The sequence below is a fragment of the Mya arenaria genome, chromosome 12 (assembly GCF_026914265.1).
Source record: "Mya arenaria isolate MELC-2E11 chromosome 12, ASM2691426v1".
NCBI classification, from domain to species: Eukaryota; Metazoa; Mollusca; class Bivalvia; order Myida; family Myidae; genus Mya; species Mya arenaria.
In genome coordinates, this window is record NC_069133.1 from 52,478,189 (window position 1) to 52,550,277 (window position 72,089).

The following is a 72,089-nucleotide window of genomic DNA, read 5'->3' on the forward strand; positions in this document are numbered from 1 at the left end:
TTTTTTTGAACCCGCACCTCCATTTTGATCGCCAAGCAGATTTTTTCAGGTAATAATTTATTAAAAGGCTAAAAATAATCAAGTTTAATTTTTCTACGCTAGTTTTCGTGTTTTTGTAAAGGGAAGTTACCGATGCGTAGTGTTTTTATACTGTATATCGATCGGTTTAGCATGGGTTCAATAAATTCAATCAAAATGGCCGCTTTCGGTATAAACAATGTGGCTCGAAGTTTGGAAATTAAATCTTATTTTTGACAATAAATATGTTTTGAGCATGCTTGAAGTCATTGTTGATCGTCTCATGCACTAAAGGATCATTATTTAAAGCAATCATTATGCAATAAAGCATATGTATCTGAGACTGGTAGCGATTATATTGTGTAATTAGTGACTCGTTTTGAATGGAAATCGGAATGATCAACTTAGTACCATTTTATTCAAGTCATAATACAAGGGACCAACATCATACCTCGTTACGACGATGCTGAAGATGTCACAGGTCAACTTAACTGGAACATGAATCATTATTTGGTCCAAATTGATGTATCAAGCTCATTTTTGATCAAATTCTGACAAAGCAACAATTTTGAACAAATATCTTTTCACAAATAGCGATATAAACACTGGTCTGGATAAACATATTAGTAAGCCTAAATTTATCACCTTATATTTTGTTTTTATTTGCAACATAATCCGGGATTGTAAAGCACTTGTCAATTGTAACCACTGCCCCGCCCACCCCTTGCCCTTGTTCCAGGGGTATACCAGGGACAGCAGAGGCATATTGAAAATAGTCGGGAATGGGCCTCACATAGGTATTCGGGGTTGCGGGGCCATTTGGCAGGGATTTTACCAGCAGTGTGTCCCTGCAGGTTGGGCATTTTACCCGGGTTTTGAGAGACCTGAAGTCAAAGTCCCCACTATTCTGGACTAAGGGGTGGGGGGGGGGGGGCATATACAATTGGCTGGTGCATAAAAACATCTAAATAACCAAAATAAGTACTCTGAAAAATACCCTTGTTCTTTTTGTTTTAATAAGCACATGTCATTGCATTTCCTGTGATAATAAAAACAAAATTTAGTCGATGTTATATGGAGTCTTATGTTTGATGATGCCAGTGTGTAAGTGATCATTTTTTACAAATCCAAAATCAATCCTAAGTTATGTCTAAATACAGTTGCATATTATGTTAAACTGATTCAGGTAGCAGGGGTGTAGAAATGTTTTGAAGTAGCAGGGAAGATCCCAAAAGTAGGGGGGGGGGGGGGGTAGTCTGGGGTGTCCTTCCCCAGTTATGGTCAAGGGGCCAATGCCCCTTGTGGGATTGAATTTAAGCCATTTTTAACCAAAATTTCTAGTGTTGGACTGTTGTGGTACATGTTTATTTTGTAACAAGGAAACAGGGAAACTTCTGTACTTGAATATGATACTGAATCTGAGAACTACCCCATTGATCTGAGTTTTATCCCCCCCACCCCCGAACCCACCTCCACCCCCGACCAGGGCCAACTAATAAACCAAATAACTGTCAAATTCAGATTCAGGATACTATTATAACATTCCAGATCACATGCCTTGCCATTTGCTAGCAATTCCCTCCTAATCGTATGTACCTTCTTCTCTACCACTTATATACTTTCAGCCACTGAATCTCTGTGATCCTCTGAAAATTAAACATCTAACTTCATTTTCTGTGGTTCTAGATATTTCACCTGCAGCTAGCTAATTCCGTTTTAATAACAACCAAAAGAAATATCTGGACACTTTGTGACGTTTATTAAAAGCGTACGAAATTTCACCAAAGGTACATGTAAAATTCATCAAAATAATGGATTATTTTTAGCAGTGACATCACCGCAAGCTTGTTTCATTTTGTTAAACATCCGGATAACACGCGTATACAAAAAGGAATGTTGCGTAAATGGTAATAGGACTAACAGAGGGCCAGACACGCTCATGTTGCAAACTTACTACGCTTTTTGGTGTCTGGAAAAAAAAAATTTTTTTTCACACTCTATTGCTTCGCTAATCATAAACTTCAAAACATCCCCATGGGGATGCGACTAATGAGGTCATGTATCGAGCCGATGTTATTGTATTCGGAGCGCTGGGAAACCCAAACCTAGAACTTGAAAACATTCCAGAGGGGGATGCGACTAATGACGTCACGAATCGAGCTAATGCTGCATTGTAGTCCGAACGCGTGGAAACCAAAATAAACAATACCATCAATCAGGGTTTTAACTTATGTAAACATAAAAACATGACAAAAAATAACAGATTTTATTTTTGATGATGCGGGGATAAATAGCCGGGTGAAGATGCTAAAGTAACCGGGTTATTTTACCGGCTTCCGGCCCATTTCTACACCCCTGAGGTAGATTTATATAAGTCGTTTCAAACTTAACTTAAAGCAGGATTATTTATTATTATGAATGATCGTCATATTAAAGTACGTTTTAATTATATAAGAAATTAGATTTATCCATATAATGTTTGTACTAAACACGGATGAATAAATAGTATGTATTCCGACATTTTCCCAATGTCCATTAGAGGTTCAGTTCAAGATGGCATTAAAATGGGTTTAAGGGCAATTATTTTGAACAATCTTTCTTATTTATATTGAATATAAGGAAAAATATATTTTTCGCTCTTCGCTCGCTTCAGTTTTTATGAAAACAGACAAAAAAATTTTTTTATTTTTTTTTCGCTCGCTCGCTCCAATTTTTTTTGGCAAAAATCCGAGGAACTAAACATTAATTTGGTGTGGCCTAACATAACATGAAAATAAGCCTTGCATAAACAAAATGCATATGGAAGTGATTTGGCTGAATGTAATGATACAGAATTATATAAGCACAATGTTGGTCCTCTGTCTTCAGACGCTTACTAAATTATATGTTCATAATTATATGTATTATATTTTATATATGTATATAATATATATATACAATGTATTATAACTTAAATGTACAATTATATGCCTAGACAAACACAACACTCAAAACTGAGTTTTGCAAAAAATGGAAAGGCCCTCTGTGAAATAAAAGAGATACTGTGTAATGAATCATGATGAATGGCAGCTACACAAATCTCTGAACGCTTACAAACAAATCCAATTTTTCTTTAATGAAAAAGTACAACAATCAGCGTTATTGTATAGTATTGATTTTCTGACGGCCTCGATGCTTTCATTTGTATATTGAAGAAGACAGCACGACGCAACTAGTGGATTGTAAAAAATGAACGTTTCTTTTTTTTCTCTCCTGATTTTCTCTCGTTATTCGTTCACAGAAATAGGAGACTGAAAGGCAGTCTCATAATGGCCCGCTGTGATGAACAAAATCCTCTGGATTTGGATGAAATCCCCTAGGTTTGGTTTTGCGCATATAAAGTTTTGTGATAAGTAAAGCCGTGATATTATATATATGGCTTAGGTGACAGACAATACTGTACATCTTCAGGGCAAGTCATGAATTACGTAATAAATTTGCATACGAAAAAGAACATCGGTTCTAAAACAGAATAACTAATTTTTTAAGAAAATAAAGTAGGAGCTTTTTAACAATACCACAATTAAATCAGTGTTTTTTTCATCTTTTGTGAATCCACGGGTCATGAAGGCCTTTTGACTTGTGAAAAGAGTGAAACTAAAATTGTGAAACAGACTAGATTCTTAAAACATTGATTATCAAAAAAGTGTTGAAAATGGGGCTCATATCATCGATTACTGTCAATTCTATTCTAAAATACGATTATTGAAGGAATTTACAATATTCTCTTCAAACAAACCAATCGAGGAAATGGATGCAAAATATTAAAAAAATCACATTAAAATTGAGAATTTTGCACATACTTTTGAGAACTATTTTTTATTGTGAGTAGGGCCATGTTTTCAACCCAATTTAAGGTAGAGAAAACACTTAAAATTGTCATTTTAAAACTTGAGAAAAGTACTCAATGGACTCTGATAACACCATTAAGAAATATATGGATAGTGAGGAAAATCTACTGAGAATTTTTTTTTAACAGTGGTCAAAATTAACACAAGCCCACTAGCCCTGCACTGGTAAAATATGTTTCGGGCTTGCTCAAATTCTGAATCTTATATAGCAGGGCTTGTTAAAAAAATTTGATGCCAAGCAAAAGTATAAGAATTCGGGCTTTGTTCATCGAAAAATCTAATGTCAATGACTGTTTTAATTTTAGAAAAAGAGCCCCTTTATAAACTATTGATACGACCACTCCTTCGAAATATCACCAATGCAATAATCTGCATGCCAAAGTCACCCTCCAACACTCTCAGCCTATGTGTCAAGTGACTTACTACTGACAAGACAACATCCCCATCAGGACTTGGTATAGCTGTTGCTTAAAAAATAATAAAGTCCCATAACTGGAAATAACCCAAAGTTACAGACCGGGGGAAATAATCAAACACACAATCAATAATCGGAGACCACTAAAAAGTTTCTTATTAAAACGCACAGAAAAACAAAGAAATAAACTATTTTAACAAAATGTTAATTTATATATTAAATATGTCTTGAAACATGTTAAATTCTGGTTTGCATTTGAAAGTATGTGTATGCACAGAAACAAGTGATTAATCAATAAAATCAATTTGAAGTTAAATCTGTCACTAGTTTTTGGCTTCCATATTATTCTGTAAATATCACAATTTTATTTTTCTAAAATACTCCTTTATAAATAAGGGTGAACCGGCAATTTTTATTAAACACAACCGTACCAAATAAGATAAATAACTGTTATAAAGCAGTTTAAAAGGCTATCAAATAAACAAGAGCATGTGGAGTAAATGCCAACACTTGTCTGGTACTGTTTTTTGAGTCCAACAAGGGGCATAACTCAATAATTATTAAAGCCAGAGTCCTTGCTTTACAGGTGCATTTTGTCATTTGTTACAATTGAACCAGCTTGTATTTTAATATCTTGAACGATTTTGGGTTATGACCAAGGTTGAAGTTTGTGGACAACTACATCAAGGCTAGGACAACACCTTAACCATTTTTTTTCTACAAAAAAATGGCCGAAAAAACTATTTTACAATGCTAGATAAAATAAAAAATTCTTACAGATAAGAAAATGTCTCCTTGAGCCCAGATTAGAAACTGTCTCCTCAAACCCAGATAAGAAACCGTCTCTTTAAGCCAAGATAAGAAACTCCAGAAAAGAAACTGTCTCCAAGATCTTCAAAATCCAATGAGAGAACAATACCATAAAGAAAACTACTAAGAATGAGACAAGCTTTCGGTATAGTAAAATGGGATGTTATAAATACTTAATCAACCGAAGCCAACACCGATTTAGAAAAGACACTTCTACACAACTCAGCATCTAGAATGTCTGGAAGAATGGACTAATGCAGTGGACAGAGGCAATGAAATTTATGTTATTTATTTTGACCTGAAAGCAGCATTCGATCAAGTTTTTACAACATCAAAGGCCATTAAGAAAAATATGGGAATCACAAATTAATGCATTGCTTAAAGATTTTTTTTCCAATAGAAAACATTTTGTTAATATAGATTATAATACCTCAGGATCGGAAAACGTCAACAGTGAAGTCCCTCTGGGGAGTGTCTTTAAAGTCCAGTCATTTTTCTGATCTATGTATATCAACGATCTTCCAAAAAAAAAACAGACTGTTCCTGCATATTATTTGCGGAAGATAACAAAATCTACAAGAGCATTTACAACCAATACATTACACTCAAAACTTAAGATGAGATATCCAAAATATTGTTCAAAACCTGGCAATTACCATTAAATGCCAAGAAAGCAAAACCATGCACATCAGTCTAACTGAACCCTGCAAATACTAAATAATAAAAGACTCCAAAATAATAAAAAGTGGACGAAGAAAATCAAATAGAATTAAATTATGTTGATCATGTGAACATCAAATTGTGAACAATATCACAAGGATGAATGAAATAAATCAATTTCTTCTTAACACACAATATTTGGAATTGTCAAATCAGACCAAACATCATACTGTGAAACCAAGTTTTTATTAAATCTTGTGTTAAGGCTACAATTCATAATTGCATGTACAGTACAACTGTTATAGAAAATTTTGTTAACCAGTAGAGCTCAACAGACAACAGTTCATGTAATTTGTAAATTTCTGCAAAAGAAATTAACCAGAGTAAATACATGGCATATGCAAACGGTATCAGTTAAATCTTAATACACAATAAAACTTACCTTTAAATTGTCTTACTTGTTTACACAGTAACCATGGAAAACAGAAACTTAATAATATTTTCCACCGTCGGTGCACATCAGCTCAGCATCAATAATCATACACGTACAAGCGCTTGCATGTTCTGACTGGTGCACAGGATAGCAATATTTTAATAACTAAAAAAGTAGCCAAACGTTTTATTCGACGCAAGTGAAAAAGTGGAATTCTAACGTGTGTACAATATTTTTTTGCCATTTGTTTGGTCGGTCCTAAAGTATGAAACCAAAATAGCGTCTGTCTAATATGAATACATAATACATTTTTTGCTATCCTTTGCTAAATACACCATATCATTGCAAGCGTCTTGTGATTGTCTAAATGATGACTTAACGTGTATCAAAATGAAGCCAAAAATTTCTGTTAAATATTTATTTACCGTCTTGTCTCTGATATTAGATACACTAGTATCTGTTGGTAAATATGCAACTTATGCTTACGTTAATTTAATTAAGTTTTTTAATTTCAATATACTGCACATCTCACAAATTAGCTGTGATACTGAAATCAAGAGTTGACATAAGTCATGATAATGCACCAGTCAATTGTAACCACGGCCCCCAGGTCCAGGGGTATACCGGGGATAGCCGGGGTAATGGGCCGTGATTTTATCTTCCAGCTGGCCCTGAAGTGCCGGGTGAAGCCGGTGGTTTTGTCCTCCCGCCAAAAATAGTGGGTGATGGGCCTTAACCAGGGTCCCTGGGGTGTGGGGGCAGTTGGTGGGGATTTTACCAGCAGTTTGTCTCCGCAAGGCGGGGGCCCGTGCCAAAAGAGCTTCGCTATTCACTTTACCCCAGTTTGGCTGGACGAAAAGTCAAAGTCACTGCTTTTCCCTGGACCTGGGTGGGCAGTGGTTACAATTGACTGGTGCATAAGACTCAATAGCTTTAACCATACATGCCATATTTTCTGGAGACCATTCAGGGGGATTTGTTCAAAAGGCTGAAAATTCAGGGGGATTTTGGTTGTATTCAGAGGGATTTTTTTAGCAGGTCTAAGTTGGCGAAATTTTAAAGTATTTTTAGACGCAAGTATGAAAAAATGTATTCACATATAGTTTGCTTTGAAAACCTCTAAACTTTTTCATTATACAGAATTATTTTATGTCATGATTTATCATATTTGTATGATACACTGTCATGTCATACTGTAATGCACTTGCAGAACAAAATATGTCATTGGAAAAATATGTTTTCGAGACAATTAAATTAAATTTACCTTCCTCCAAAGTCTTTAAAAAAATTGTGCTTAATTCTATCAGCTTTGATGACTTTCAGACAATAAGAGAATAGAATAAATATTATTAATTCTTCCTTCCAAAAGAGTAATATTTCTTTGCCTTTGATAATTACTACAAATTAATTGATCACTTGTTGTAGAAGTTTCCTTTTGGAGAGTTTCACTCACATACTGTGGTTTCACTTTGTCATTATTGCCTGATGTAAAATTTCAAAAAAAATATTTTTTTTTTCAACTAGTCAAGACCCTTAATATGAATGGGAGTGTATATATTAGGGATGCAAACGAATGGCAAAATTGATATTCAAATATTCAGTAATTCTTTCGATCGAATAATCTATAACCTAAATGAATGTTTTAGATGATCTAGTAAACTATAATTATTCATTATAGCCGGGCATTTATATCCTTCTCTGTCGTATTTGTCATTACCCTTTTAACTCAGTACTCAGTATAACTATGGAAAAAACCAAACCAACTCAGGAAATATTAAAATGAAAACAAACGTGGATTTTGACTCATCTATTGTAACAACAATACAGAAAGTATACTCTAAAATGCTATATTATACAGTTGCATTTCAAAGCATGAACGGTATTTTGACAAGTGGAAAACAGTTTGTGGCACGTAGTAATTAGCACATCACATTCATATCGTCACGGCGATTTGAAATATATTGCAAAACTTAATTTGAAGCCAAAACCAGAATTTGGTGTCAAGGTCGACTCCCTTTGTCCTTAATTGATCTGGTCATTAACATTTCACCGAAAATATTTGTAACTTGTTTGATTTCACTTGTCTAAAAGCCAGTTATTGTATAATTAATGGGACTGTACCTGACCATATGCCCTCATTGACATATGAAGCGTGTATAGTGTATTGTCCTCACATTCAAGCCAATGGCATTAGGGGCCAGTTGTTGTAAAAAGAAGACAAACAAATTTTATAAACAACAATACAGATGTAGGTGAAAGGTTTTTTTATCTTAAAAATTCAATAAAAAATACATTGAATATTCGAATACCAAATGTTCGATCGAATATCTGTTTGCATCCCTAGTATATATCCATTCCAATGCTGTTATTAAATATGGCTGTCAGAATGGCAAACTAAAGGATTTTAACAAACCATCAGATGGACAATACCTCCCATGGCCATGTCAGTTTCAACTATGGGGACAAAACCTCCCTCATCATTTTGGCAAGGTGGACAAAACATCCAGGTCATTCACACCATACTGCACCCGATTTGCAGACACATTGGTGGACAAAATAAACATTGTGCTCCCAAATTGATAAATGATCCAACTCAGATTGATGGCTTATTAAGAAGTGAAATCACATCTCATTGTTGGTATGAAGCGTACCATTTGCCAATTTAGGTGTTTGTCCACCAATCTGGGCCGTAGGATAGGCTTATCTGGACCATTATCAGCAATGCAATGCCACATCATGTAAGTGTGAAATCTCTGGCTCACAGCATTACTTAGAAATTTAGAGTTCTCAGCACCACAGACCTATGATATTTTGGTCTGTGTTAGCACTGATTAAAACTCAGGAAAGTTATGTCCCATGTAAGGTTCTTTACACTGGCTTAATAAACAAAGAGTCTTGTTAAGAGGTAGGGTATGGTATCCAGATCTCCTTTTGAATCTCACTCTCTTCAGTCTTCAGTTGGAACTGCTGTCTCTTGACAGCTGAAAAAGTGATATGCCTGTGTAGATATGTATACCTGAGTTTTTCATTTGACATCAATAGAAGATTATAGAGAAACATAATTATATACCGGTATACACATATATACAAAGTCAATGTGTTTACCGGGGTATATACATGTATATTCTCCTGTCTGTGCTGCACCGCAATAATATTAACATACATGAACAAGAGCAGAATTCTTTTATATTATGAAAAAAAATTTAACTTTTCATAAAAATGAGTCTACATTGTAATAACTGTTCATACAAGTCTTTATATAAATAAAACATGCATACTCTAATAGTCTAGTAAATAAATTGTCTGTAGTTGATGTTTAGTCAGTTTACATGAAACTTTTTATGTAATTTCAGTTGCTGAAAAGAAGGTGTTAGTCACTGTTCCCAACATTGATGTGCTTCTTACAGACATTCTCTTCATGGAGATCATCAGACCTGCAGAAATCAGCTACTCATATAAAATCAGGCCTGCCAAAAACTTTGGTGTCCCTTTTGTATGTTATACCACAGAAAATTGCATATTGATTCTTCAACCTCAGTCATTTTTTGACGAAAAACATTGTGGTTGTTGGCGTGTCAGCATTATACAAAAACATTGGCCATAACTAAAAAAGTAAAGATTTTCATATCAAACTTGGTACACAAGACTATGTGAAGCAAGGCCCATAACTCTGACTCATAGTTGTTGAGTTATACCCGTTGTTAGACTGGAAATAACAACAGTCAAGATTTTTTTTTTTGTATTTTGCACTCTTGTTTACTTTACAAATAATCTTCCTCAAATTTCCTAATATTTCAGCTTTTATTCAGATAATTACCATTTAAGTTAATGATTTCTCAAATTCACTTGCATGTCAAGTTTTCTTGGAAATTGTAAATTAATTATGAAACACATGGATTGAACAGAACATTCTATATACCATTGAACTTTGGCAAAATTTATTAGCAAATATTTGCCTTAAACAAGTTTATGAAATAGAATTAATATATTTCAGATTCAAAAATATTCAATGGTTGACTTAATCGCCGCCAAGCCATACCATGGATGTTCTCCACTGACAAATGCTCATTTTTTATCGGGAAAAGTTGTCTTGCTACAAAGAGGGTTTGTATTCTTTTATCTATTTTGACTAAAATAATTTCATAGCTTGGTTAATGATAAGATTATTCAGTGTATGCTGATTTGTGGTCGTTTCTGTAGAATGAGGGAAAATTGATGTATTGTCACACCCTCAGTGCTGTCCTATGTGGTGGTGGGCTATTGTGATAGGGTGATTGTCTGTCATCTTCCATCATTTTCCTTCAAACAACTTCTCCTCCCAGACCACTGGGACAATTTCATACAATCTTCACAGGAATGTCCCTTTGGTGGTCCTCCTTCAGATTCCTTCAATAAAAGAGGTTCATGCAGAACTCTGGTCGCCATGGCTGCCGAAAGAAATACTTTGAAAATCTTCTTCTCCCAATTTCAACATAATTTTCCGGAAGGTGACCCTGTATCAAATTCCTTCACCCCATGTTGATTAAAAAAAACATGGCCGCCAGTGAGCGGGCTACTTTTTACAATATACATCTAAATGGAAAATTATGAAAATTTCAATAGAATCTGCTGGCCAAATTTAAAAAAAACTGCTGTGTTCTTTTACAATAATTGGAGATATCAACTTTAAACTTCATTAAAGTATTCAGAGTAACAATGTGCTCTTTTGTGACAAGTTATGTATAACTCCAACTTAAATATTGTAAGAGTTATGAGTTCTGGCCGTTTTTAACATTTTAAACAGATACATATTTTTCATGTTTTTATACGCCTGTTTAAAAAACAGGACATATTCATATAGTTTCACCTGTAGTGTATGAGCGGCAGGTTCAGTATGTTGTCCTATCAATATTAACAATTCAGAGTGCTATGTCCAATCAGGTGAGTTATATAGGGACATGTTGGCCCCCTTGTTTTAATTTATGGCATAAATTATACAAATATGTTTGTACTTAAAACTTGGTACACATAATATAACAACAATTGTATATTCTATGCATATTTGTTCTATGATATAAACTTTAAAAGTGCACTTTGACTACTATAGGGGGTGGGGGTGCACACCTACTGGATCTGCTAGTACATGTTCTATAAAACATCCTTTATCGTATGCATTTTTGTTTCACATACCATTACGGTGGCTGAACTATTTAAGTAAGTCAGGTCCCTTGTTCCAGATAAACAAACAAGCAGTAGTTGCTGGATTTTTTTTAAGGAACTATTTGTGAAGTTGATTTAGGTTCATTTTGATGTATTTCACTAAAAATTATTGTGTCAATAGGTATTGACTGTCAAACCATTCCTACAAACCATATTTCACATGTTCATTCAATTTGTTAATGTTGACCATTGACATTAGCATATGGACTTGAATTGTGACAAAACTCCCCTTCACAATATTGAATTTTTATATTATTTCAGGTAATCTAGTGATGTGGCCAGTTGTATACCTGTAACAAGCAATGCCTTTTTACTGTGTTCAATATTTTAACTGCTCTCTTTTTTAGGGAGTGCTCCTTTGTGACAAAGACTTTAAATGCAGAGGCAGCAGGAGCTTTAGCCGTCGTGATTGCTGATAATGATATAAGTAATGATGTGTCTTTTGTGGATATGGTCGATGACAATACTGAGAGAGAAGTCCATATTCCTTCAATGTTTATGCTGGGAAAGAATGGGTATAGTAGTTGTTTCTTTTGCTGTCTGTTTTTTTATATGCCGTTTTTGCAATGTCTTTTTCAACTTTTAAATTTATCAGGCAAATGAGCTTTTACCTTATGGGCTGAAGAATTGAAATGATGCATTTCAAGGTTATCAAACACACCAGCCGATTATACAGTAACAGTGCAAGCAGAACAGTCTGGTCCAAAATTTACGCAAGAAATAGCAACATTTAAGGAAATTACATTCTGAATAATTCCACATATAATGAGTAGATACCCATTTTTAACACAGTTGTATTTCTTTGTTTAATATTTGAAATGAACCACATGCATACATCTTCTGATTATTATTCGAAATGAACAACATGCATACACCTTTTGATTAATATTCGAAATGAACAACATGCATACATCTTTTGATAAATATTTGAAATGAACAACATGCATACATCTTCTGATTATTATTCGAAATGAACAACATGCATACACCTTTTGATTAATATTTGAAATGAACAACATGCATACATCTTTTGATTAATATTTGAAATGAACAACATGCATACATCTTTTGATTAATATTCGAAATGAACAACATGCATACATCTTTTGATTAATATTTGAAATGAACAACATGCATACATCTTTTGATTAATATTCGAAATGAACAACATGCATACATCTTTTGATTAATATTTGAAATGAACAACATGCATACATCTTTTGATAAATATTTGAAATGAACAACATGCATACATCTTTTGATAAATATTTGAAATGAACAACATGCATACATCTTTTGATAAATATTTGAAATGAACAACATGCATACATCTTTTGATTAATATTTGAAATGAACAACATGCATACATCTTTTGATTAATATTTGAAATGAACAACATGCATACATCTTTTGATTAATATTTGAAATGAACAACATGCATACATCTTTTGATTAATATTTGAAATGAACAACATGCATACATCTTTTGATAAATATTTGAAATGAACAACATGCATACATCTTTTGATAAATATTTGAAATGAACAACATGCATACATCTTTTGATAAATATTTGAAATGAACAACATGCATACATCTTTTGATAAATATTTGAAATGAACAACATGCATACATCTTTTGATAAATATTTGAAATGAACAACATGCATACATCTTTTGATTAATATTTGAAATGAACAACATGTATACACCTTTTGATTAATATTTGAAATGAACAACATGCATACATCTTTTGATTAATATTTGAAATGAACAACATGCATACATCTTAAGATCATTTAAGTAAAAAAGTCCTACCATGCACAGTTACTTTCTCTCATTAAGTATATCTTCTGTAAAAGTGATTCTTTAAAAAAAAAAAAAAAACAGCCACAGTATGAAAATGAATATGAGGGAAATTTGATGTATTGTCACACTCTCAGTGCTGTCCTATGTGGTGGTGGGCTATTGTGATTGTCTGTCATCTTCCAACATTTTCCTTCAAACAACAGTGAAGTACAGTGTATGGCTATCTATAAATTCTAATATTTTTTCAGTCACATAATAAAGACAACATTAGAAAGATTAGGCATCCAATCAGCCAAGATCAACATTCCAGTAAATGCAACCGGTTCCCCAACTCATATAGTTTCTCAGCCCCCATGGACTCTCTGGTAACAAGGACCGCAGCAGGAAACCAACCATGTGCCAGCATTTCCCTTGTGTGTGTACCAGCTTTTACAGATGTTTTGGAGATATTGTGGTAATACTTCTATGTAGGGTGCCAATATTTTTGGATTGTTATCCTTACTTGCAGTATGGATACTTTGTAAAAAGTACATTCCAAGCTATAACCAATGAAGCCAAATTTTTGCCACCTTTGTGTCTCATTTAAGGCAGCACAACCATAAAGATTTTGCAGTATTATAGATATTGCCAATTTTAGATAATAAATACTAGCTCAGAATGATAAAAATTATGAAAGTGCCATTTTATATTTTTGCAGCCTATCTATATCAGCTTGTATATCAAATTGTCCTTTTAAAGCAAACCTACCTATTGTGCTACAAAATTATACAATCTCACTCATACGGTACATGCTAACTAGTGACAGAGGATCAAATAAGTTATACTTGAACACAGCCTTTAAGTGTACATTGCAGTTCTCTAGACTTAGTTTCAGATATGCTCACATTTTGAATATTCTCTCTTGGGAAAGATTAAGTAGAGAGTTTCAGCTGATAGTTTTATTGATACTGATCAACTTGTTAGCTAGAGAGAAGGTCATACCAAGTTTTATTGATACTGATCAACTTGTTAGCTAGAGAGAAGGTCATACCAACGGTCAACAAGTGTGCCACTTTGTCGTTTTTATAATTCATTTAAAAGAAAAACTTGCAGAAAATAAATTAATTACCTTTAAGTGAACTACCTTTTTGATAAAGATAAGGCCCATTTTTGAATATTAACATACACACTAATCATCCTACTGGTATTTAGCTCATCGTTTTTTTCGAAGTAAAAAAATGGTTTAGGTGCTGTCATAGCCTAGATGTAGTTGTGCACAAACTTCAACCTTGGTCATAACTCAAAATCATTCAAGATATTAAAATATAAGCTGGTTCAATTGTAACAAATGACAAAATGCACCTGTAAAGCAAGGACTCTGGCTTTAAAAATATTGAGTTATGCCCCTTGTTGGACTAAAAAAAACAGTACCAGACAAGTGTTGGCATTTACTCCACATGCTCTTGTTTATTTGATAGCCTTTGCTTTATAACAGTTATTTGTCATATTTGGTACGGTTGTGTTAAATATGTGGGTTCGCCCATATTTATAAAGGAGTATTTTAGAAAAATAAAATTGTGATATTTACAGATATGGAAGCCAAAAACTAGTGACAGATTTAACTTCAAATTGATTTTATTGATTAATCACTTGTTTCTATGCATTAACATACTTTCAAATGCAAATCAGAATTTAACATGTTTCAAGACAATGCTTATTATACATGCTTATATATATTAACATTTTGTTTATACTTTTTGGTGTGCTGCAGGTTGTCCTTCATAGGAACGTATTTATCCTCCGTGGTTTATGGTGTCTAATGTGTGTAGCCAAATTGTCTATGCAATAATTGTAACTATTGAAATTGTTTATGAATATGATTGAATTGTTAACATATTTTACTATTATAGAGTTATTGTGTACATATAGGATCTCTCACACGTCGTCTTATAATACCGATATACAATTTTATTCATCGAGTTAGGATATATGCAAGTAAGAGAGCCTTTGGCGAGCTTACTTACCTATTTCCTGGATGAGTCGAATAAAATTGTGCATTTTATTTTGACGAGTCAGATTCTTTTTATTATATGCTTTTTCCGGCAAAAAAAGCAAAAATGACTCACCTGTTTCACCTGCTCTACTGACAAGATGAATACCATTTTCCATTCTACACAGAAGTGTAGTACCCTGAATAATTTGAAACCACACAAACATCCGATCAATTAAACTATGTTAAAAGTAGAATGCATACTAATTTGATATCCAGTCAAAATATCATCACACTATACTTTTAAGGAAATTTGCTTTATTAAAAATCGGAATATCATACCCGGTAAGATGTCATGATTTTTATAAAATATGCTCGTTTTCTGTTTGAACACATGAAGTATGGAGCGTTTTTAAAAAGGTATTTCATGAACTCAAGACGAAATACCAATCTTTCCTCTTAAGATTTAGATGGAAAATACTACTGTAATAAAATATATTTTGATCATAAATAAAAAATGAGAAATAAACATATGACTTGCTAGAATATTGCCAATCGAATATTGCGTTTTAAGCAATTATTTTTGCCAGTTAATTTGTTGACAAGCATGTTGAGTGATATATTTTCTGACCAATAGAAATAGAGCAATGTTATATTACACATGTGTTATACAGAAGTAATATGTGATGGCAATATTAAACCAGGAACAAGGCATATGATAAAATGGATTTTATATTTTTAGTTACATGTACCGGTACTTGTAATACATGTAGGTTATAATAATTAGATGTAACATAAAACATGTAAATTAAGTTTTGATATCATAATCTGTGATGTAGCAATTTGAAATTGTGAACCAGTAAATTATAAATAAATACTGATAATTTTTATATTGAATTTTAAAGTAATTTATAAAGAAGAGTTACATATTTTTGAGAAAATAAGTTTGTCATGTATCTTAAAAGCGTAGTTTTAATTATTCATGTATGTAAATGACATATCTAGTGATGGAAGTCAACTTTCATCTTTTGTTTATAGTATGTAATAATACAGCATGCTCTATATTAAAGTGATATTGTGATTAGGAATGGAGTTTAACATTTGTAAAAGGTTTTAATGATTGTGAAGTGTGCAGTACTCTCTTGGTATGCACTTAACCCAATTTTGTTTGTAAACATATATTTGTTATGAAAACAAAAGTTGAAGGATAACAAGCACTAGCAGTAAACACAGTGTTGTCACACGATAGAACCTGATAGGACTGACAGTATCGTACACTGTGAGAATCCGATATAGCAATCTTTTTACAATGAAACCGAAAGTATAAAATAATACAGCAGTTGTAATTGTTCATTTAATGGCTATAGTGCTGAATTGTGTACATGAAGGCAAATATCTACCAGGACAGACATGTTTAGACCTTTAAACAATTTATTGCTCATATTTATTATGGTTACTGTAATATCTGAGTAAGATTAAATCTTTGAACATTGTATTTTGTGAAAGTATCATGGGTTGAACTCATTTGCCATCAGTTTTCTTTTTTTAATCATTGTATCGAAAGTCTCAAGTTCTTCTATACTACCCAACATTTTTTTTTTACAAGTGTAAAAATAGCTGTGGCCTTTCCAGGTGTTATTAAGTTCAGTATTGAGATTTTATAACTTCAGGCTATTGTCGCCGAGTGGGTTCTCATCCCCATTTTATTACTTATTAATATGTTACACCAAATTCATTTTCCATATATTATTCATTTATCAATTCGCTTTATTGTGAGAGGTATCTTAACCTTTTCTTTCGACTCCCTAACAAGAACTGATTACCACTTACACTACAACATACAATTTCTTTTTTAGACAACGCCCATATAACTATTAACCAACCATACAAAATACTTATCAAACTTTCATTCATACCAGCCCCTAAAGTAACCTATTGTCTTTACCTTCAGAACAGAATTCATAAGAATCTAATTCACACCTTCATGTTATATGCTTTAATCTAAGTAGGAAAACTGTTGACCAAGTTTCATTTAATTAATTATGGAAGATACAGTATGTCCAGTAATTAAGAACAAGTCTAGCAGATGTCTGTAACTAATATTGCAAAGACTATGAATTACTGCTAGACCATAACAATATATAGTAATTAGTAACTATGATTTCCACATGTGGCCTTGCAGACAAATTCTCATTAATTCAATTTGAGAAAAGTATAAATAATCAATTAATATAAATAATCAATTTTGATATAATGAACTGTTTTATAACTCTGTGACACTATTGTGCACTTGTGAAGATTGTTTTTTGCTTGGGCATATGCCCCAAAACCGTAGGACCTTGAAATGAATATAATACACTTTGGAAACAGTTTCGAAAGAGGTCTAAGTCACTTTTATTTAGCTTGCTTAGGACAATAATCCTTTCATACTCAAACAGACCTTCCGCTATTTTTAAGGATTGGCAATTATCAACTGTAGAAAAGCGTGCCTTACTCTAATTTGGATAATCTATGAAGTCTTGTTGCGTTTGTCATATTTTTAAATGAATGTAAAGATGATGTTTTGTGTTCTACAAAATGCTCGGAAATTAGCAAGAAGGAAATTATTGTGTAGAAACTCTTTGCCTTTCACTTTTACCTGTTTTTGTTAAGAATTATGATGCCATTGTTAATTATGATTTATGTATTTTATTGTGACTTAGATGATTATTATTGAACTTCTTATCTTTGTTTTATTACTTGCAATTGTTATGAAATCCATTTCAAATCTGCATAATAGGTTTGTGAGAAGATCAGTTCATTGTTTTGAACCACATGGTTTTTGCTGCAGTGATTTTTCAAAGTAAAATGTCAGGATACCGCAAAGCTTTCAGGTGTCATTGTTGTGCGAACAAATTAACATTGACCGTAGCTTATCAACTGTTTTATTGTTATCCACATGGATTTTTGTACACAAGTTACCAGTAACAATAGCTAGATGCTAAGCACAGCCCATAACTCTTGCTTTTATAACTGTGTAGTTTTGCCCTTTGATAGACTGGGGGGCAGGGGATTAGGGCAAAAACATCAAGTTTGTAAATAACTCAAAAACCTCATTCAGGCTGTTCTCAAGTACACATGCTATCAGTGACACTACTGTGTTACTGTGTTGTAGCTCCATAACTCTGGTGTAAATAATAGTCATATTATGCTCATTTTTTAACTGAAAAATTGACAACGTAAGGTGTGTTGGAGTTTCCTTAGCGGCACTTTTGTTTAGATTGTGTTTGCTTGTGTATAAATATTTTATTCAGGTCTCTTTTGTTTTTCTATTATAGCCATATTTTTAGTGTCTCAATGCCAACATGTTCATTGTAGATTTATGTATATTTTTATGTCACATAAATTTAGGCAACTATTACTAATTAGAATTTTGTAGGATAGTGTGTACAAGAAGTTGGAAACATCAGAGAGTGGAAATATTTCACCTGTAACATGAATTAAGAAAATGTTCTTATTTTAAGCCGTATTCATAATTTTGTTTTTTAAGATGTTTTAACAGATTATTTCTGTATTTGATATGTATTCCATATATATGTAGAATTAATTATACTTTAATCGATTCATTTAAAGACTTGTGAGCAAGTTTGTTTCAGAAGAATCAAGATACTTTATACATGTATGCATATATGTTGTTGCCAAATATGTTACCAATGAATTTCCTAACCACCACAAAAATTTATAACAATGATCCATAATAAACACATACAATACGTACATTTTGGCTGGGTCATTATAGAATAAGAAGTTGAGCCTAGCCTTTCCAGAAATTAAATGATTATAAACAAGAGCCATCACAGGAACCTAACAAATGTGGCCGATTGGGCCTTGTCAGATGGATAGCCAAATAAAAATGTTATAATGCTATGAAGTCTGTTTGGGGCAGCATTGACGTTTAAATGTGGCCTTGACCTTTGATATGAAAAGAATAACTCAACATATCTTTCCCTAGCACTCCTTTTTTGGGAAGTTTGAATGAAATTGGACAATATTAGATCTAAAGTTGGGTCTGAAACACAACTGAATACAATTACTATGAAATTTCTGATAGGCTGCATTGTCACCATGGCTTTTGAGGTGAGAGCATGAATGTTATATGCTCAGGATGAGGGAATGGGTTATAGTTAACAAAATAATCATTTTGTATACAGTAAATGATTACAGTTAAACAAAAAATAATTGTGCTTGTTATTTCATCACTATTGTATATTAAAATTTAACGTTACAAAAATGAATAGTGAAAGAGTATTCACAGTTTATGCAAACATAATTAGAAATTGTGATTATCTAAACATGAAAACTAACTTAATTTCTATACATCATCTTATTAGTATGATAGCTCCTTCACAAAATGATGTGGGGGCCATACAGAAAACATGTTGATCCATCCCATAACTTTGTCATTCATCGTTTGATTTTGATCCATAACCTTTTCATTTATGTTGTGATTTCAACACTAGCTTTGATGTCAAGGTCACTGCACGCCGCAGTCAATTATGCTATGTTACTAAGCCTTACTGATGATAGCAGTTCATGTCCAGTCAATAACCTTGGCATTCAGGGCGGGGTTTGGAAATAATTTCACAATAGTGACCACCGTAGGATGACATGATGTGCACCACACCCAGGTCCCTAGCTTCCAACGTCAAGGTCACTGTGTCTCTGCGTCCGTTTTGCTATATAATATATAAACCTTACTGTTGATAGTAGTTTGTGTTTGGTCGCTAACTGCCATGCATGATCAAATTCAAACATAATTTGGCATAATTGACCACAAGATGTTCCCTGGGTTCTTAAGCTTCAAGGTGTGATCTTGAACATCAGATATCACTTTGGTACTGAAAATATTAAATTGATCCTGTGGCATTTCAGAATTATTTTCTTTCATAAAGTCTTTCAACATATTGTGATTTTTATTTCAATATTAAAATGTTTAAGGAATCAACATCGGTTTTGTTTGACAGTACTTTAAGAGACTTCCTCATAATTTGTAAAAAGCTCTTTTGATTACAAAATTAGGTGTGACAAATCATTAAAAGTGTTAAAACTAAGATACTGACAGCTGGAACCCTTCAGCAATTGTTGATATTTGCTCAAATATTGTCTTTGAAGACCACAGTTTTCAATTGTATTACCAACAGGCTTTAGCAATTCATTGTTGTGTGATCGGTTGTTTGACATGACTAATGATATCACATGATGTTATCAATGTATTGTTAAAAGGTCAAAATATCCATCACTGTTGCACAAGTCATTGTGGCAAAGTGGTTACAATCGGTTTTCTATTTTTATGTTGACGCTACTGGCATGGGTTCGCACTCCACTAAAACCAAATTATTCATTATACTTAGATTGTGTTTTTTTCTGCAAATTTTACATAGCAAAATAATAATTACAATTATGCTCTACTGGCATGGCTCTTGAGGTCATTTTCAATCCAGAGCATGTATGTATAGGTAATAGGCAACAAATATATAGTTCACTTTTTGTGTTAGGGTTGGCTAAATACTTGCGCGTTCAACATCTGAGGACAGAAAGTGTTGTAAGCAGATTATTTCTATGAACCATTTTAATATGTGCCAAGTAAAGGGCATCTGAGGAATAAAGATTTGCTTTCAAAACTGTACTCATGGTCAAGGTTTTACTGCTGTCACTTCAAAATTAAAAAGTAGGTCAAAAGGCCACATGTCAAGGTCATCTGAGGACAACATTGATATTTGTTTGCAAAACTTAACACGGGGTACAAATTTTATTGCTGTAGCTACAAAAATAAGAAAGTAGGTCAATAGGTCGCAAACATGGTCATTAAAGTACAAAAGGAATATTTGTTCAAAAAATAGAACACATGGTCCAAAGGGCATTGCTGTCGCTTCAAATAAAAGAAGTAGTTCAAAAGGTCACAGTCAAGGTCATCTGAGGACAACATTGATGCTTGTTTGCAAATATGTACAAAAAAAATGTTCCAAATTTCATTGTTGTAGCTTCGAAAATAACAAAGTAGGTCAAAAGGTCACAGTCAAGGGCATAATTTCAACTGTTTTGCTAGACGGTCATCATATAATGCTTCATAACAAATATCAATGGTATGAGCCTTGTGGTTTGAAACAAGAAGATTTTAAAAATATTTCTTAAATAAGTTTCTTAAATAAGGAACTTTTGACCCCCAAGGCAGGGCCAGTTTTGAGCCCATGGGCATAATTTTAACAACCATGGTAGCGGACCACAAAATTATGCCTTATTCAAAAATAGGAAGGGTCTGCCTAGGTGTTTCAGACAAAGATTTTCAAACATTTCCCAATTTAAGTATACCAAACCTGTGAACCCGGGGGCGTGGCCAGTAATGACCCCAGGGGCATAATTTGAACAAACAATCACGAGCAATTGTATTTAGATGGATGCGCAAACAACTCTTCTGGTCTCTGGCCAATAGAGCTAAAAATGGCCTTTGGCCAATAGAGCTAAAAATGACCTTTGGCCAATAGAGCTTAAAATGGCCTTTGGCCAATAGAGCTAAAAATGGCCTTTGGCCAATAGAGCTAAAAATGGCCTTTGGCCAATAGAGCTAAAAATGGCCTTTGGCCAATAGAGCTAAAAATGGCCTTTGGCCAATAGAGCTAAAAATGGCCTTTGGCCAATAGAGCTAAAAATGGCCTTTGGCCAAAAGAGCTAAAAATCAACCAACCTGTTTAAAGGGCACCAAAAATTATTTTTTTTTGTAACGAATCTCAGGACAATTATTTATAAAAATGTTTTACTCTTGATATCAAAAGTGTAATCAAAATACCAAAATGTAAAAAAAATCAGGGCAGAGACCGGGTTCAAACCGGTGTCACCAAAATTGCATTCCAGTGTTGTATCCACTGTGCTATGAAGGCTTACCCTAACTGGTTGGAATATTTAAGCTACATTTGTATATACCTAACTTGGTAATATCAGGTGACAACTTTAACTAGTCAATCACACACAAGGAATGAATTCTACTAGGTAGACATACCTTCATGTGAAGTAATCTTTTTAATGGAAAAATACGAAAAACTGCGAAAAATAAATTATTTGTATACTATGTGGTACTTCAGTTAGTAAGTTTCAATGCATTGTACACATCGATATTAAGTTTATGTCAGTTTTCAACAATTTTCTCTTTTTTTCTCTATTTCATCATACGGAGTACAGCCCCTTTAAACTGTAATTTTGATCTCTTTCAACAAGGGCAGGGGAGAGTATGACACAAAACCAATAAAAAAGTTGTTCCCTTTAATCCTAGACTTGGCTTTACATGTAGCCTTGGCTAGAAATAGCATTTTCTTTAATGCTTGCAAGGGGCATAAACTAGGCATGCATGGCTGGATTACGAAAGGAACCGAGCTCTGATGGATATCTAAATACTGTACAAGTTTCATCGAGATACAGTCAAAACTGAAGACTGTATCGTGTTTACAAGCAATTGTTTACAGATGCACTGACGCACATACAATGTACACATTACCATCACATAAGTTTTTCTGGCCTTTGGCCTGTAGAGCCAAAAATAAGTGTTTACTCATGCATTACCAGGAAACCCCCCAAAATCATTGGCGGTTACCTTTTATATATTTGTATTAAAGGAACTGAGGGAATTATAGTATAGTTCATAACTTTATCTGCCACACAATTATTAGGCATAATTGAACCTTCAATTAAGCTCACCAGAATCCTGGATTTCACAAACTAGAAGCCTAGGGGCCATTCTGTACAATAATGGCAAGCTTGATTTATATGGGAATAACTTTGCAGCACATAAGTATAATGCTTCCATGTATATTTGGCAAAATCAAAAAGAAAGATATGTACCAGTACAATTTAATCAATTAAATCAACAAAGGCAAACATCGAGTGGAAATGATAAACAGTCAACCTTGCAATGTTCAATAAAAAAATCCACAAACATGTTGAGGTTTGGCACAAATTTGACATTTATAAGCAGTTAATACCACACAAATATCGCAACACATTGATTTGTAAATGAAGAGCAAACTTACTTATGTAAACACTGATGTATGTTTTTATATATTACAACATGAATTAGTTTCAGAAATTTCACTTGAATATTGTTGATTGCTTAAAAATTATTTGCAAAATTAACAAACCAATCTGTGCAATTTTAATATTTAGCGAAATATAAATTAACCATAATTGTATAAGTCAAATAAAGATACAGTGTTGCAATTTCAAACCCTACAGACTTCTCTTGAAAAGAAGATCTTCATAAGTTTTTTTTTTACAGAAGACAACCGTTAGTACATGTATGAGGTTAATGCTAGGTGGTTACTGGTACCAAATGAAGTTAAACTGTAGAAGTTTTTGGAATTCAAAATGATGGATTGTATTCAAATTCAATCTGATTTAGCTTTATGTTTGTTCATAATTTATAACTTGTCAAATTTAGCATACATCATCTTTCTCCTCTTTACATCATTCTCTGATAATATATAATCATCAGTATCATCATCGCTCCCTAAAAACAAGTTGCCATCCTCATCCTCCATATCTAAATATTTTGACCTTTTCCGAGAAATATTACAGCTAGACATTTTGTCACATTCTCCACAATTAGATTCACTTCTCACAACAGTAGAATCTGTTTCAGTTTCGATATTGACGTCATGCTTATGATAGGACTGCATTTTCTGATGGTCTAGCACATACTTTTTTTTGGTCTTTGGTACAGCCCTAAATATTGCACCAGGCTCATTTGATGTGTTGACTAACCTTTCTCTTTCCTCTTCTTTTAAGCATTGCTGCACTGGATCATCTGGTTTACCATTCCTTTCGACTTCACTCAGTTTGTCCTTCATTTTATTCACAAGGCTTTGCTTTGCTTGCTGGAGCAAAAATGTTTTGTACTTGAGAATATCTCCAATGTGTGTGTCTATATCATTCTTCGTTGTCTTTTTCTTTGACATTTTAATCCATGGAAGCTCTGCAGCTAGGGATGACAGGGTTTCACGAACTTCAGAATATAATGATCCTGTTGCTGTATTGTAACTAATCTTAAAGTTGCTGCAGAATTCTCTAAAGAAGACTTTTCTACTTTTTTCTTTATTAATATTCTTCCAAGCATAATAAGCTGCCACTTCAGCAACATGATGAACACTACGGCTCTGCGCTACAGTGGCAGTCTTCAAAATCTCAACCAATTCAAGAGCAAGCTTTATAACATCTTTCCCAAACCCTAAAGACTGGAGGTAGCCATCAACCTGATGAATTATCGGAACAGGAGGTAACTGGATATCAAATGCTGTCTTCAACAACTTAAAAGCTCTACCGCAATGTTTCAAGGTAGAAGTCCCATCAGCTTTGGAGCAAATCTGAGACATTGAAATACATCTCTCTTGTTTCCGTATCTGTACATACAGGCAAGCTAAACTCATTCCTGTTCTAGAATCTTCCCAAGTACGTTTTACACACTTTTCATAAACAGCTTCAAACAAATTCTTTCCATCTTCTCTAATAAATTCTTCAAGATTGAGCTTCCGACCAACTTGATCAATCAAATCCTTTCCTTTAAGCAGACCTTTTGATGGACCTGTATCATCAGATCTCATCCATTTGGGTCGAGTTCTAGGCCCGTGTCCTGTACCGTCTGAAATGGATGTTCCCTGAGAGAAAAAGGAGATAAAATTATATATTAATCTTCAAATAGAAATAACTTGTGAGCATTATACAGAAAGCAGTCTTAATTTCACATTAAGGAAAAAAAGTATATGTGTAAGCATTTTGAATGGGGCAGATTTTTTCCAAAAAATTGATAAAAAACAACAACATGGTGATTTCATGACTAATTTAACAGCAGTTATAAATGTTAAGGGCTTTATCTAAATAGTTGATGTACCTATGTTCATGAATTACATTTCGAAGTTGATTACGAACATAGTGTGCTATATTTTCAGTGATTTATCTTGGTTCAATTTACTGCCTTTTAAAGGCTGTCTCCCTCAGAATCAAACTAATAAAACAGCAATGTATTTCTTGAAAAAAAAATCATAACCTGAATCCAACGAAACCAACTTAAAAAGGAATCACTAATGTTTCACTAGGAAGTAATACTTGGCCATGGTCAGAAAAGGGGGTATAATTAACAAAAGCTTAGAATATTTAGGCTACCCCGGTACTCCTGAATGTAATCAGTAGCCACAATTATTTTCAGGGAAGCTTGTTGACTTTACAGCAGTTTCTCTCATGTTTTTACCCTATATATATATATATATATATATATATATATATATATTATAAAGACAAGGTATAGACGACTGATTGCACAAAAGTCTTCACAGTGCATGTGCATTTTCAACTAATGCATTCTGAACAAGTGCACCATACATTGAGTTTTCACACAGGACTGTTAATTTGTCAAAGTCGCCAACTTATGTGTGGGCAGCCATCAGCCAATGAAATAGTTTAATAAAACTGTAATGCTCAGAAATCAAATTGGCCAAAGAACGAAACAAACTTGATGGGATACTTTTGCCAATTTTAGGGATGAATTTCAGTCATAAACAATGTATAAAGTGGTTGGTCTTAAAACTCATGATTCTTCATTGAACTAGATATTTTTTAGGGTACATGTACATCATTGCAGGCACCGTGATATTTACTGAGGTTATTTCATATTTTGGAAGTTTGCAAACATGTGTCCAAGTGCAACAATATATTTATTTGATGAACAACTCAATACTGTGTTGATTTTGTTTTTTTAAAGTCATTTGTTTCTTTATATAATTCATCTGATAAATAAAAAAACCCTACTTTAATCTGTTCTACATCGTTATTTTATTTTTTTGAGAATTGTAAAATTTGTTTTCTGCCCCTCGTCTGTTTCAAATATATATATACAGGGTAAAGAAAAATCGAGAAACCCCTGTCGTTGACATTTGAACATTTTATTATTTCTTTAAATTCTTAACATAAGGACCAAAAATTGACAAAAGACGAAGGCTGCACAACATCCTTTTTTCATATAGAATTAAACATGCCTTCATTCCTGTTATAGGCCCTAGATGTACATGGTATAAAGAATGTAACTCATTTAGAAAGGGTTGGGCTTTTTTAATAACAAACTGTATTAATATATGTTTATACATATCTGAAAATAATTAATTGCTGTTTGTGAAATTAAAACAGATTTTAAGCTTACATGTATAAATAATTGTATAATAGTGTACTAAGTGTCTTTGACGATTTTTGTTTTGGTGACTACGCGTTTACATCCCACTTGTTGTTTTCCTAGCCAAGAATGACAGATCCCAGCGCTAAGTATATTGAGCGAAAAGATAACGAGCACCTGCTAAATAGTTCACAAATGGCGATGCTTTGACAGATCGATCTGAATTAGTGTTTCATAAAACACTTAAGTGTAATTTAAGAGAAATAATTGTCTAAAAATTATTTATGTTTAACTTTTGTGTTTTTATTTAACAATGCAGTGTCAACATTGTGGAGTTACAGTTTAAAAATATATTTTACATTGGTATGAATCAGTCCACTCTTGGCGTTTATGGAACAAAATGAATATCCAAATGTTAAAAAAGTTCCCTAAACGTGCATTATTGTGGCTATACGCGCAATATTGTGGCTAAATACTGTACTTGATATTTTTGGCATGGGATTTACAAATTAAAGAGTTGTGGTGTTACAGGGAAATGTCCAAAGCCAAAGGAAAAGAAAATCCCTGAACTTCCATTATTGTTGATAAATATATGTGGAGTCAAAAAAGTATGCATTATTTATGCCTACTGATTGACGATACATTTCCGAACAGGACACAAATCCCAAACACCGGCTAAAACACGCGTTTGTTTACCGTGATCGTTTATTTGATGATCTAGATCAATACAGAGGCTTGCCTTGGTCACACTTGCGAAGTTTTATCTTGTTTTGTTAAGCATTTTTCTTAAAAAATGCCATTCAATGTTTATAGGCTTAAAGATCAAAATGTAGCACATAGGGGAATGACGTCAGAGGGCGCACGCACATCTTAGGAATTGCAGTTATGTTGACCAACATTCAAGATATCTATAAATAGAAATCATGCTTGAATTGCATGTTTTGAAAACAGCGGAAACAATAAATAACTTTGCAGCTAAGTGTTTATTTAATATAGCATACATATTAATTATAATTTTATGACCATGTATTTTCACTTTGCAAGTGTTCAGTATTTGTGCCCTCCATAGCATAAATTTAAGGGTGATTTACTGTCCATAGAATGAACGATTTTCGATATAAAATTGATGAGATCGTGAATCTGTACTTTGGCAGATATTGTCACATTAACCAAAGATGCTTCATACGAAATTTTAACTTACTTCAACAAAAACTCCGAGATAATTGTGAAAAACCTCAAAACGTGTTCGGATTTGTGACCTTAGCCAGTACATACCCCACTTGCTTATGAGAATAAATTTATGGTATTTAAAAAGGACGATTGATTCACCGTGAATTCTCCAGAAGATGTGAAATCCTGACGGTCATCCACTATTGTTCCACATTCTGTACAAACATTAATCGATCGACCATTTTCGAAGTCGTCAATAACGTCTTCAGAGCCACAATTGCAGCATCTAGGCATTTTGGACGACTGGAATAGTCAAAGAAATATACGTTCAATTTTGTTTTCGTTTTTGGAAAAGTGTTGTCTGCTACTTAATCGGGCGAAAACGGTTATTTTGGTACGGGTTACAACCAGAGCTAATACGCAATTACCTCCCCTAACCACAGGGGCAGAAACAAAATATATATAAATATACATATAGGCTTAAATAAACAAAAATAATTTGTTTCTGCCCCCCGTGCCCCTAAAAAATATCTTTACTATATTGGCCATATTTTATAAACTTTTTGAAGGCATAAATTTGCTTATAAACGACATATTTGCCAAATTTCAAGGATATTTATAATGTTCTTTTAGTACATGTGTTTTACAATTATTTACAATTTCCAAAAACTTTGACATATAAATTTGAGAAGCTGAAATGTATGGAAATTTGAAGAAGCTTATTTGGAAAGTAAACAAGAAGGCACGGAGCGTTTACAAAAGCTTGACTGTTTTTATTTCCCGTCTACGATCGGCATAACTCAACAACTATTAAAGTCAGAGTAATGGACCTTGCAACACAATGGCTATATATGTGCCTTGCGTACCATGATATCATTTGTTTAAAAAATGAACAAGTATTTTTATAATGCTGACAACGCCAAGAACCTCTACCTTTTTCGTCAAAAGAAACTTGGGCCTCGGAGTACGAGTATGATTAGGAGCTGGGACCAACAACAAAATCTACTCCCTGGCTTAAAGGCCTAGTTTAAGGAATGTTTGTCATGATAATCCCCTGCTGTGCATCTCCTGCTAATTGCACTGGTGACACAGTAGGGGCCAATTTCCTGAGTATTCGTGTATTGGCTCAGGGCCATTTAGGATCCATTTCTATGATGAAAATTCTAAAACTGCACAGCAGGATACTCAGATTAATATCAGTAAACAGAGGTTGTGTACTAAACACAGTTTTTTTTTTTTTTTTTTTTTTTGGGGGGGGGGGGGGCTTATAGAAGGCTTAAACTAAGCCTTTAAAGCACTTGAAAGTCATCACGTGGTCTCAAAAGTACATTGGATGAACAAGATGGGCGCAAAAATCATGGCTTTGACGGCAAAAATGAGGTATACTCATTAATTCTTGCTGATAATCTAGGATCTTCAGAATTGGTGCAGAGAACCTATATACATATTAATACCAAATTTTGCTTAGGTGCTTTTCTTTTTCCAAAAGTTTTTTTTTCGTTTAGGCCCTAAACTCATTACATGTTTTAATTATGTTCTGAACAAGCCTTTTATTTGAGCACTTTCAGCACAATCCAAGGTATATTGAAATTATTTCTTTAAAGCTGCACCCTAACAGGTGGACCATTTTGAAATATTTGTATTTTTGTATTGGAATGAGCCAATGTTTGCGTAAATCACATGAAACCATCGATATAATACTACTGACAAAGGAATTACAGAAGCATATCTTAAGAAAACTTTAACATATTTTAACTTAAGTGTTATATTTGGAGTTGTTATATCACTTCAAAATTCTTTAATATTAAGTTTTCATCTTTAAAAATTTAAATGTCCATATTTTAATTGCAGAATCAACACAAAGAATAATACTTTCTACCTGTGTAATAAAACAGTTAAGGAAATTGTAAAATTTTAACTAAGGATGATTCTGTAATTTATGGCCCCAGAGATCGCATTTTTAATTTTTACGTTCAAAACATTAAACATTTTATAACAGAAAGCGTTTCCAACGCTTTAGGAAAAATGAGTGTTTTGGCCTAAAAACAATCCAGTAAATATGGAAACATGCGATCTGATCTTTTGCCATCAGTCTTATATCACTGGTTTCCAGACATTAAAGCAAAAATGAACTGAAATTCTAAGACAAAAAAACTACCAAAACAGCTAATCTGTGAGATTGCAGCTTTAAAATAATGATAACGCTTTAGTATGTATCCGTTCTTAGTACTACACAGTCAGAACCCCTCGGCCAGCATCCAACAAAATTGACTATATATCGAAGCTTGCCGGAGATGACCGAGTTGTTACGATTGAGTAACGGAAAAAAAATATGTCGGACGTTTTGACTTGATCCTGTTCATAGATGGCGTTGTGAAAAATGATGAAAACAATCAAACAATGTTTTGATATTTAACTGTGACAGAAGAAGCAATATTGTTGATAGTTTTAGTTTGTATGTATCATTCAGTTACTTTTAATTTTTCACTGTCTTTGAATTTGAAATAAATTGTCTCTTAATTTCGCGTGTTTGGTTATCTTCGGTTACATACAACTATTAGTCTGTTAACAGGTTTGCTGTCTAGTCTAAAATAATAGACAGCTAAATCCTGTGTTTTAATGCAATTGATGCCTGTTTTTGTGAAAAAAATCTTTGCACTTACATGATAAAATATGAATATAAGCATTTATTATCTATATCAACCATAAATACTTTTCTAAATACAATTTCAATATTTTTCAAAAACCTCTGTTTTTGCACAAACCTGTTTAGACTTTAGGGATTTGAAGAATCCTGTATTACACGTCTATCATTTTAGACAATGGTCACACTTACGGAGTTTCATCTTGTTGTTTTGGTGTTTTTTTTTTAAAAATGCCATTCAATCTTATTACCCTTAAAGATCTAAATGTAGCACATGTTATGAAAAACATCGGAAACAATAAATAACTTTGTAGCGAAATGTTTATTTAATATTAATTATAATTCTATGACCATGTATTTTTGCTTTTCAAGTGTTTGGTATATGTGCCCTTCATAGCATAAACTTAAGGGTGGTTTACTGTCCATAAAATGAACAATTTTCAACATAAAATTGATAAGATTGTCAATCTGTACTTTGACAGATGATGTCACATTAACCAAAGATGTTTCATACAAAATTTTAAACTTACTACCAAAAAAATGTTCCAAGATAATTGTAAAAAAAACTCTAAAAGTGTTGGGATTTGTTGGTGGGTGGGTCTGGGTGGGAGAGATGGATTGGGATGGATAGTTTAGCTTAGACTAAATAAAAACAAAAATGGACTTAAGAAGACTTAGTACAGCCTTAGCCTCAAAACGGAGCATTTAGGGATGACATGTATGTAGATGGACCGAGTACAGCCTCATTATAATATCACCTAAGTCTAAGGCTAATGCAGTAAGTGATTAACTGTTATGTGTTCGCATTCTAAATTAAATATCTGATAAATCGGACACTTGACTATTGTGTTACACACACTGTGTTTTGGAAACAAAGCTGTAATGGTATTTCTCCATTATAGCTGTTAATTGTCTCTAGAGGCTCTTGTGGATGTTATCCACTTTATCCAGTCAGAAAATTATGTAAAATCCATGTGTGCCTAGAAATCTTGTTGAAGTGTCAAGCTACAATGTATTTTACTGGTTATCTCCATTGTCAAGCTTTGGTAGTTTCTGTGTAGTTTATAGATATATTTATTATATTACCGTATGTTTGATTTCACAGAACCAACAGTATGGCTGGAACAGTGATGTCACTGGACATAGTCAGCATTGACCACTGTTATTCAAAGCCCTGGAGTGCCCACCCAGATGCCAGCAATGCACGTCCCCTCCGTACCCTGTACATGGACAAGTTTCCAAGAAACAGAAGCCTGGAACAGTCCCTACCGTTTGTTACTTAGCTTAAGGCTGTTTTATTTACATGCAGTATATTGTGAATGTACATTTCATTTTATATGTTATATAGCAAATCCATATCAATATTCAATAAGTATGTCAAATGGCTTTTTAATTTACCTCATGTGTCATTGTGCAAGTTTGTCCTGGCACAGTCTCATCTGCTTAGAGGACATCATTAAAATTATTTGCATGATTCATATGAAACTTAAACTGATAAGTCTATAGTAGGATTATAGGATATCATTGGCCTGATCTGCAGTTTGCAAAAGTTTACATTTAATCTTTCATGTGAAGATAGAAACTATTAATAATGTATGGGGTATTCTGTAGTAGTTCATGTACTTGTCAGAATGTCTTGTTCGAACAACCTTACCATGATTAATGTATGTTTTTAGGGAGCCTGATATTCAAATAGATGTTGAGTCCGTGACCCCTGTCATGCCGGTAATGTATGACACGAGTAAGGCGCGCAGTCTGATGTGTGAGGTGGAGAGACAAGTGCTCAGTCTCCATGATGACAGGGGAGATGAGTGGGAGGACAAGGTGAACAGGTACGTCACAGTAAAATGCAGACAATTAGCCTGCAAAGCCAAGGGTCATCATTCTTTGTTTTATTTGTGGTTTGAAAAAAGTTTGAGTACCAATCCAACAGTTTGAGTATAGACTGAGAGAGACATTGAATTGTGAGTAAGTGAGAACCCTGAAATGTTTTGTGGCTTCTTCCTGAAATTTAATGTCTTACTACAGTTTACGCCTCATAATTTTAGCTTGCTTGTGAGGACATCTCTAGATTAGAGTCTGTTTTCTGGGTAGAAGCCAGTCTGGTGTCTATTAAGAGAATGCTCACTTATTAGGCTTGAACAAACAGGCTTTTAAGTGAGAGCTGGGAACTTACACCACCAAAGCATTATTATTTGTCATGAATAAGTATTTATTTTGACACTAAATGTAAGCTGAACACCAGACCTTTTTAGCTCGACTATTTGAAGAATAAAGAGAGCTTTACTACTCACCCATGTGTCGGCGTTGGCCTCACACCTTGGTTAAGGTTTTGCGTGCAAGCACACATAGGTTAATATCTCAGCAACTACTTGAGGTATTGCATTGAGACTTTATACAATGGTACTCAACCATCTAACCTACTTAATTAACCAAGTTAGATAACTCTAGTTTGCATTTAATGCAAAAAATAGGCCTTTATTATTTGACTTAGAAATTCTGGTTAAGGTTTTGCGTGCAAGCACACATAGGTTAATATCCCAGCAACTACTTGAGGTATTGCATTGAGACTAAATACAATGGTACTCAATCATACAACCTATTAATTAACCAAGTTAGATAACTCTAGTTTGCATTTAATGTAAATAAATGCCCTTTATTATTCGACTTAGAAATTCTGGTTAAGGTTTTGCGTGCAAGCACACATAAGTTAATATCTCAGCAACTACTTGAGGTATTGCATTGAGACTTTATACAATGGTACTCAACCATCCAACCACTTAATTAACCAAGTTAAATAACTCTTGTTTGCATTTAATGCAAAATAATTGCCCTTTATTATTCGACTTAGAAATTCTGGTTAAGGTTTTGCATGTTACCACATTTAAGTCAATATCTCAGCAAATATATCATGTATTGCATTGAAACTTTATACAATGGTAATAAAGCATCCAATCTACTTAAATAACCAAGTAAGATAACTCTATTTTGCTGTTAATTCAAATAACGGCCCCTTTTTTATTCGACATAGAAATTCTGGTTAAGGTTTTGCATGTAACCACTTTTAAGTCAATACCTCAGCGAATACATTGCATTGAAACTTTACACAAAGGCTCCAAACCATTAAACCTTCTTATTTAATCAAGTAAGATAACTCTATCTTTTATATTATATAATTTCTGCCTCTTGATTATGCGACTTAGAAATTCTGGTAAAGGTCTTGAATGTTAGCACACATAGGATAATATCTCAACAACTACTTGATGTATTGCATTGAGACTTTATACAATGGTATTCAACCACCCAACCTAATTGAATAACCAAGTTAGATAACTGTATTTTGCAAATAATGGCCCTTTATTATTAGACTTAAAAATTCTGGTTAAAATTTTGCCTGTAACCATATTTATGTTAATATCTCAGCACATCATGTATTGCATTGGAATCTAATCTAACAGTGATCCATGCATGTTTTGCCAAAACTTTTCAATCCTTACACTGAAAAGCGGCAGAATAGTCGAGCGCGCTGTCTCTGTGACAGCTCTTGTTATTTTAGTTATAAAGAAAATGAGCATAGTGATGAGAATATTACTAGTCATAAAAATCCTAATCAACAGGTTCCACTGTATTTCAGGGTTGGTTGGACTCCCCAGCAAAACCGGCTATTTAACAAAGTCAACAAGCTTCTAGTGGGTGACAGGCTGTCCAAACTAGCTAATGTCGGGGTAGGTGGTATTTCATAAGGAAATCAGATTGTGTTACTTTTACAGGCAGGCAGTAGAGTCATGTGAAGGGTTATACTTGTTTGATTTATGACAAAGTGAACTACAATGTATAAAAAATATAATATTAAAAAGGCATTATTTAAAAACCTTAATATTGAAAATTGGTTACTTTATATGAGGCTTCTTATCTCTTAATTATAAAATAGTTATTTGATGATCTGTACATTACTCATTAGTGATCAATGACCATGTTTTCTCTCTTCTGGAATGTTCACATGTGTATTATTCCAGACCAAGAATGAGCCAATACAGAGAAGGAACCAGGTGGATAAAACTGCCAAGAGGGTCAGACATGCTTTGGCTACCTATAAATGGGTAAGTAAACATTTAAGAGAGTGGTTGCAGCATGTGGGATCAAAGTTACCTGGTATTTAGACGGTGGTTTGGGCAGTCAAGCTATCTGATTTGAGAGATTCAGTCCCTAGGGTGATCCCTTGGTCTAATAAAAAAAATATGTGTTCTTGTACTTCACATACGGGCGGGTACCAGTCATAGCTGGACTGGCCAAAACTTCAGTCCAGGTAACTGTGGGTGAAATGGCATTTTTTTAGCGCATGTGAAACAAGGCAGACACCCAGCAGTTACTTTGTCTGGCAGCATTGTTGTTGTTGTTGTTTTCACACTCATTTCAGATTGATGACTTTTGAATGACTTGTTGCAGAGTCTTATACTTGGTATATGCACATTGATAATGGTCAGTAGATGATACATGTACCTATTGGAATGTTTTTAATGGCCCTATCAACAGGGGACACATCCAATGTGCGGTATTATATGCAGATACTTTCAACAATGGGTATTACAGGCTGTGAAAATTTTCACTATCTAATGTATGGCATGCTTATTTCTGGGGTTTTACCAGCTTATATGGTGCCGAAAAGCCAGCAGCTAGAATAATTGCTTTGCAAGGCAATTAGAAAAGTTAATGGAAAAATTGCATTACTTACAAGCATAAAGGTGATAATTTCAGAACCCAAAACTGATGCAGTGGTTACATGGAGTGTTGTTGGACAATTTAGGAACACAGGCGTTGGCTATATATCTAGAAGTGCTACAGACTCTAAGAACAAAGGTAAGAACCTCTTTGTTTTACCTGCTAGTTCCATACTTTCATGAAATTATCTCTCAACTGTCATACAAGACTGCTCAAAAGTTGAGATCTTATATATATATACATCTATTAATTTAATTAGAGTTTCATTCATTATCTAGTAGAATGGAAACTACATATCATATGTGTGTATCTGGCTTCACTGTAGGATGTGTGAAATAAAAATATGTTTTACTTATTTCTATCTTTGATCATTTTTGGTATGTAACAATAATGTTGATGATCTTTTTAAAGAACATGAATTCATTTGGAACTGTTCAAAATGGATGGAGATTTGTTAATGGTGGATCACTTCCCTTGGTTAGGCAGTCTTCTGGTTTGAGAAAATGGTTTCTCAAAGCATTTGGAAAAGGACACAACTCCTGGTTTCTACCCAGGAAACAGACCAGAGTGTCATTTAATATCAGCTTAACATTTCCCGTCACAATCAGGCATAGGCAAATTAGGTTCTCTGAAGAGAGACTAAGACCAGCATTTTTTTTAATTCTTAATTCTAGAAACTCTATTTCTTTCATTTTTCTTCAATCACAATTTTTAACATATTGTACTTGGATTTACATGATCGCTATGATGAATTTAATATTGGTTAAACCAAATCTGTTTCAAATGTGTCTATAAGTATTAAAGGGCTATTCTTTTGAAAAAATAATATAAAAATATATATGGGATGGTTCTGTTTTGTTTTGTTTTGCTTTTAAATGTTTAAGCAAACTTCTACAGAGGACATTCAAATTTTAAAGTGCCTTTCTTGTTGGTTGTATGTTAAAATGGAATACGGTAAGCCTAATAAAGTAAATACTCTAAAACTATTCTATTTGATTATCAGATACCAAGCCTGATTGACCGTATGACCTCTGTGGGTGGTACCTCGCTGCGATCCCAGCAGCTGTCAGGCGAGGTTCTTGCCAACATCATCAAAAAGTCCTGGGACCCCATTCACAGCACTTACTCACAGATGAAACTGGTTAGTGAGCTTAAAGTCGTTTAATGTTTGAACCTTTATAAATTACTGATTTTGATGATTGTCTTTAAATGAGATATGCAGCTTTCTGTTTTGCATTTTTTTTAAAATGATGAACAAGATTGGAACTTTATTAATACTGCAGAACTGAAGAAAAAAAGCTTGCCAGTGGATCTTTAACGTGATTACATAAATTTGTCTGATCAATTTGTGAATTGGGTGATACATCTTACAGAAAAAGCTGCCAGGGAACCCCTTGATCTTGGTAGCCCCCAGCGGCCCCACAGGCCCTAACAGCCCACAGACTAAGAGGATGCGATACTGGAACAACCAGCTTATGGGGCTCGGGAAGGTTATACCGGTCATGATGCACATGATCAACACTGGCAGCGGGGTCAGCATTGCCCAGTGCCTTGAGCATATGATTGTGGCTGTGAGAACTAAAGTTGAAGAGGTATGGAGATTTTGTAGACTGTCCATATATATATTTCATCTATAGTCAAGGTTATGTCTTAGCCTTGGTGTATTTAGTTTAGTCTTGCAAAACTTTAACCTTGACAATAACTCAAAAACCCTTCAAGATTTTCAAAAGAAAATTTAGTACACTTGTTACTAGAGACAATGCACAAATGTATAGTACTTGTAACGCCTTTAACTCTGACTTTTATGTTGAGTTATAACCCATGTCTGGCAGAAAAAAACAAGTTTATGTTGCATTTAGTCTGCTGCGCTATTGTTAACTTCATGATCAAATTGTGAAATTGTAGTTTCTTGTTCTCTGTTGACAAATGTATTTAATTTAAAATAAAAACAAAAGTTTCAGTAAAGCCATTTTATGATTGATTGTTTCCAGCTGAAGTCCCACTTTGTGAACAGACCCATAGTTCTTTTGGGTTGGAACATTGGAGCTCTTGTTGCTTGTCATGTGGCGTTACAGGAGAGCGTGTCAGCCATTGTGTGTCTGGGATTCCCATACACTGGTGTCGGCGGAGGAAGAGGAGTAAGTAGTGGCTTTTGATAAATGTTTCTCTTGAATTTGTCAAGTGCAAACCACAATGACAAGATTAAGAAAGAGTTCAGCCCTTTTGTTTCTGCAGTATATAAAAGTAAGAAGATCTGTCAGGTCTAAAGCAAAGTACTTTGAGGTATAAGTCTAGGGACTGCAGTGTCAGAAAAGTTGTCTTTGTATGTAAACAGTTACACATAGACATTCTGAATACCGTTTTATTCAAATTTTGTACCTTTGTCTTTATAATGATAATGTTAATGAAAGGTTATTCATTTTCATATTTTTTCACTGAAAACTTGCTTAAAGCATAAATTGAAAATAAGACTTTTCAAACAGTTACTTTTAGGATGCAATATGTTTTCCCATTTGTACCATTACCTCTAATAATATTAAAAATTGGTTTGTTAATCAGGATGCTGATGACCAATTGCTAGACTGCCGAACCCCAACCCTGTTTGTGATAGGCCAGCATGCGAACACCTGCTCAATTGATGATATTGAAGACATGCGTGAGAAAATGCGGGCAGAAAACAGCCTTGTTGTTGTTGGCGGGAGCGATGATAATCTTAGAATGTCACGGGCAAAGAAAAAGTCAGAAGGCTTGACGCAAATCATGGTGGATAAAGGGATATTGGTAATAATTGTTATTACTGCTTGAGCAATAATGTTAAATATGGATTTTGACATCAAGATATTCGATTAAGACCCGGTTTTTTTAACGTACTTGGTAGCCTTATTAATTAAAATTTCTTATTTTTTAGATGAATCATTGTGATTGTGTCAGGAATCATTTTCATACTTGTGCAAAACTTTTTCCATTCTTTAAGCACATTAAGTTCAAGGCCATGCATCTGTTAAGTGCAGAAAAGAGCTTCCTTGTGGTAACCCAATGCCCTATATGCTTTCTGTATTACTACATAATAAGATATCATACTTCCTTTGAGCTGGTGATATTAGTACAAAACCATAAGTTAAGGGCATGAAAGATTTTCCTTTGAATAATCTTATGCTGTTTAACTTCACTATTTCCACAGGATGAGATATCAGACTTCCTTGGAGGTGTGTTAACCCAGGGAGCGATCATGCAGGAGTCGGTTATTGTTGACCTTTCCGATATCAGTGGTGCTCGGAAGACTGTCCAGGTTCAGGACATTGACAGCTTTGCTACACAGACCACTGTAAGTCATTTTGTATGATGGATAAGTTTTAATTTATTACTGTTTATACAAGGTTTTCTTGAACAAATTGAGTTATCATATTGTGCTACTGTGGATATCCTCCTATAGGAGTTAATTCAGTTTCAAATTTGCTCATAGAAGTTTATAAATTAGTAATGTGATTTTGATTCTTGAATGCAAATTTTTAATTGTCAAATGATTTAATCTAAAAAAAAATAACCATAATTTCTGCAGCCAAATTAAAAATTATGTTTATTACCATTTACAGCTCGATGGATCAGAGGAAGGTACACCTGGGCGACTGTCAATAGCAAAAGCCTTGCGGGCTCGTGCACTGGGCAGTTCATCCTCGTTTGACTCACCCCAGAGTGTCAGCTCTGTGGCTAGCATGGGGTCTCCTGTTAGAAGTAGGTCTTGCCCCTACATGTAGTACATAATTTCATTACACTTTAACTCAACAAGGTACATGTAACAATAGTGATATATATCATGTGATCCAATTCCGATGGAAAAATCCGCCAAGGGCACATGTGTTAGCTGCTTATATGAGGTTTGCCAAGTTACTGGTCAAGCTTCCTGCCAGAGGGTCAGATATTTTTATCTGAACTAGAAACACACAAAAAAATTTTTTTTTTTTTTTTTAAATTAAACCTTTCTACATTTTTTTGGTAGAAATATATATATACAAAAGCGCTTTATTGAAATGCCATCCTTTACTTTCCATAAACTATACAATAGAAGATAGAAACGGAGCATTGTTACATGGAAATAAAAATCTTGGATTTAAAGGTGGTTGGACCAGTAACTGTATGGCATAATTCAAACAGCATTTCGAGAATTATTACGGTATCACTAGTTGACTTGTTTATGTATATAAAACTTAATACTGATTTTGTAGCTTTAACTATTTGTTAGTGACTGCTTTGCTCTTTATTTTTCAGTCAAAAGGAAATATACAAAGCGTAAAGATGTGACAAAGCCCCTTGGCATCCCCAGCCCGAGAAAGAGGTTCCGCTCCACTCCGACCCCACCCCCCATGTTGAGCCCCGTATCCATGGTACAGTCACCGCAGTCAGCTGGCACCCTTCAGACAATGGCTTGTAAGAAAGGTTTCCTTTAAAATGATTTTTGTTACCAACCTAAATTATGTATTTTTTTTGTGGTGGCATGATGGACTAGCTGAGACAGTCACTTTAAATAGGAAAAAAAACAATTACTATGAAAAATGTTAATGAACTAATATGTTTTCCATATCTCTTGTATAAACTGATTTAATATTTTGGTATTCAGTGAAATTTGAAACAGCCAACAATGTATATCTTTCACAAGAATTTAATACTGGGCAAGTGTCGTGTTTCAGACAGTAGCTAAATAATCGGACACTTAGATAAAAGTCATTACTCAACAAAATTTAATATAAAATCATATTTAAAAAGATTTTTTTTTTCTTGTTACAGGTGCTCCAGAGCTGAGTGGTCTATTGCAGTCTCGCTTACCAACATTCCGCATTGTAACAGATGAGAGGGGACAGAGTAGGGCTGTGTTTGCCACACCTGCTACCCCCACCTCTCAGGCATCAACAACTGAGGCACCACTCGTCAACTTGCCCTCACCCGCTATTTTAGGTATGTTACTGTATATTTCTAGAATTTGAGTGTGTAGAATTAAGTTGAGTACTGTATGTAACTGGCATAGCTGAATTTATTTTGTTCTTTTTTCCGTAAAGAGCATTATTCTGTTACTTACATTTGTTAAGGTGACAAATTGATGTGTCTGAAGTTGATATGCACAAAAAATCATAACATCACGAAATGGGTCTGCAGTACACAACATGGACTAGGAAATGCTGTGATATTACTTCTTGTGCAGTGTATTCAATTTCAAATGACATCAGTCTATAAATTTCCCTCAGTTAATAATTTTATTACTACAATTTGTAGGTATAAAAACATGAAGAGAAGAGCCTGGCAGACTAGATTTAATGTTGCATTGAATTGTCATTTTTTCAATACTATTAAATACTTGTTTAAATTCATAATTTTGCTAATAGATAAATTTGAAAGAATTTTCTTCACAAAAATGCTTGATGTTGTAAAATTTCCGAACAAAACAAACAGGGTTGCACAATATGAATTATATGAAATATTTCGGGGGGTGGGGTTACCATGTGTGAATTGCAAATTCAAGTCTTATGTCACCTATGAAGCAATAGTATAATATTCCTTTTTGTTCAAAATTTGAAAATTAGATAATTGAACTCAACAAGAGCATAATTTTATACATGTAGGTAAAAAACATGAATTAAATGGCAGTTTGCTTTAATGAGATTTCAATATGTGAACAAAAACACTGTTCCCTTAGACTTCCATCTGTATTTCTGCTTGTATTATAAAGTCAAACAAAACTATAAAAAAGAAACATTATCTGTATTTATGCTTGTATTATAAAGATAAACCAAACTATAAAAAAACAACATCATTTGTATTTATGCTTTTATTATAAAGTCAAACTAAACTATTAAAGAGCAACATTTCTTTTCCAAGGGTCCTTAGAAGAGCCGCCCCTGGTTGCCTACAAACTAGATGACTACCAGAAGAAGTTTCAAGATCCTGAGCCAACAGCTCCCCGGACCACAGCTATATCTATGGAAGCAATCATCAGGGCTCAGCAGGCATCACAGAGCCAAGCCCAACCAAGCACAAGCACTCCAATCTCATCACTTTTGTCTCTTGCGAGACAGATTCCTGGTGTTAGTTCACCCTCGTCTGTGGCGTCAACCATTCAGCAATTGTTGTCATCCCTGGCTAGATCACCTTTACCAACAAGTGTGATCTCACCAATTATAAGTAGCGCACAGGGACTCATTTCTAGTTCTCATGCTGCTCAATCTGAAGTTTCTGGTATTCAGCAAATTAGCCAATCAGCTGGCTTGTCACAGATTCAAATCAGCCAATCAGGTTCACCATTACAAAACAGTGTTCCAACTCTGATGAGTTCATTGGCTAAGAGCTCAGCTATCCCAGCCAATAGCTTGCTGAAGAGAATGACATCAGTAACCATAGAACAACCAACAGATCTTGCAGCAAAAGCTGCAGCTCCAAAGCCTGAGGTTCATGAAATTGCTACTCAGTCAAGACTTATGTATGTCACGCCATTAAATAACCAAGAAACCACAACCATTGACCTAACTGAGGACACAGACGATAATGAAACAGAAGTTGCTCAGAACAGTGGACCTAGTGCCAATTCGCAGTCTTCTATTCAGATCACTGTAAGCAGGCAAGGTGCTGCCCCATCAATTGAACAGTCTTCCTCTTTACCTCAAGCTATGAGCTTAAGCAAACACAATTTCAGTAACCATCCATCAACCATAAGCTCAACAAAAATTTTGATAGAAAACCCATCGCCAGTAAAAGTAAGTCAACCACAGTTAATTGCATCAAAGATCATTGCAGAAGATGAGGCATCCAATGAACTTCCTCAACTTATCGCCACAAAAATCATTGAAAAGGAGGAAGAACCAATAAATACTGAGCCTCCACAACTATCAGCAATGAACTTAAGAACAGATAACAAAGCATCACATGGCATCCTCCCAAGTTCTAGGGAAGTAATTACTGTCAACAAGCCCATACAAAGCGCTTCTGCTCAATTACCCAAAACCACTGTAACTTTGGTATCCACACCAGTATTGTCTTCACCATCGGTTCCTTCACAGTCATTGAAATCATCAGCAACAAAACTAGATGAAGAACCACATGTTCAGGCTACTTTAGAATTGGAAACGGATAAAGGGACTCTTAAAGATGCAGCATTACCGGTAGATCTGACTGCACCACATTCCAACACAAGTAGGGTGAAAGCAGCTGAAAGTGAATCTCTGTCCTCAGAGAAAAATGTTACAGTGACAGTTATTGGAGGGGCTTCAAAGTCTTCAGCTTGTAAGGAATTGTCTGATCCAGAAATGACCACCTCTCAGCCGTCTGGGAGTATGAATACCATGACGGTTACTGTAGTAGAAGGAACATTGAAGGGTTCAACTAAAAAAGAGGTGTCTGCATTAGCTTCAAACTCTGAATCATCTGGAATAACAAAACAATCAGGTAGTAAAGTGGTGTCAAAAAGTGGAACAACTTCTGAGTCATGTGCAAAGACTGTGACAGTTAATGTAACAGAAGGAGGATCTTCAAAGCCTTCTTCTGGTCAAGCGGTGGCCGGAGTAGCGTCAACCTCTGAAACATCTGGTACACCTAAGCAATTCACTCCAAAAGTAGCTCCTGGATCTGCACAACTCGGTGACAGTTCAGCAAAATCCAAGCAGGCCTCACTGGCTTCTACAAGAACTAGAAGAATCAGGACTCCAAAACATCTGGACCTTTAATGAAACACTTAATACTTGCTGTTAACTCTTTTGTTCATTGTACAAACATAAAAGACCAACCTATACCAGGTTGTTGAAGTCTGGCTTGTTTATGTAAATGTAAACAATATATGCTCTAAAATCTTTTGTAAATAAATGCGTAAAAGCAAGTTGAAGACATTGATGTTTTCCCCCAGATAAGGCAATATATATCTTGGTTTTGATGCCGGAGGCGGTTGTTTTAATTAATCATAATCATCATTGAACCTTATGTCAGTGTTTGTGACATCGAACATTGCTTCGCCTTGCACATCGATATTGTAATCAAAATCCAAGTTTGTTGAGACTGAAAGTGAACAAGAACATGCTATCGAGTATTTATTTCACAATAATTTACATGCATGATTTGCATTGATAATTTGCATAAAGTAATAATTAAAATTGATTACTTTTCTTCCTTGCATTTTTCTTTTAATTTGTATGTACGCGTGTTTAAGATAAAGTATATTGCTGTATTTCCATTCAATGAGGTCATGATAGCTATTGATTAATGAGGTATTGCGCGTATGGCTTAATAACAGTTGCACATTAACGTTGTTTTTCATTTTCATAGGATGTCTTGGCACTTGGAGCCATACTAGTTATTCAAAAGGATAGTTTAATTAACAATGATAGAAATTACATGATTTATCAGACTTCAAGCGTGTGATATAATTGCACTAACATATACAGCACAAACAGTTAATGCATTATGAACAGTATTTTTCACCGTAAATGGAGATACATGAAAAATAGTACAACAACTGGTGATTTGATAGGGGTTGAGATAGGGTTTTGAAGGGCTAGGATGTTGCAGAAAAGGGATAGGGTGAAAAGGGCACATTGTACCTGGCTATAAAGAAGCTGAGCATTACATGATCTGGCGGATTATGTTTAATTGAAGTAATAACTTGGGTTCCAACTGCCAAATATGTAAAGTTAGTATGTATGTATAAAATATGTACGTTAACATGAAAGCAAAACAAATATGTGATTATAAGTATTCAATTCTATGAGGCAGAAGGGTGTCCATGCTTGTCTCCATTTGCAAAAAAGGGACCGCGTACAGCACCCTTCCATCACTCTAGCTAAAACCCTATGCTCAGCATAACTTTCACTATGCCTGCAGAGATAATGTGGCAAAGCCACTAGTAATATATACGTAAAAGGTAACCACGGGCAGTAATGTCAGGTGTGTCCAGGTTTCCTGGTTCATTGTTTGGAATGAAAAACGTCCTCGATTCGATGAGTATAAACATTGTTGTCTATGTGTTTTAACGATATTCAATAGAAAAGACCTAAAGCACCGAATGAAGACTAATTGCTTGTTTACTACATATATATCATATACCTCATATATATGACTTACACTAATAGTCATCACAGTGTGACAGTTTTCAACACATACTGTAGTCATATAAATTGAAAGGACCTGGATGATCTCAAACCATTCATCTCGTCAGACATTTTCTATGAATAAGTGTAATCAAAGAGAACATTTGGTATCGTACATTGTCGGGTTTAAACACGATTTTCACAATACATTTTTCTTCGGTGTGAAAAGTGACAGTTTTCTTAACGTACAGTAATCATAGGAATCGAAAGGACCTGGATTATCTCAGACTATAACATTTGATAGACATTTTCTATGAATAATAGTAATAAAAGAAGATTGTTGCGTGGTACCTTGTCGGTTTAAAACCATAAAAGTAAACATCAGACAAAGGAGTCACGCACATATAAAGGCGGCTTATGTTGACATTGATTGTTGAAGGAACGTTTGGACACTTTTAGTAACGTTTATTTGTGGGAACGGTATTTGAAACTTTTAGCGAGAGTTCAACGTTCATTTCTAAATAAAACCTTTAAGAACATTCTTGTTCAAAACTTTTTGCAAAAGAGCTAAAGTATTTGGTAACTAGCAGTAATTCGTTGCTGCAAGTACTCAACTCTGTCAGGATAAGCATTGACCGGTGTTCATTGTTCAGTTTTGGTTTAACCAGTATTATGTAATTCATTATTTATAACCATTGAAAATGATATATGATGAAATCAAATATAATAAAAAAAACAATGCTAACAATGAGATACACATTCCACAGAATTGAGGAGTTATCAGAACAATTGTTTTTTTTTCGGAGTGTGGTGATTTTTTTAAATCAAAATAATTTTTCGCGTAAAGTTTAATCAGTGTGTGTATACCACGTGACAAATTAAATGTATACGTCATAAATTCTATGTCGGAGGGCAAAAGTTTGCTTAAAATGAAGACTTTAATCAAAGATAACTTTTCTTTTACAAAACCATTTTAAATAAAACAAAAGGCAGTCTATGTTTAAAGTATTTTTTTCAAATCAAAATATTGCCTTCCGACGTTTTTCAACTTTAGCGGGTATTTAAAGGTCCGGCTACTGCCTGCCACTCATGCGATACACTACCTGTCGGTCTAGATTAAACGCTTTGCGTTTTGTACTTGACATATGAACAGTGTGTGTATACCATGTGATAAATTGCGTCATAAATGCTACGTCGGAAGGCAATATTTTGCTTCGATAGAAGACTTAAAACAATGATAACTTTTCATTTTCTTTACCATTTTAAATGAAACATAGTGCAGTTTATGCCGTTTACGGAACCCCGCCTTCGGTATTTTACCAAATTTGGATTGAGAGTTTAGTTGCTTATAACACTTCGACAAACCTTTTCACGATACGGCCGTCTGATGGAGCACTGGCAAAACATTGTTTTGGAAACAGGTTTGTCGAAGTGATTGATGAAAATGATCACCTTATCAAACTCCGGTTATAAAACAAAGGTGGGGCTCTTTAAGCGGCATAGACTGGCCTTTGTTTCATCTAAAATGGTGTAGTAAGCGAAAAGTCATCTTTGATTTTAGTCTTTATTTTAAGCAAAATATTGCCTTCCGACGTAGCATATATGACGTAATTTATCACGTGGTATACACACACTGATGAATATGTACGTGATTGAACATTGCCTTGTTGTCTTTTGATCCATCAGGAGACAACAAGGCCATATCCAATCACGTACATGTTCATATATCAAATACTGTAAGCCTGTATATCACCAAACAACAAGAATTGAAGTGTGACGTTTTAAATGGATCGTTATGTACATAATATAAAGAAGTTTATTTTAAGATGCCGTACAGCAAAACATAACTATATTGTCTGAAACCAGAGTATTCAGTTTGTATCATCGGCTAAAGGTCCTTGACCAAGTTCGTCCCTATCGCGCATATTAATATAAACTTATTTATATTAGGATGCAGTTTCAACCAATGGCAAATGCAATCTATCATGGTTTCTGGGTGTGATTTCATCTTGGTCCTGTTACAAGTAGATGACTGCATAAATTGTGTTGTTGTTTTTTGTGTTAAACCAATGGACTGTGAAATGGTATTTCAAAGTGCAGAGTCGCTAGTAACAAATTTCAATACTTTACTTCTAGTTTCTACATTACTCAGTAAACATGACTTTTCACCTCTATTGCCCTAACAGCACATGTAATTTCCCTAGTTCCAGCCGTCAGGTTTATCGGTCTTTCATCATAGAATAAGTGCTTCATTTGTATATTGCAGAGACAGTTGTAAAATAAAACGGGTTAAAGCCACATTCAACACGCGCTCTTTAAGAATATAGCTCACAGTATTGGCAAGATCATGCTTCTCCCGTAACCTTATTTGTACCAGACTGACACAGCACTGATGTATTTACAGGTTTTTTTTTTTTATTTTGTAAATTTGAATATGGTTAAATTGAAACCCGCGCAAATTCATGAATGCCTTGGCATAGAATGAGACAAGCAATGAGGAGACATCTGATTTTGTTTCCAACCATAATCAGGTAGTTTTAATTGATACAAAAATAATTTAAACGGGACTGTTCATATATTAAATAAGTTATTTTGTCTGACGTCTAAGATTTGCTTATTATTTGTGCAAGTTTCTGAGCAGAATATAAAAGACTAGAGGACGTTTTTTCATCCTGGTAGAGAGGTCCCCTGGTTAGACAAAGAATATAAAAGTAACAGTTATTCTCTTCGTTTGAGAAGATGCTGGAAATGTAGGTTGTATTCTAACAGCCCTTATAATACAGTTTTCTTTTACAGCCCAGAAAATTGCAGATAGGCAATTATTAAGTACTATGCTTAATCATTAAGAATGTCAACTTTAGCGGGTATTTAAAGGTCCGCCTACTGCCACTCATCCGATACACAATCCATGCGTCAGATTTTGCGTTGACAGTGTGTAAGCCAATGAGGTTGTATTCTAAGTCAGTTAGAGGACCTTAATTAAAATCTTAACGATTAAGAAGGCCTCGTCCGCTACGCTCACTCCGCCGATTCTTAATCAATACGATTTTAATTCATGTAATATAACTATTAGTTATGAGTATACATGTGTATGCCCCCCCCCCCGCCTGATTTATGTGCTTATTTCAAATAAGTGCTTTTCATTTCATAATTAATTTGCACATTAAATAATTTGCCCACGTTTCCAACTTATTTGTTATCATTCTTCTCCCATAGACTTCGTTTTGCATAAATCGTGTTAGATTGTGTATTGTTTCCTCTAAAAAAGACAAATTAGCTGCCCGGGCTGGTGGTATATTGATTAATTAAAATTAATCACGAACGTTTGTTTCGCTGCAAAGAAAAATACAGTTCAAACCCCGCTAGATTGGAACAATTATTGCAAATAACATTAATTAGAATCTGCATAGGATGCTTCCTGTCACACGTAATTTAATAATATATATCTCCAAGAACACGATCAAATCTGATGTTTTCTATTCGAGATTTTCATTTGATTCAGCAAATCGTTTTCAGTTTCATTATCAACATAATGCATTTGCTATACAGTACAATATGCTTTAAATAGAAAGATCAAGCACTTTATGCAATTCTAAAGAAATCTTTATAGATGATAATAATTTCACGTTAAAGGGAAGCATGTTGAAAGAGTAGGCATTAGGTATACATGTATAATAAATTATGCAAAGCTATTAATTGAGTTCAGCGTTCCCTGGAAAATGCTTGAAATTGCTGAATAACAACTTTTTCGTTTACACAAGAGACCTCTCTGTAATCCTCGTTTATTATACAATCTATCACGTGATCGTTGAATGACTTTTTCAGCTCGACTAGTTTTAATCGTGTGTTTTTTAATCCGATCATTTCTTTAGTTTCAGTAATGGGAGTTTAAGTGCATCTAGTGAAAAAGTAGGAAACAGTTTTTCTCATTAATAATAAAACTGGAATAAAACCTTTAGTATTTTAAATCGATGGCTATGGGAATGCTTTCGTATATTTTACTGGATATGGATATGGACGTGGATATGTCTTCTGAGTTGCCTTTCAAATTGTACAAACTGCTGATTGTGAGCTATTTTTAGTTATTGGGATCAATCTTGAATCGTTTGGTGCGCCTCGCAATTGTAAACACTTTGAAAGCTGTATTTACCAAAAACATTGGTAAAAACACAATTCTCCATAAAATATATTGCTAGTTCAGATTTGCATATATATATATATACCACTTTGAATTAAAAAGAAAGTCGATATGCCACACTTTCAACTATACACGTATTGTCATTAAACTTTGTCACGCTAGAACTATATCTTTAAAAGCCTTGTTTCCACTCTATGGTCCATATGTTTTGGTAATCTTGAACATGACTAGAATGCAAAAAAATGAATGTATATTTGTTTTTGTAGTTCCACTTCATTTATGGAAAGCACGTCACTCACTAGCTCAACTTTTGAGAAAAAAATATAGAATCTATGTTTTATCTTTATGAAATATTGTAGATGATGATGCAATTATTTTCAGACAGCCTTTATTATAAGCTTCATCTTATTTTGAATATGGCTTAAAAAATAAGGCCCCTATGTCAGATATTAGACAAATACCAAGAGATGATTTCCTTACCAGTTTCCGACATATTTAGATAAAATGTCTGGGTCCCGTTTCAATAAGACATCTTAATACTAAACCTTTACGTTGCGAAAGAGTGCTGGGGAACCCCCGTAAAGTTACGAGCAGAATATATGCGATAAATGTCCTTACGATATTTTTTATTGAGACGCCAAAAGCGGAGTTATGCATAGACAGTTAAGATTTTAAAGCAACTGTGCACTAGATGACCAATTTGCAAGAAAAAAAAAGAGAATTGTCGAAAACTGACATAAACTTGGCATTACTGTGTACAATGCATTGAAACTTACTAACTGAAGTACCACATAGTTTACAATTTATTTAAGTTTAGCAGTTATTTCGTATTTTTCCATTAAAAACGTTTACTTTGTATGTCTACCTAGTAGAATTCATTCCTCATGCGTGATTGGCTAGTCGATGTTATCACGTGATATTACCAAGTTTGGTATATAGCTTAAATATACCACTCATTTAGAGTAATCATTCGTAGCTCAGTGGATACAACGCTCGATTGCAATTTTGGCGACACGGGTTCGAACCCGGTCTCCGACACATTTTCTTTTTATATTTTGGTACTTTTTTTACAATTATGATATCAAAGCATAACACAATCTTTTAAAGAATTGTTCTGAGATTCGTTACAGAAAAAAACTTTTTTGGTGCCAATCTGGTGTAAAGTCCCTTTAACCCTTACGGTTTTTATTGAAACGCGGCCCTGATTACCAAAATGTATGTCCATTACCAATATGGGTAACTTTGAGTCACGAAGAGCACTAGGTCAAATGTTTGAAAATCTTTGTCAACACTAAAAATTCCACATTTACCTCTCGATCTACACAAATAAATAATTCTGTTTGTATTTATGATTTTAACACTGCGATTGAAAATGGTTCAACCCTTATACCAACCTCCAAGCATATTATAAGAATACACATCTTTGCAATTATTATATCAAACTTTGATATGGTTCACAAAAAATACCTTGAGGTCAGACACCCGCCAAGCATTTTTAGCACCAAGATTTTTTATTCAACTATAATCGAACAATTTTAGAATGTTAACTTTTTACTATCACCATTATGGCTCATATCGGCTGAAAACAAAATGTTTCCTTGATTAACGAGTTGTAAACCCTTTGAGATCATTCTCTAGTCAATATTTATTAAAGATTCACTCTTACTCCTAAATAAGATTTACAAATAATAATATTGTTTTACTATTCCAAAAAGGATGAACAAATGTCAAAAACAATGGTTTATATGAGGGATATCGAGTTTAATTTGAAAGAAATTAGCATAAAAAACAGTTTTTCTACCTTTAAAGACTAAAGTAGACCACAGTAAATCTTTTAGCATTCACCAATCGTTTAATACGTTGACGCTTTCAGCTATTAAATTCACGGTTACATTCTTGTTATCAGTAGTTTATATTTTCCATAGATGCATTATTTAATAAGTAGTTTAAGGTTTATCAGTCAAAATTTATGTTTGTTATACATGTGTATGTATTGATTTTGAATAAGAGTGTCACTTTAAACAATGTTATCAAATATCCTTGAGTGTTATAAAATGTTCTGCGGTTTGATATCATTGCCATGTTTCTTTAGAAGGCTTTCGAAGGCATTATTAACATTTTAGGCTAAAGTCCTAATATATTCTTTTTAATATATACTTACCTTTCTGTTGATCTACCACTAAACATTGTTTTGTGAGTCTTGTTGAAAGGTTTACTATGCAATAAGTTTTGCTGTTAAACTGCTTCTATAAATATAGTACGACCACATCACACCAAATATCAAATGCTTCTTAAATATGCAACACTTGTCCCCAGATCCCTGCATATCTATTTCAAGTGATATAATATTTCAAATTCAATGTGTCGTTAATTAAAAGCTTCGATTGAAGAATAACCACAAATCGCTTATTTTGATTTTATATCTGGAAAGAAATATTATTACATTATTTGAATTCATAAAAAATAAATAAATAGCCTTAAAACGACCACCGTCTTGAGAGCAATGTGCGCACATAATTATGTCATAATTTGACATGTGTAATTTCTCAATTTAGTATATGGTAATATCAGGTCTTTGATGTAAGTGTAAGCTGTCACAATTATCGAGATTGCAGATAAGAGTATTAGAAATTAGCTTAATAGATAATATAGTGATTTACGAACAGACACTTTCATTTCCCACTGCTTCCATCATAAAGGAAAGGTTTATTCGACATTGCTATACAGAGCATCATACTTCTGAGATACAATTTTTACCAACTTATCTTAAGATGCATACACATCTTTATTTGAGAAATCAAATGTCGATTGTCATGAAAGTTGTTTCATTGTAATCGTTTTCTACTATTGAGGTGTAAAAGTTCACTAGGTCTTGTGGTGGCTAAACAATGATATGCATTAATCATTAATGTGACAGATTTAATCAAGTAATCTTTAGACAATGTTTTGTTAGCTGACTGAGACTATAAAGACGAGCTTAGTTTATGATGATACTTACTTGAATCTTAGCCCATGTACTATATACCATTTTGACATTTAGGAAGTCCCCCTATCAAACAAGATTCATTCCTATCTATATTGAGCTGTGCTGCTGATATCGACTTTCATACCAAAAATATTCACCCATTTGATAATGTCGTACGTTTGGTGATCTAACTATCAAGGCAATACATTCTGCATGGCCTTCAATAAATACACATGTATGTTAAAGCATGTCTTATTATCCACCGAAAACGAAATAATTGGTAAATGTAACTAGATATATCAAAGCTGTTATGAAATTAAGAAACTCCGACCTGGAAATGCAACTGTTTCTTAAATACTAACTATATGTGTTTTACTCTTATATTACGAGACATTACTTTTTGTATTTTGCATATGTTCATATTATGTATGTCATAACTATGTTTTAGTATGGCCACAGACCTTCTTATGTCGCTTTTGCCATTAAACTTTGAACATGAACTTAATTATATGAAATCTGTCCGATCAAGATATTTGTATGTACAGTTTTGTCAATTAGAATAGACAAACCGTCACTCGTTATCGACAAAGAAGGTCAAACCAATCAACGCTCAAAACACTCGACTCACTGTTCCATTTGAATATCCGAAAGGAGTTTGGGTATCCATTTTTCACACTATCTTCTCATATCAAGCTAATTATGAATGATATTGTAAGGAGTTCAACTCTGTCGCTAATTTCACGAATCGTGTGACGGGGATCATTTTCAAGCATTTAAATAACGTGTTGTTTAAATATAACACCGATATAAAATATGTTTGTATAAAGAAATGTTTGCCAGACGAAAACCAACACTTATTCACTGCCTTTTTATTAAAAATGGTCGCTTGTCAGACGGGGTTGTTATTAGCCTATGTCAACGGAAAGCCTTATGCTTGAAAATCGCAGCATATTCACGGGCATACCTGCAGCAAGTTTTAACGATAAGAAACACAGGATTGCTCAGATAACTGAAATAGGCGGACATTAATACACTTGAAGAATGAGACTACGCACCTAGATATCGACCTTACGTGTAGGGATCCTTTCCACATATCCCATTAACTGTCCCGCATGAATTTTATGCGAAATGAATTTTTGACTGCCATTCAGGTGGTGATAGATACATGTTTCGTTTGATATGAAACACATTAATATTGTAAACATAAGAAATCAAAATTGTTCTGTGCCTTTGTCGATTTTAGAAAAGCTTTCGACTCTGTATGGAGAGCTGGCCTCTGGGCAAAGTTGTTAAAGTATAATATTAATGGGAAAATGTTTAATGTAATAAAAAATATGTATAGCAACATAAAATCATGCTTGTTATTAAATAATACTACCACAAAATATTTCCAATGCTGTAACGGTGTTAGACAGGGTGAAAATCTATCACCGATACTATTTTCCTTGTTTTTAAATGACCTAGAAAACTATATGTTGAACAAAAGCACACCATGTATTGATATATGTTGAACAAAAGCACACCATGTATTGACATTACTGATGTTGACTTAGATATATACCTGAAATTAATAGTTCTATTGTATGCTGATGATACTGTAATAGTTGCAAAATCTGAGCAAGAGTTGATATGTATATTAAAGAATTTTGATGACTATTGTAATATATGGAAACTAGATATTAATGTTCACAAAACAAAAGTAATGGTGTTTGGAGATAAACCAAGACGAAATAGAAATATTATTGTAAATAATAAGCAGTTTGAGGTCGTAGATACATTTAAATACCTGGGTGTTACATTCTCTAAAAATAGACATTTGGTTAATTGTAAAAAGCATGTTGTAGAACAAGCTAGAAAAGCCTTATACTGTTTGTATGTTAAGATAAGAAATTTATGTTTGCCTATAGACTGTCAACTTAAACTATTTGACAATACTGTTGTACCAATATTACTTTATTCATGTGAAGTGTGGGGCTACGGTGATCTAAACCTTATAGAAAAAGTCCATACAGACTTTTTGAAGCATATTTTGAATGTTAAAAAAGTACACCACATATTATGTTGTATGGTGATCTTGGTCGATACCCATTAAGCATTATGTTAAAAAAACGCATAATAGATTTTTGGTATAAACTAACTCATTACAATTACAATTTGTCATCTGTTTTGTATAAATACTTATACAAAGATTTCTCTGTTAATGGCCATCAGTATGGATGGTTTAGCAATGTTAAATCGATACTTGATGCTTGTGGGCTGAGTTATATATGGCAAAGTCAATACTTTCCAGGATCTAAATATGCATTGTTAAACTTAGTTGAAACTTCATTAAAAGACCAGTACAGACAGAACTGGAACAGTGATATTGTTAGTTCATCCAAATGTATTAATTATAGAATATATAAGTCTGAATTTAGGCTTGAAAATTGTTATATTAATGTACATGATAACCTCATGCAACCTCTTGTAGATTTCAGACTATGTATCAACCACCTACCAATTGAAAAGGCTAGATGGCTTGGCATTGATAGAAATGATAGAAAATGTAATTTATGCACTTGTAATGAAATTGGCGATGAATTCCATTATCTTCTTCGTTGTCCTTATTTTATGAATGCTAGAAAAATGTACTTGCCTACTATAAATATGCAAAATGTGAATATACTTACATTCAAGAATATTATGATTGTGTTAAAATGATCCTCATAAGATAGATAACCTTAGCAAATACCTAAAAATTGTTTGTAAAACTTTCAAAAACCCACCTGGCAATAATATCTAATATTTAATAGCTTACTAGTCATAATGATTAATACTGTACTTATGCTGTTTTGTTGTCTATACATGTAGTCTATATTTATTTGTACTTAGTACACCTGTTTTGTTAGTTTAACTTCTAACCATACAGCCTGGTTACTTATAGAAACTGTTTTGTTATACAACACATGTTTAGATACATACATTGTATTGTATTATACATGTCACCTCAAACCACATACTTGTAATATGTGATGAGAGTAAAATAAAACTGTAAACTGTAAACATTTCTTACTACTTAGCGCTCTCTTTATCTTATGTTTTACTCGGTATATCATCATTTCATCCTTGCTTATTTCCATCACTTATTAGAACGTTCAAACTTATGTCTACCTTCATTCGAATCATTATACAAAATACATATCTTCACACTTGAACATATTCAGCTACGTCCTGAACCTATTCAGCCGCGTGTTTGATGTCTTGCATCAAAATTTGTTATGTCTAGACATTGATATGAATGGACAATCAATGGTCGAATGACAAGGCTAGCTGCCAGAATTCATATAAAAATAATAATTTACCGATTCGCGATGCGCTCCTCGAATTTGTTGTATAAATTCATTATATTATGTTGTGAGAAAACATGATTAGATGAATGTTGAAACTCAATATATGTCCAAATTGCCTAGATCATCACGCATTAGTGTAAACTACATCCCGCATCAATGAAATGAACAATTCGATGTACAATTGTGCCATTACGGTTCAGGAAACAACATGCTCACAAGAGTTAAAAGTATTTTAACATATCCTTTAAAACTCGTCTTGTCCAAAACCAGCTGTAATGATGAGATATTTGTAGTCACATCGGTAAAATGTTCTAAAATAAGTTCGTTTAACTCGTTAATCTATTGATAAACTTCATTTATCTAATAATTTACTTGATGCATTTTGTTTCTCTTATGACCGAAGAATATAAAGGTAAGCAAACCCTGTCAATGAGTTTATTCCTGGGTAAGATTTAATCGTGATCCTGATACCAATAAATGAATGAATGTGCAAGTCTGCTTTTATTTTTACATTATTTGTTATGGTATTTCAAACTGCAGTGATAAGCTTTGTTAAAAATAAACTGAACAGTTAACACATTACTGTCCCAACAGTACTGGCATTTTCCAGACTCCTCAGAAATTGACCTTTCATTACATAAACCGTTATTTGTGATTTGACCGAACAGCACCAGTATTTTCAAAAGTTGTGTATTTTTTATTTTTACTGTCAAGTTTATCGGTGCTTTCATCATTGATCAAGTACTTCATTTGTATATTACAGACACACTTGTAAAATTAAAGGGCTAATCCATCTGGAATATATGTCCTTTAGGAATATATTTCACAGTATGGCTAGATAATGCGTCTTTAGGTTCCTATAAACAGACATAATGGAACAATAATGGCAATTTCAGGCACTTTCCGTAGCCTCGTACAGCTGGGACAAGTTTGATATTGAACACTCATAAACAACTTAAATCCCCAAAGTACTTTTGTTTTCCTGACCGTTCCACTGTGGTGCCTCTAAACAGGGTCTTCGTTCAATCTTTGGCCTTTTGATTTGTCACGGCAGTTTCCATGAAGTTCTCTAAAAAATTATTTGTTTGGGTTTCAAATGTCATTTTAGTCAGACATAAAAAGCACCTCTGACAGACAAGTCAACTTGGAAGTATACATCAGTTTTTGGGTCATATATACATCACATTTTCTTTAAACGATATATTCTTCCAAGATATGCTACGATGTCTTAGTTATAGTCAACTTCAATAAATTTATCCCAAATCAAACTAAATATTGCTACAATATCATTGTATACTAATGCAGGCTGTAATTATGATTGATGAATACCTTTATTAACGGAGAAGATCCACCCAAATTCATTCATCTTTATGCTTATGAAAATAGCAGTAACTATCTCGGCTTTGACCGAGACTGTCCATTGACAGCAATGGAAGGTGCAACATCTCCAAGGCCCTGTCCCGTTTTTTCTATTTATTTCCTTTCAAGACTTTTCTTTCTTAAAATACATCTCTTATGTGTTTGTTTAGTGCGGACGTGAACATATTGTAATACCCTATCGTTAGCACAAGAAGTGCAGAACTATTCGTTTTGCATTGTACTATTGAAATGCATGCAACAAAATAGTATTGCACAAAATATTACACTCTGCTGAAGTTCTGTGTCTTTCAAAAATGTATTCCCCACCTCTTAAATGTATTGCGCTTAAGGCTCTCCAAATGTTTAATACGATTGCAATGTTGTTGCCTTTTTGTATCCAAAATGTTTTGTATAACATAAATCGGCTATGCTACTTCATTATTTCAGAATATTACATATGTAAACTTATATCTACAAATGAAAACGCGATCTTTAAGTAAAGATATACGTTTTTATATGGTTTTCAGAAAATATCAATTCCATGAATAAAGCTAGTAAAAATATAACTCACCTAAAAGATAATCTTTTGGACAACAATTTGTTTGAATTTAAACTGTTCATTCAAAGTAATGATAGCTGTCCCCTTGCGTGTTTAGGGACACTGTTTGAAATAAGTTGTAAATCAGTGCTACTTTTATTACGAATATTTTATAATAATAGAATAACAAGACGACTCAAAATATGGCACAAAACAGGTGTACTTAGCCTTAGTGATCTTAGAAACAATCATGTCTGAGGTCACATAATTTTATAGCCTAAAAATAGTAAGAAACATACGTTCTCTCATAGCCTCCGTTTTGCGTTGATCATGATAGAGTATTTATTGCCTACTTAGAAAGACACAATTAAGTTGCCCGGTCTGGTGGTATATTGATTAATTAAATAGATTACTAACTTGTCGCCATAAAGAAGAATGCAGTTCAACCCCCGCTAGATTTGGACAGTGATTACAAGTAAAATTAATGAGACTTTGCATAAGATGCTTCCTGTCATACTTAAGTCAATTATATTTCGCCCCATGATTTCGAGAAAATCTGTTGTTTTCTATTTAAGGTTGGCATTTGATTCATTAAAATCATCTACAATCTCATTATCAACATATCATTGCATTTGCAATATAATTTGCTATAAATGAAAAAATCCTTACGGAAGACTTTGTAGTTTATGATTAGTTCAAGTTAAAATGTATATATTGCCGGAAGCATATTCAAACTTTAGGCATTAGCTTTGCAAAGCTATTTACTGACATTCCCTGAAATGGGTTTGAAATTGCTTAGTAATAACTACATTGAGCAATCACTCTCGTTTGCACAAGAAACTTTTTTTTGATATCAGCTTTTATTATACAATCCATCACGCCATAGTTGAATTAGCATCTCAACGAATAGAGCCAAGATGAACTAGTTTTGATCGTTTTGGGAATCCAATCATTTTAGTAATGATAGTTTAAGTGAATTTTTAATGTTGTGATGATATAACTGGGATAAAACCTTTAGCGTTCTAAATCGTCGTCTTTGAGCATGTTCTCCTATTTCTATAGGATAGAGAAATGTTTTCTGAGATGTCGTTCAAAATGCATAAATTGCTAATTGTGAGCTAATGTGAGCTATTGGGATAAGTGTTGAATCCTAAGGCTTGCGTCACCACGGAATGTGTTTCTCTATAAAATATAGGGAAAGCTCAGATATATATTATTTTGGGTGGCAAGGTAAGTCACTATGTCACAATTTCCTCCATACATGTATTGTCATTAAACCTGACAAGTAGTTGGTACTAATCTCGATCAACTTTGATCACGAATATGTCCGCTATAAACGCTAAAATCCTTTGGGAGGCTTATTGCTTCTCTGCAGTTACCATATGTTATGGTAATCATTGACCCAATTAGAATGTAAAATCAAATAATATGAGAGAAATTTCAATTACCAAGATCTGTTTAAGTAAATATCATTTGAACCATTTAATTCGTATTTAAATTTTATGAAAACAAAAATGTGGAACCTATTTCTAATATTTACAAAATTTGGTCAGATGAAGTTTTTTTGTGTGACTTTGTCTTTATTTCAAGTTTCATGCTTATTTTGAATATGGCTTAAAAAGAATGCCACTTGGTTAGATCAGATTTTAGATAAATACCTAGAAATCACCCAACCAGTTTCCCTCAAAAACTAGTTCAAATGTTTGGGTATTAAAATGTTAGTCCATTTCATGTAAGGGTAATATTGAATCAAAACAAAGATCACTGGGTCAGATGTTTGGAAATCTGTGTCGACACTATAATTGCCACATTTACATCTCAATCCTCACAAATACGAATATGACGTGACGTTATATGTTGGGGTTTTTTACGTCAAGGTGCTACGTGGCTGTGATAGGGTAAACTGTAAAGCCGCTGTAAAACTGTTTATGTTCTATGTATTTTGACACGTGTTCGTGTATCCAGTGCGGAATTAGATGTATTTTTGACTGCATCATTTTATTTTCTCTATCTTAACATACTAATCATATTTAAATGTTGTCCACGAACAGCCCTCGTATACTCATAATATGCGCAAAAATACAATTTGAGATGATACTGACTTCACATTTAACACAACTACTAAAGCCAGTCTCCGTTTCATTAGCAATTATTTGATCATGTCTTACGTTTGGTGACCATATGAATATGCACTATGTCCGATTGAGATATGTTTATGAACAGTTTTGCCAATTAGAATGGAAAAAACTGTCACTCCTTGTTGCTACAGAAGGCCAACTAAATCAGCTGCCTTCTCTTCAGCCTAATTAAAAGTGCATTACTTTGGAGTGCAAATGCATTTGACGTATTTGACGTATTGTATTAATTTGCATTTGGAATAAACAAAGTGATACATAAGTTCGGGAAATCTTTATAAAGAAATACCAATTTTCCGTGATATTGGAAATGGTGATAGTTAGACATGTATAATCGAAATCAAAAAATAATACAGCATAATTACACAAAAGTAATTTTAATAGGGTTGTATTTTATCATTTTAGAACATTATCGTTTACGAGGGAAGTATCTATATCTTACTGTATTGCTAAAACAAAAGTCATCAGCAGATATATGCTCCTACCATTTAAAGTTGCACTCTCACAGATAAACTGTTTTTTTTAACTTTTTTTTATTTTTTGTCTTGGAAAGAGCATATTTTTGCGTAAATATCCGCAAACCGATGAAAGAAGATTCCTGACAAAATATCAGATCGCAGATTTTCATATTTCCGTTCGAAAATTGATGGTTTATGGCTTAAACCGTTACTAACGGCTTAATAAAAATGCATAAAACATCAATTTTTGAACTTAAATATTAAAATCTGCGATTTAAGTGTTTGTTAGCAGTCTTATTTAACTGGTTTCCATGCATGCATTTTCGCAAACAAAAATGGCTCGTTGAAAGACAAAAAATAAAAAAAAGTTGTCAAAACGTTCAATCTGTGAGAGTGCAGCTGTAAGTAAATTTACAATTCACCAAGCTAAACATCTGGAAGCAAGCGCTATTAAGTTAAAAAAACAATTATAGAACACTCGCTTTACCCGCATACAAGTACAAATGTCAATGCCTTCCGTCAGTACATCAAACTTGTTCAATCGCGGTGCGTTGTAAACACAATTCTAAAACCTGTTTTTACGTCATAGAATCAAAACTAAGATTTAAATAGGTAAACATGATCCTTCATAAGAACATGCACTTTGACGTCAAGTTCGTTTGGAATCCTTACAACACATACAACTAAACCATTCCAGATAAATTGGCGATATCAAACAATCCGTTAAGTGGCCAATAAGTATAATTACCCACAACGGAAGACCAGTGTTTAATAGCTATCTTTCTAAGCCAATAGATGTGACAGCTGCAGCAGCTGATATAATGTGATATAATCTAGTTATTATGGGTCATGAAAGCACTCAGAAAAGTCGATGCCAATGTCTTTTATTAGCACATGAACGTTATTTCATCGCTGTTTCACGTTGTAATCAAATTAACAAAATGCAACATATGCACATATAACGTAATGCAATCCAAACTAGATTTTGAATAGGTAAATATGATCCTCCATAAGAACATGCACTCTGACGTAAAGCATTCGTTTGTTAACCCTACAAACTATTAATTTATACGATGCCTGTGAGAGTGACGACATTAGAAATGCCTTAAATGGCTACATGTATAATTATCCACAAAGAAAAATCATTGAATGTACTAAATGAACGAATCCATGGAAATGCCATAGCCTTGTAATTTCATTACCATCTTTCAAGCATTATTTGATGAACAGCTGGGGCAGCCGATATAATTCTTCTGGGCAATTTGAAATGATAGATTGATGATATACACACAAAGGCATAAGAATGAAGACAATAACAGGCGATTTTATTCTACATTAAATACATTCAATGTATTGTTTCTATTTTATCTAATTCAATGCTCATATTTCATGTACTAACATATTTAATAAACACTGGTTAAACCAATAGCTTGTTCTTCTTTTTTTAAAGAAACACAAACAAATGTGGCTTAGTAAAATAGAAACCAATTTTGGACAGTTCCTGGGTTTACTTCTACATATCCAACATAATAGAGCATATTAGCTTTGCTATACAATAACTGCTACTGGTACAACAACTAAACAAATCGTTCGTAAAATAATTGAAAAGATATGGCCGTAAAAACGAACATTTTTCCAAATGCCCATGCTCATGAGTTTCTAGTTATGATTCATCACAATGACAACTAGGTAAGATTTTAATGCTTTGATGCAACAGAACATCGTCAAAAGTATTGATCCACATAGCGGTTGCACGTGTAAAAGTGAGTGTTCATTCCTGGTATTCTAAGATGACACTCCAGATAGATCCCGATGGAAGAATCAGTTGTTACCCGACTGTTAAGGGCATTCTCTATCATGGCGAACACCTCCTGAAAACACATCCATCCGCCATAACGTGTATGTGGACCGTAGTCGAACCACCGCTGCGATGCGGTACTGTAAAATACAAAATGAGCAACGCGGAATAATATTTATCTGGGTAAAATTTAGTAAACTAAATTATTTAAACACTTTATATAACAGGTAAATTCTAGTGGGTAAAGGCGAAAACATTCTATTACTGGGTGGGCTTGGCGGGCTTTTTTTCGATCCAACAACACGAGTTTTGCAAGAAAAGAGAGATTCCCGATTTATTGACCGGTTTAATCTTGTTCAAATGTTTACCTTAAACTACTGTTAAATATCGTGAACCTGTCCTTTAAAGATAGCGACCGAGTATTCCGATTGCTTTGCAACTTAAACAACAACCATATAATTCAATCTCGCGAAAATAATCAAATTTATTTTTAATCAAATTTAATTTACTTATGTATTACGAAATGTTTAATATATAGTGTTTTTTTTTTGCTCACTTTGAGCACCTAATTCTCCGACTAAGCTATTAGGACCGTTTGCTATTCCATTCCGTCCGTCTGTTATAAGCTACTTAACACTATAACATCCATATTTCTGAAGCACTATAACATAAAGAATTATTACCCTTTTTTCCAAAAATGCCATAATATTATAAAGTATGTAAGCTTAGCCATAGATTTCAGCTGATCTTCAAAAATGTTTAGGAAGATTGAGTTGATAGAATCTAGACCATGTTTAAATATCGGTCATGTCGGCTGAAATTGGTCAGAAAATATATTATTTCGCATGGCTGTAAACACTTTATTATAATAGTAATAAAGTAACTGCTTAATTAGAAATATTTTAGCAGTAACTCGTTTATGTCATAATTTGTTTCTATGATAGTGAGGATATTTGATAATCTAATACTTAAGCGTAATGAAAAAAACTCTTATACTTGGAAAATAGTTTTTAGTTCATTGTTAATCTATTTGTGTTTTGTTTAAACTTTCAACCTTTCAATTATTTGGTCAGTAAATGCCGACCGTGTAATTTGGGAAATATATTCATGCCCTGTTCAATTTATAAAAATGATATTGCTTTAAAGTGACACTCTTATTCAAACTCAATACATACGCATGTGTAAGAAACATAAATTTTGACTGATAAACCTTAAACTACTAACTAAATAATGCATAATAATGGAAAATATTAACTACTGATGACAAGATGGTCACCGTGCATTTAATAGCAGAAAGCGCAAAAAATATTAAATGATTGGTGAATGGTAAAGATTTACTGTATAGATAGCGTGTTTTATGCTCATTTCTTTCAAATTAAACTCGGTATCCTTCATAAGAATCATTGTTTTGGGCATTATTCATCCTTTTTGGAATATTAAAACAATATTATTAATTGTGGTTAATCTTATATGGGAGTAAGAGTGCATCTTTAAAAGTGATTATTTGGAATATAAATGCACTAAAAATAGTTAAAAAAAATGTTGGCACTGAAACACGAGTAACTCACTAATTATTATCGAAAAAATCTTGGACAACTATTTCTCCACACGCCGGTGTAGGAACAACAGTGTCGGCGATCAAAACATTGCGTGAGGGGTGTCTCATTGGTAGCCGGATAGCAAAGGGGTTTTCCAAAGGGGGGAGAGGAAACAAATTGAAAAGAAAATTAGAATACCAAAACATTTCAATTAACAAACCGTTTTGATTTATAGGAAGTACTAAAAATTGATTTTAGTAGTAGAAGTAAAAGTAGTTTTGATATTTTACAGGTTAGTTAACAGTGAGCGTCAAGTCAACAAGTACAGCAAAAGTCAATGTCTATTCCTTTAGATCAGAAACACACACAGGCTTAATGCAATGCTCAAATATCTAAAACATGCAGACATTCATTCACTCAAAGAAGGCGACTACGCACCCAGATTTCCTCTTAACGTGTATTGAACCTTTTTCACATATCTCTTTAACTGTCCCTCAGGAATTTTATGCGAAATGAATACATGTTTTATTTAGACTTTAACATAATTCTAATAACATGGCGCTCTATTGATCTTATATGTTTTAAAGGGGTATATCATTTCAACCCTGCTTTTTTCCATCACTTCTTATAACGTTAAAACTTCAGCTTAAAAGATGATATATTTGGTAGTAACATCGGTAAGATGTCCTAAACAAATTCTTTAAAATCTATTGACACACTTAGTTAAAAAAACGTTTAAAATCATTTATCTTAAAATTTAAGCTCATTCAAATCGTTTATCTTGTGATAAACTTGATGCACTTTCTCTTATGACTGGCGGAGATATAGGCTTAGCAACCGGTCATGGGTTGATTCTTAGGTAAGATTTAATCGTGACTATGTTACCAATAAATGAATAAATGTGTAAGTCTGGATGTTGTTTTTATTTATTTTGTTATGGTATTGCAAACTGGAGTGATAAAAATAATTGAACTGTTTACACATGTCTGTCAAAAGAGAACTGACGGTCTCGAAACTACTAAAATACTTGTTCATAACATACTAGTAGCCAATATTTGCGATTTGCCCGAACAGCACCAGTACTTACAATAGTTGTGTACTTTTGATTCTTACTGTCAAGTTTATCAGTTCTGTCATCATTGATCAAGTGCTTCATTTGTATATTTCAGACACAGTTGTAAAATAAGAGGGGTAATCCATCTGGAATAAATGTCCTTTTGGAATACATTTCACAGTATGGCTAGATAAGGCGTCTCCTAAAACCAAATAACATACATTATAGTAACAGTAATGACAATTTCAGGCACTTATTGTAGCCTAATTTAATTTCTTAAAATTTAAACAATGATCTCGTAGCACTGGGTTATTTGTAAGAACAGGACGAATTATTCACACCAAATTGATAAATTATATTGAGTGATCCCTGAAAATATAATATCTTTAAAGCGAATGCTGGAGGGCATTCATACAGTTGCACCGTCGTTGTTGTCAATGAAGACTAATTGTATGCGTTTAATGCTTTCAATGCAGCGATATTAACTATTGATAATTAAACAGCTTGTAACATTCATATTAGTATCAAATGATTGCTTTGCTATAGTTGTCACTATTGAGATTTCTTAATTATATATATACATTTAGGAGAGGTTTGAGATTGAGCACCCACAAAACACATAAACGACCAGTGTACTTTTGTTTTCCTGACCGTTCCAATGTGGTGCATCTAAACAGGGTCTTCGGTAAATCATTGGCTTTTTGACTTGTCGCTGCAATTTCAATAACATTATCTAAAACTCATTTGCTTGGATTGCTAATCCCATTTAAGTCAGACATATAAAGCACGCCTGACAGACAGGATTTGAAGTATACATCTCTTTGTATGCCATATGCATCACATTATATTTAATGGATACATCCGCCCAAGATCTGCTACGATGTCTTAACTGTAGTCAAATGTATTAAACATTGATCCAAAATCAACTTATATGTTCCTGTTATACCATTGTATACTAATGCAGGTTATTTCTATGATGCCTGTATATGAAAATACCAGTAACTATCTCGATTTTGATAGAGGTCTGTCCATCGACAGTAAAGAAAGATGCAACACATCCAAGGTCCTTGTACTGTTTTAGCAGTCCTACCAAGTGTTTGTTAAGCGCTGAAGTGAATTTATTCAAACTGGAATTCCCTATCGTTTACACAAAAAGTTCCGAACTATTCGTTTGGCATTATACTCGTTGAAATGAAAGCAAAAAATGGTATTGCACGAAATATAACAATACTTAAGTTCTGTGTCTTTTCGAAAAATGTATTCTCCACCCCAAAAATGTTTTGCATTTAAGGCTCTCCAAATGTTTGTTAAGGTTGCAATGTTGTTGCCTTTTCGTCTCCAAAATGTAACATAAATAATCTATGCTACTTCATGTTGGATGGGACAAAATGACGATAAAGCCCGCTTCAAATACCATTTCTCTGAACACTTTCAAAATAAAACATATGTTAATTTATCTCTACTAATGAAAACGCGATCTGTATGTAAAGATATACGTTGATATGGTTTTCGTTATTGATTCATTCCATGAAAAAAGCTTGAAAAAATATAACTCACCTAAAAAACATCTTTCGGACATCAGTTTGTTTGAATTGAACTATTCATTTACAGTAATGATAGCTGTCCGCTTGCGTGTTTAGGGACAATGTTTAAAATAGGTTGTTAATCAGTGCTACTTTTAAAACATTTTTTTATAATTATAGAATAACAAGACAACTCAAAATATGGCGCAAACAGGTGTACTTAACCTTAGTGGTCATAGAACCAAGCTGTGTTACCATGTCTTAGTTTACATAAGTTTATAGCCTGAAAGTAGTCAGAAAGTACGTTCTTTCTTATATCAAACAAGTTATTCAAATAGAACAATAATTCCGTTAATATTTACAGCCCATTTATATAAGCATACGACACTAATTTTACTAATGTATGAATTATTGTTAATGATTTTCATTCATTTCATTACTGTTTACGAACATTGAATTTCGTGCCAACATTTTATACTGATGTGATGGATCTACATTGCATGCCGTTCTACGACAATGTTTCGTCTGTAGACTCGGGATATGAAGAAAAAAATACAATTTGAGGTTCTATTGACCTAACATTTCACACAACTACTAAATTATTTAACATAAAGTCAGTCTCCGTTTTATTAGTGATCCTTTCCCATTTATCTTGAATCCACTTTCACAAAAGCACTCTTTGCCTATTTGATCATGTCTTACGTTTGGTGACCATATGCATATGAACTCTATCTGAACGAGATATGGGTATGTACAGTTTTTCCAATAAGATTGGAACAAACTGCCACTCCTTGTTGCTACATCAGACCGAATAAATCAACTGCCTTCTCTTCAACCTAATTAAAAGTGCTTTACATAGGAGTGTCAATGCCTGTGACGTATTGTATTAACTTGCATTTGGAATAAACAACGTAATACATTACTCCGGGAAATCTTTCTGAAAATATACCAATTTTCGGGGATACTTGAAATGGTGATAGTTAGACATGAATAACCGAAATGAACTAATATTATGCAGCGTAATTTAAAAAGGATTTAAAATTAACATTTGAGAAAGTGTTTGATTACAAAGAAAGTAATTATATCATACCGCAGTATTGCTAAAACAATTTCATCGACAAATATTTGCTCCTGACATCGAGGTAAAATTTACAAATCACCAATCTTTAAAATCTAGAAGCAGTTGCTTTTAAGTAAATAAACCGTTAAAAACACGCGCTTGACCCGCAGGTATGTACTGGTGGGTTGTAGACAAAAATTAAACACATTTGATTTTCTTCATACAATCCAAACAAGGTAAACATGAGTCTTCATAAGAACATGCACTCTGATGTCAACCACTCGTTTGCAATTCTTACAACACATATGAGTATACTATTCCAGATATAGTGACGATATCAAATTATCTATTTAGTGGCCAATAAGTGTAATTACTTACATCACAAAACCAATTACTTTACATAATGAATGCTACAATAAAGCCGTTTCCTTGGCGTTGAATAGCTATCTTTCTAAGCCAATAGATGTGACAGTATAATATAGTTATTCTGGATCATGAATCACGCAGGGAAGTTGATGCCAATGTCTTCCATTTGTACACGAACTTTGTTTTATCGCTGGAATCCCTACAAACACGATGTCTGTCGAAGTGACGACATTAAACTCCCTTAAATGGCTATATATATATAATTACACACAATGAAAGATTATTGAATGTACGAAATAAACGAATTAATAGAAATGCCATTGCCTTGCAATTTTATTACTATCTTTCAAGCATTATTTGATGAACAGCTATGGCAGCTGATAAAATGCAGATTATTTCTGGGTCATTAACATATGCAATGATTGATTGATAATGTGCATATAAAGTAACGTGAATAAAGACAAAAACAGGCGATTTGATGTAATATATAGTACATTCAATGTATCGTTATTTATCTAATCTAATACTCTTGTTTCATGTACCATCATATTCAATAAGGAACGATAGTGTAAGTCATCGGCGATCAAAACTTTACTTGCGGGGTGTCCCGTTGGTAGCCGGATATCAATTTGAAAGTTTTCAAAGCATAAAATAACCATTTGTATCAAGAGGAAGCTATAACAACTAATTTAAAAAGGGTAAAGTAGTTGATATTTTTACTCCTTAGTTTGCAGTTAGCGTCAAGTCAACAACAAGAAAGCAATAATATTGTTTGTATTTGTCAATACCAGTTCGAACCCAGAGCTGGATTATAGCTCGAGAAGATTTATAGTTATAATCTAGCTAAGGCGAAGCTATTCAAACGGAAGATGTGTTCCGTTAGTTATTACATCCCCAAATAAGTAACACCTCTGCCTGATATATGTGTTCATTCCAAATAAGTGATTTTCATTTCAAAATCGTTTCACACATTAAATAACTTGCCAGCACTTTCTTTGGTTCGCATTAATCGCATAATACTATTTATAGTCTACTTAAAAAAGACACTTAAGTTGCCTGGTCTGGTGCAAAGAATAATGCATTTCTTCAGACTGCTAGATTGGGACAGTGATTACAAGTAAAATTAATGAGAATTTGCATCCTGTCGCACTTAATTCAATAATGTTTCTCTCCAAGAACCCGAGAAAATCTGTTGTTTTCTATTTAAGGTTTGCATTTGATTTATTTCAATCATCTGCAATCTCTTTATCGATGTTATGGAATTGCAATGCAATCTGCTTTAAAAAAAACGTACATTTCTTACATTATACTTTGTAGTTTATGACTTGTGTAAGTTAAAATTGATATAATATCAGAAACATGTTCAAACAGTAGGCAAAAGCTTTATGCAAATCTTTTGACTGACATACATATTTGACGTTGTTTGAAATGTGTTACAAAGTTCTCATTTATAACTATATTGAACAACCTTTTTCGTTTGCGCAAGATACTTTTCTGATATCAGCTTTTATTTAAAAAATCGTCAAATGACCGTAGATATTTTTTCAACGAAATGAACCAAACTTAACTAGATTTGATCGTTTTGGGAATCCGATATTTCATAAATTTTAGTGAAGTAAAACTTACTTCTATGTGTGAAAATACATTTGTGTTAAAACATTTTAAATCATCGGCTGTGAACATGTCTTCTCATTTATAAAGGATAAGGATTTATTTCCGAGATGCCTTTCAAAAAGCACAAACTGTTATTTATGAGCAATTGTGAGCTATTGGGATCTGTGTTTAATCGGTAATAGTGCCGCTCCAATGTTTACACTAAAGAAACCATATTGACTTCAACCATTGGTTAGAATATGTTTCTCTATAAAATCTAGGGCACGTCCAGTTATATATTAGTTTAGTCACTTAATCACAATATCCTCCGTACATTTAGTGTCATTAAACCTGGCAAGAAGTTGGTCTCTGTTAATCTCGATAAACTTTGATCACAAATATGTCCGCTAAACCTAGTCCCTTGAGGGGCTTATTTTCTCTCTACAGTTTATTTGTAAAAGTGATCTTTAACCCAACTAAAATGCAACGCTGAATATATTGAGGATTATTTTCAATTTTTATGATCTGTTTAAGTAAAAATCATTTGCACAGTCTCATTTTTATTAAATTACTATGTAAAGTCGTTTGTCAATTTTTAAACGGAAATTTGATTAGATGATGTTGAAATCATTTTTTAGACATTGTCTTTGTTAAAAAGTTCATGCTTATTTTGAATATTGCCACTTGGCCGGGTTAGATACTAGATAAATACACAGAGACCACATTTCCTTACCAGTTTCCCTCAAATTTGGTTAAAATGTTAACTTTATGGTTTATGTTGAGCCAAAACGTAAATAACTAGGTCAAATGTTTCAACATTTGTGTCAATACGATAAATGCCAAATTTACTTCTCAATCCACACAGATAGTTAAAAATGTTTGTATTTATTAATTGTAGACTGTGATTAAAGATAGGTTACGCCACAAACCAATCTTCATGAACATTATTAACATATATGTCATTACAATGAGTATGTCAATCTTGAATAAGGGTCACAACGGGTAATACACATTACGTCAAATATGCGACAAGTATTGACATCACTCAGACGCATTATTTTCTATCTAACTATAAGGAACTATTTTTCGATGTTAACGGTGTCTTATTCAATTGCTAATTTGGCTCATATCGGCTGTGAAAATGTTTCTAGATTAACTGTGTGAAAAAAACCTTTTGTTATCCTTCTGCAGTCAAGACATATAACCTATCTTATCCTGATTTTTTTTCTGCCATATATATTTGTCTTTTTTCTTTTAAATGTTTGCTGTAATCCACATTTTGAACTATGGTGCTTATGTGATAAAGTAATTATAAACTATTTATATACTACTCCACAAAGTTCTTTGAGTCTTGTTTAAAGGTTCACAATGCATAAAAATGTCTTGTAAAATTACTGCTTTAAAATGGTACGAACACCTCAGATTAATTATAGGTTTTGTTTCTAAACCACTTGCTCCTGGCTCTGTATACATAACATATATACATACATGTCGTAGTTGGAAGATGATTTAATGCTTCAATTGCAAAAATTACAAGTGAAAGCTGCGCTAAAAGGCTGTACCTTTCGGTTCATCAACTAGGCATTCAGAAGATTATTCAAAGTCAAAATAATATTGCAATCTTAAGAACGTATTTAAATTAAGTGGTCTTTTGATTCGCAATAACAAACCGTATAAGACAATACGCTCCATGTTTGTAACTCTGACGCATTCATTCTTTAACATGTTGTGTCAAAATAAAGAATTAACGAAACCTGATTTCGATTTCCTGTACTAAAGGCTAAACACATGTAGCCTTAAACTTGTTTCCGTGTATGTACGAGATATTCAATTGAATTAATCATTATAGGAAGCTCATGATTACAACCTTCCATTTCTTTCCTAATCTTGAAGAAAATTAAACTGCATTCCGTTCTTCGGCGATACGGGTTCGTGAGTTAATTGAATTAATGTCGCATTTTCAAATATGCCATTACCCCAGTAATTCTATTTCTCGTAGGAATATGATCTTAACGTTGCTTTAGTGTCAATTTTCTGTGTATTTCTTTTTATGCTGAGGGTCATTTAGAGTTGACACTTTTAGGTTAGATAATCTCACAAATACACAACCATAAACAATAATGAAACACACGCTTGACCAGCAGGTATGTCCTGATTTAATGCCTTCCGTTAGTATACCAAACTCGATTCATCGCTATGTGTTGTAAAACTATAAAAAACATATTTTAATCCAAATAATAATTATAATAAAGCCCAAACTATGATTTAAACAGTTAAACGAGAACGTTTATTAGAATATTAACGTCAAGCATTTGTTTGGAATCCTTACAACACATATAAGTTTAACCTACCAAATACTCTGAAGATATCAAAATACACATTAAGTGGCCAATATTCATAATTACCCTCAGCGGAAGACCAATGACTGTACTTAATGAATGGTTTCATGAAAAAGACGTTTCTTTCGCGTCTTATAAGATTCAAGATTCAAGATTTAACTTATTTATTAAGTAACTTGAACACAAAGCGCTCCTCATTACATGATAGATATAATACATTCAATAAAACATATATACAACGATAACATGATAGGTTTGAAATCTCAGACATGAGAAAAGAACTGATAATTAATATTTTAACATTATATACTTTTACATTACACTAACATATCACTTACACAGTGAGAATGGACTAACAACTAATTAGTAAATATTTATATAATAATTTTCATGATGAAAGCTAGATTTTTAAAGGTATATTATGGGATGCAAAAAAAGCCAAAATGTATACCTTAATAAAGATCATGAAACACTATTTACAATGTTATGACGACGTTCAAATGCTTTAGAAACAAATTTGCACAAATTAAGCTGTTCGGAATAATTCGTATCTTGCATAAGATCAATAAATTTCATCATACTAGGCCCAACGATATATTTTCTTCTCAAATACATCTTACGTAAATCATTTTATACGTCACAAACACAAAAAAAATAAAACTCAACTTCAATGTCACCATTATTACATATGGTGCAATAACGTTCATGATGATCAATTCTGTTATTTCCATAACGTCCAGTTTCAATACGTAACTGGTGAGACGAGAGTCTCAATTTAGTTAGAGGAATTCGATACTTTGAAGAAAATTTATCCAGATACATAGAGCGTTCGAAAGAAGTTTTAAAATGTTTGTAAGTACACAAGACTGGGCTGTTATGTATATAATTATACCAAGATTGTTTAAATTGATCAATAAGGCGTTCTTTAAAAACTAAATAGAACGTATTCACATCGACACAGCTAGGGTTTATCCAAACATTTGAAAAAACAGTTGTGTTAAGCAACAGTTTTACATTACTAGCCCAATTAGTTTTTCTTTCGCACAATCTGTTAAAAGATTATTATACAATGTACCAACGATAATATTATCGCTATTTAGTGTTTTACACCAAAATTTTATAATTCGTGTATGTCTTGTTATATACAATGGATATCTTCCTAGTTCACCATAAATTGACACTGTCGATGTGGACTGTTTAACATGTAATAATAGTTTACAAAACTTCAGATGAACCCTTTCAATTTCCTTATTTTTTCCAAATCCTTAAATTTCACAACCGTTATTAAGAACTGATGAGACAATTGCATCAAACAGTTGGCATACTGTACTTGGTTTTAAAGGCTTATTTTTAACATTTGAAAGAAGGACATTTAAAGCCTTTTAACCTTTACCAGCAAGTGTCGATTGATTCAATATAAAACTTCCTGTATAATTAAACACCGATCCAAGATTATTGAAATTATCAACAACTTCTAAGTTACATCCATTTTTCAACAATTTTAACAGGGCCTCGTTTTCTAAACACAACTATTTAACTTTTATCTGAATTAACTTCTAATCCCCAACATTTACAAAATGAATTCAACAAATTTAAGCGTTTTTGCAAATCTTCCGGGGAATGTCCCATTATAATCATATCATCTGCAAATAACATAAGTATGAAAGATATTTCTTCTAAAGTAATACCGGAGTCAATACTATCAAATAAATACAACTCCAGACTTTCTAAAAATAAAGAAAAAAATATCGGAGACATGACTTCACCTTGCTTTAAGCCTATAGAACATTCAAAGTAATCAGAAAATGAGCTACACTTCCTTACACGTGCTCTTACCTTAGAGTACATATCGCGTATAATTTTCAACGTTTTTCCACGAACACCTACATTATATAACTTAACCCAAAGACCATTTCTATA

At 33.5% G+C, this 72,089-nt stretch overlaps 4 protein-coding genes across 6 annotated transcripts in view; 2 read left to right on the forward strand and 2 right to left on the reverse strand.

Annotated features, from left to right (window-relative positions):
• Positions 1-6,333, reverse strand: part of LOC128211385 (complexin-like) — a 60,595-nt gene extending 54,262 nt beyond the window's left edge. The window contains exon 1 of one of the 2 annotated variants that reach the window (XM_052916120.1): positions 6,252-6,333. The gene's annotated coding sequence lies outside the window, so the exon portion shown is untranslated. Of the gene's footprint in view, positions 1-6,235 lie in introns of both variants that reach the window. The other variant, XM_052916119.1, reaches the window with a different exon arrangement.
• A 267-nt stretch (positions 6,334-6,600) lies between these two features.
• LOC128211992 (PRADC1-like protein) lies at positions 6,601-19,177 on the forward strand. Of its 2 annotated transcripts, XR_008257364.1 has the most exons (6): positions 6,601-6,689; positions 9,580-9,719; positions 10,221-10,330; positions 11,773-11,940; positions 13,482-14,207; positions 14,257-19,177. XR_008257364.1 is itself a non-coding variant. In XM_052917193.1 (5 exons), the coding sequence occupies exons 1-5, from the start codon at positions 6,617-6,619 to the stop codon at positions 13,600-13,602; spliced, it is 612 nt and encodes a 203-aa protein (XP_052773153.1). In that variant the 5' UTR covers positions 6,601-6,616; the 3' UTR covers positions 13,603-19,177. The 2 variants fall into 2 exon arrangements, 1 of the variants encoding a protein (XP_052773153.1); XM_052917193.1 differs by having other exon boundaries at positions 13,482-19,177.
• Positions 19,178-23,066: 3,889 nt separating this feature from the next.
• Positions 23,067-27,903, reverse strand: LOC128211037 (transcription factor IIIB 50 kDa subunit-like). Its single transcript, XM_052915425.1, has 2 exons — positions 27,714-27,903; positions 23,067-24,879 (listed from the first exon to the last, which is right to left on the reverse strand). The coding sequence occupies exons 1-2, from the start codon at positions 27,846-27,848 to the stop codon at positions 23,647-23,649; spliced, it is 1,368 nt and encodes a 455-aa protein (XP_052771385.1). The 5' UTR covers positions 27,849-27,903; the 3' UTR covers positions 23,067-23,646.
• A 1,976-nt stretch (positions 27,904-29,879) lies between these two features.
• On the forward strand, positions 29,880-42,865 carry LOC128212326 (KAT8 regulatory NSL complex subunit 3-like). The gene is made up of 15 exons (XM_052917723.1): positions 29,880-30,009; positions 31,304-31,468; positions 31,875-32,030; positions 33,833-33,923; positions 34,215-34,298; positions 34,954-35,055; positions 35,921-36,058; positions 36,291-36,509; positions 36,909-37,055; positions 37,477-37,698; positions 38,099-38,242; positions 38,511-38,649; positions 39,184-39,342; positions 39,700-39,867; positions 40,786-42,865. Exons 2-15 carry the CDS (start codon positions 31,314-31,316, stop codon positions 42,621-42,623), a joined length of 3,762 nt encoding a protein of 1,253 aa, XP_052773683.1. The 5' UTR covers positions 29,880-30,009; positions 31,304-31,313; the 3' UTR covers positions 42,624-42,865.
• The last annotated feature ends 29,224 nt before the right edge of the window (positions 42,866-72,089 follow it).

Excerpts from the sequence above, each read along its gene's own strand:
- LOC128211992 (XM_052917193.1), top strand. The coding sequence starts at position 6,617 with ATGAAGCCAAAAATTTCTGTTAAATATTTATTTACCGTCTTGTCTCTG. Across the intron at positions 6,690-9,579 it reads AGATACACTAGTATCTGTTG|TTGCTGAAAAGAAGGTGTTA; the intron begins GTAAATATGCAA and ends ATGTAATTTCAG. Across the intron at positions 11,941-13,481 it reads TTTATGCTGGGAAAGAATGG|TCACATAATAAAGACAACAT; the intron begins GTATAGTAGTTG and ends ATATTTTTTCAG.
- LOC128211037 (XM_052915425.1), bottom strand. The coding sequence starts at position 27,848 with ATGCCTAGATGCTGCAATTGTGGCTCTGAAGACGTTATTGACGACTTC. Across the intron at positions 24,880-27,713 it reads CATCTTCTGGAGAATTCACG|GGAACATCCATTTCAGACGG; the intron begins GTGAATCAATCG and ends TTTTTCTCTCAG.
- LOC128212326 (XM_052917723.1), top strand. The coding sequence starts at position 31,314 with ATGGCTGGAACAGTGATGTCACTGGACATAGTCAGCATTGACCACTGT. Across the intron at positions 33,924-34,214 it reads CCAAACTAGCTAATGTCGGG|ACCAAGAATGAGCCAATACA; the intron begins GTAGGTGGTATT and ends GTATTATTCCAG. Across the intron at positions 34,299-34,953 it reads CTTTGGCTACCTATAAATGG|AACCCAAAACTGATGCAGTG; the intron begins GTAAGTAAACAT and ends TGATAATTTCAG.